General features: G+C 37.8%; 4 protein-coding genes across 8 annotated transcripts in view; 2 read left to right on the forward strand and 2 right to left on the reverse strand.

Annotated features, from left to right (window-relative positions):
• LOC121725537 (gastrula zinc finger protein XlCGF57.1-like) overlaps positions 1–1,950 on the forward strand; it is a 6,700-nt gene extending 4,750 nt beyond the window's left edge. The window contains exon 5 of the mRNA XM_042112544.1: positions 211–1,950. Within this exon, the coding sequence (XP_041968478.1) occupies positions 211–1,379 (1,169 nt within the window). The 3' untranslated portion in view covers positions 1,380–1,950. The remainder of the gene's footprint in view (positions 1–210) is intronic.
• A 5,863-nt stretch (positions 1,951–7,813) lies between these two features.
• LOC121725536 (zinc finger protein 287-like) lies at positions 7,814–13,277 on the reverse strand. Its single transcript, XM_042112543.1, has 5 exons — positions 13,066–13,277; positions 12,618–12,753; positions 11,436–11,516; positions 10,281–10,400; positions 7,814–9,129 (listed from the first exon to the last, which is right to left on the reverse strand). Exons 1-5 carry the CDS (start codon positions 13,192–13,194, stop codon positions 7,958–7,960), a joined length of 1,638 nt encoding a protein of 545 aa, XP_041968477.1. The 5' UTR covers positions 13,195–13,277; the 3' UTR covers positions 7,814–7,957.
• A 725-nt stretch (positions 13,278–14,002) lies between these two features.
• LOC121740253 (zinc finger protein 14 homolog) lies at positions 14,003–35,834 on the forward strand. 5 transcript variants are annotated; one of them, XM_042132896.1, is made up of 5 exons: positions 14,003–14,289; positions 15,060–15,216; positions 15,658–15,744; positions 17,463–17,633; positions 34,487–35,834. In XM_042132896.1, exons 1-5 carry the CDS (start codon positions 14,137–14,139, stop codon positions 35,590–35,592), a joined length of 1,674 nt encoding a protein of 557 aa, XP_041988830.1. In that variant the 5' UTR covers positions 14,003–14,136; the 3' UTR covers positions 35,593–35,834. The 5 variants fall into 5 exon arrangements, with proteins under 5 accessions (XP_041988830.1, XP_041988829.1, XP_041988827.1 ...); XM_042132895.1 differs by lacking the exon at positions 34,487–35,834 and adding an exon at positions 32,980–34,214; XM_042132893.1 differs by lacking the exon at positions 34,487–35,834 and adding an exon at positions 25,007–26,885.
• A 13,693-nt stretch (positions 35,835–49,527) lies between these two features.
• On the reverse strand, positions 49,528–51,635 carry LOC121740255 (protein TEX261). The gene is made up of 5 exons (XM_042132898.1): positions 51,439–51,635; positions 51,102–51,181; positions 50,764–50,985; positions 50,447–50,558; positions 49,528–50,101 (listed from the first exon to the last, which is right to left on the reverse strand). Exons 1-5 carry the CDS (start codon positions 51,503–51,505, stop codon positions 49,983–49,985), a joined length of 600 nt encoding a protein of 199 aa, XP_041988832.1. The 5' UTR covers positions 51,506–51,635; the 3' UTR covers positions 49,528–49,982.
• Between the last annotated feature and the right edge of the window lie 1,337 nt (positions 51,636–52,972).

Below are 52,972 nucleotides of genomic sequence, written 5' to 3' on the forward strand. Positions count from 1 at the left end.
GCGCTGCTGCCGCGTAGTGTCGCTTTTGTTCGATCTCGCTTTTAGTTAAAATAGATTGTGTGAGAGTTTCAAGTTTTAATAAAATATTGCTGCCATTTAAGAAAAAAAAAACTATAGTTATGACCTAATTGCTTCATATATATACAGAGCAAGAATATATTGTATTTTGTAAACCTAAATGTGTTACCTTTATTCTTTATTTAATTTCAGAAAGCAGTTCCAAGAAAAATACTTTTAAATCGAATATAAACATAACTTTAAGAAAACCGGCTTTCTCGGATATACGTATCGTAAGTGAGCACAAAAAGCACGCTGCTAATGTTGAAAATATAATAAAGTATTCCAACTGCACACCATTTTCTAATAAAACACTCTCAGGTATAGTCTGTGCGTTCTGCAAGGAGACATACACGAGTACTCAGGAGTTAAGAACGCACACACAGGATGCGCACAAGAAACCCGACCTCACTTGTAAGAGAGTCGATAAAAATAATTTGTCAATAAAAATGGACATCACCAACTTGAAGTGCACTCTGTGCGACGCTAGCGTGCACGGTATCACAAGTTTAAAGGACCACCTGACGGAACATCACAATATCAAATTCTTTCCGGACGTCTACGATTACATTCTGGAGTTCAAACTCACCGACGAGGAGGTGTTGAACTGTGCACTCTGCAATTCTAAGTATGAAACTTTCAAAATGCTGCTGCAGCACATGAACGGCCACTACCGGAATTATATCTGCGAGGTGTGCGACATGGGATTCATAAACAAGCACAGACTGAAGAATCATCAGCGGACGCACGACGTGGGGAATTTCAAGTGTTCGTTCTGTGACAAAGTGTTCAGTACGCGGGTGAGGAAGATGTGCCACGAGAAGTACACCCACAACACCAACGCGAGGTACACCACGAACTGCCCGCACTGCGACCAGTCCTTCACGAGCTACTATCAGAGGAACAGGCACATGTCGAACGAGCACAACGTGGCCGCAGCGACGTATAAATGCAACATCTGCGACAAATCCTTCATATTAAAGTCAAAATTGACGGCGCATATAAAGAAAGTGCATCTGATGGAACGGAATCACATCTGCCCCGAGTGCGGACAGGGTTTCTTCATCAAGCAGTCGTTGGACGAGCACATGATCAAACATAATGGTGAACGAGTTTTTAAATGTACAGTGTGTTACAAGTCGTACGCCAGGAAAAAGACTTTGAGGGAGCACATGCGGATACATAATAATGACAGACGTTTCAAATGCGGCGTGTGCGGATTGGCATTCGTTCAAAAGTGCAGTATGAAAAGCCACATGCTGTCCAATCATGGGCTTAGTCTTACGGAGTATTTGAACACTAAACATGAAGTTAGCACCTAAGTTATCCGGTACTTATGTCCTTTCCAGTCTTCCCTGTACATCACAGAAAAACACAAATATAATAATTATGTTATATGTTTATGAAAAACATTTTTGGAATCCAGTCTTTTCGCAACTGAATTTTTATTGTATACAATTTTAGCCACTAGGTTGAAATTAGCAGTGTAAAATAATAAAAAAATAACTTGTAAGAATTTTGCATTTACTAAAATATTCGTATTGGTAAATGGTAGCTATGTAATAGTACCAATATAGATGTGATTTAAGTTATACTTTGTACTTATAGAATATGATTATATTTTGTTAAACGTAAAAAATGATATCACACTTTTTACTTAATTATTAAACCAGTGCAATTTATTTTATTTTTACTTTTTTGTTAAGTTAAATACTTGTATAAAGTAATATAGGAATTGTATGCAAGCTGTAATATTAGATAAATAGCATACAATAGGATATTTAGATGAAAACAAACTACATATTGGATGAGACGTTTTTTTTCATAGTAAAGAATATTCTCATGGTAGTTTTAATCAAGATTCAGATCCTTACTCCCAAAAGTGATTCCATTTCGATTTTGTAATCGAAATGGAATCACTTTTGGTTATCGAAATGGAATCACTTAAGGTTAACTTGATCCAATGTCGACTTTCGGGAGTTTGGATCAAGATCGAAGATATTGGTGGCTTTCCGCGCCTCGCGGCAGGCGAACGCGACCGACAAAAAATCAAATAAAATGCCACTTTATGACCTAAAGGGCCTAGGCCAGGGCTTCCTAAACTGTGCGTTGCGATGGCCCGGGGCGTCGCGACACTGTCCCAGGGGCGTCGCATGTCAACACAACCAAATCGAGTGAGCGCCGCGCGCATTATGTCAATCATACATCCCGGGATTCCCGGGCAGTCTATATCCCCGGTTTCAGAAGCTATGCTCAGGAAAGCAAGCGCAACCTTCACATTAGCCTTGCTGGCTTTAATATCTTTCATAATTAATATCTCTTTTAATTTTTATGCTTATGTTTTGATTTGGTTATTATTTTCTTACAAAAATATAAATATCCAAATAGTGTTTATATGATAACCTATGTAGGCTGGTTCTAAAATTAGAAAGTATTTTTGGGAGCTGGGTTGAGGGTTGTCGTAAAGAAATGGCTAAGTCCCAAGAGCGTCAAAGTACAAATAAGTTTGGGAAGCCCTGGCCTAGGCTATAAGATTTTGGTATAAAGTGCGACAGCCGACAAGGCTTTTTATGAACTTATGCGGGAGCGCTGCTGGTAAAGGAGAACTGTCAAAAATGACGTTTTTGTATGATGGTAGCGTTTTTTCGCCACGTTCATTTAAAGCCTTCTCGAGCTGTACACGCCTGACGCCACTTCAAAAGCAGCGGTGTTAAGGGTCGCTAGACCAAGGTCGGTAGAATATAAAACCTATAGTCTAGTTCATAAAGTGGCATTTTATTTGATCTTTCGTCGGTCGCGGTGCGTGCTGCGAAAATCGAAATGCATAGACATCAAGTTGATCAAAAGTCAAATTGTCGATCCTGGTTAGTTACAAATTGAGCCGCCGCACAGTCGTGCGCTATAGATGGCGAGAGTAACAAAATAAGATCGATTAATTCACCGCATTCCCGACACAAGTCGGGAATTCGGATACATCCTGTAGGTACTAAAACTTACACTGATTTAATAATAGAGCTAATACTATCAATTATTGATAGTATCAAATAATGTATTGTTATTTTTTACCCTTAAATATCATTGTCTGTGGCCCGTACAAAAAAAAAGGTTGAGTACCACATTTTTTTCACTTGATTATTATCAGTAATCAAGGGAAAAATATGCTCTAGGGAACCTGTACTATATTATATTATTTATGTAGAAGTATTTCCAATGTATTGGAACTAAACACTCCTTATGTTAATAAAAATACGTTCAGCGCTTAAACGATAATAAATACTATGTCTTTGTCTAGTACATTAGTGATTAGACAAAAGCTTGATAGACAATGACAGCTCCGTGGAAAAATCGGCCAAGTGCGAGTCAGACGCATGCACGAAGGGTTCCGTACCGATACAGAGCAAAAATAGGCTAAAAATTGTGTTTTTTATATGGGGGGCTCCTTTAAAATTTTTATTTTATCTTAATATTATTACTTAATATAAAAGTACACATATAACAAAAGAATGTGTGAAAAATTCAAGTACCTCTTGCCATTATTGATATAGAGCGAAAAAGGCCGAAAAAATCACGTTTGCTGTGTGGGAGCCCCCCTTAAATATTTAAAATTTTATGTTGTTTTCAGTATTTGTTGTTATAGCGGCAATAGATATTCATAATCTGTGAAAATTTCAGAAGTCTAGCAATAGCGGTTCTTGAGATACATCCTGGAGATAGACGGACGGACAGACAACGAAGTCTTAGTAATAGGGTCCCGTTTTTAGCCTTTGGGTACGGAACCCTAAAAAGTAACTATAGAGTAAATATTTTTAATTTTTTTATCAATAAAAGGATGTGGTGTAGATAATGTATATTGTTTACAATTGTTAATATATGATTTACATAAGCTGCGTATTTTAATTTGATAAATTCTCCTATAATAATTAATATACCTATCTTTTTTTTCTTGTTAAATAAGTGGAAAGCAAGTAGTTTGCGTTATTTTTGTTCATGTGTTCATTGTGTTGTACTCACTGACCATTATAATAGTACGCTGGACTTATGATACCCCTTGAAATGACTGCTATTTTTTGTGCCTATTTGAAGCGGAATCAGCGCCCCCAATACGGTGGAAAAGAACTAAACCTGACGTAACTTGCAAATGGCCGCTTAATCGTTATTGGTTATAGAAACTAGTATTAGTTCCAAGTACTCCCACTACTGCTATCAGCGCCAATATGGCGACTCTTTTTTAATTCTTTTTTTATTTACTTACATAAAGGAATTTTCGTACAATAAAGACGATGTCAATTCCATCGTACCTTATATGCTAACAATTTAACTTACAATAACTATTCTGACTTGAAGTTAAAATTATATAGCATTTTAGCAGCCTCAGAAGAAGGCTCCAGTGCAAGTGCTAAAATGCTATGAAATATGCCAATATTACATTTAATTAATTTAAAATTAAAAATCAGCTGTTCTCTTTAAGTTTGCATTCCGGAAACACAGATTTATTCAACAGGGGAAGGCGTATGCGAAGCGTTTTCCTCGTATTTTCATTCCACATTTCTCACCTCTTCAACAACCTCAGCTCCCTCTAGATGTGCCAGTAACAATTATGTCTCTGATATCTCAAGTGTTAATATTAATGACGAAGAAATTGCTAGCTTGCTTTGCAAACTTGATACTACTAAGCCAGCAAGGTTTTTAGTGCGTTGTGCGTCCTCTATATCCAGACCAATCTTAATTCTATTTAAGAAATCCCTAGACTCTTGTATTGTTCCCAAAATTTGGAAACAAGCTTTTATCACCCCCATCCATAAAAAGGGCTCGAAAACTGATTTAACCAACTATCGATCGATCTCAAAATTGTGCATCATCGCCAAAGTTTTTGAAAGGATAATCTTTATATCAGGTTTATGATGCCCTCAAAAATTCTTTTAGTCCTTTTCAACATGGATTCTTAAGAGGTCGGTCGACCGTAACGAATCTACTATTTAATGATTTCATCACAGACACCATGGACAATGGTAGTCAAGTTGACTGTGTATACACAGACTATAGCAAAGCGTTTGACCGCATTGACCATGAACTACTAATTTTCAAGCTAAAAAATATAGGTATACATGGAGATCTTCTCAGGTGGTTCTCCTCTTATATCAAGAATCGCTCTCAGGCCACAGTACTCAATAATTACATATCTAGCTGGGATCCTATACCGAGTGGTGTACCTCAAGGCTCGCTACTTGGGCCTTTACTATTTATAATATACGTAAATGACATTGATTCCTGCTTAAAGTTCGCTAACTATTATGTTTTGCAGATGATATGAAAATTTACGCTATTATAACTTCATCTGTAGATGTTCTTAACTTTCAATCAGACCTTTCCAACCTTGAAAATTATTGCAAAATTAATAAACTAGATCTTAATCCTAGCAAATGTTCAATAATAACGTATACTCGGAAGCGTTTTCCATAAACGCAAATTACTCATTAGGAGGTCAAATCTTATCTAGGTCGAGCTGTGTTCGTGATCTAGGCGTACATCACGATTGCAAGCAAATTTTTGATACTCAGATTGAGGCGATTATTAACAAAGCTTCCAACGCCTTGGGGTTTGTGATGCGAATGTCAAACTGTTTTAACGAAGCGAAAACTTTAAAAAATTTGTACTGCACATATGTCAGAAGTCACCTTGAGTATGCCTCGCAGGTGTGGAGCCCTTATTATCATAAATATATAGACCGTATAGAGGCGATTCAAAAACGTTTTATTAAATACATGTGCTATCATCAAAAAATAGCATACCATTCGGACAACTATCTAAGCCTATGTAAGAAATTTCATATCCTACCATTAAAAACTCGACGCATGATAGCTGACTGTACTTTCCTATTAAAGACGATGTCAAATGAGTTAGACTGTCCGCAACTACTTTCTAAATTCTCGATTAATGTCCCTACTAAATTCACTAGGTTCAACCCACCAATAGCTGTACCAGTAGCATCTACTAACTACAGACAAAATTCGTATGTTGTGAGAGTGAGTCGCAACTTCAACAAGCTATACCGGGATTATGATCTTGACGTATTCACTACAAAGGCAACGTCGATTAGAAACAGGTTGAGCTGTAAATTTTTTGATAACTTGATTTCCTAAAATTTGTATCAGTTGAAACCATATTGCCTACTTATTTTATTGTATCCATCGTTTAAACCTTTTGCTATAAGTACTTACTTGTTTTTGCATTGTATCCTATTTAAGAAACATTTCTATATAATGTAATTAAGACCGTTCACAATATTCATGTATAATTTTATCTGTTACTTAGAGGTGAAAAGTAATTGGCTTTCTGATAATCATACATAAAATTGCCACCGACATTACTTAGCTGTAAGTTTTCCATGTTATATAAATAAATAAATAAATAAACACAAACGTCATGGTTACGTCACATTTAGTTCTATTCCACCGCATTCGGGGCGCTGATTCCGCTTCAAATAGGCACAAAAAACAGCTGGGTATCAAATTAAGTCCAGCGTACTTGTATAATGGATGTCAGCGGTTGTACTTCTAAGACTGGGTTGCACCAGAGGCGTGGGTAAAGTTAAAGTTAAATATGGCGTCCAAACACCCCATATTCTCATACGACATCTGTCAATTTTTCCAGTTATAGTTAAGGTTAAAGTTAAAGTTAGTTGGTGCAACCCAGTCTTAGATCATGGACAAGTTTTGTTTTTTTTTTGCATGCGGACAAAAAAATTTTTTTGGAAGTGACAGAAATAACACAATATATTTTATAAAAAAAGGTATATTTAAAAAATAACAAACAGAGTTTTAGGGTAAAACTATATACATCTATTTAACCTCCTTTTATAATCGGTTTCAAATAAAATATAAATCCTTAAATTAAAATAATGCATATAAACATAATATTGTGATATAATATGTTTCTTCATTTTAATGGCAACAGCGAGGCTTCTAAGCCTTGTATCTCAGTAAAAAAGACTTACAAAAAAAAACTATAGCCTCCTCCAAATAGGGAATATTACGCAAAAGTCGTAGCAGAGGGCGCCACTAGCACATACAGCTCGACAAGGCTTTAAATGAACGTGGGTGACATTGATGGGAGAGGGAGAACTGTCAAACACATGTCAAAAATGACGTTTTTGTATAATAGAAGCGTTTAGTTCCTTTCAAAGACTACTTAGGGATACTACGTATCCTATACGGTTCCTTTTCTCGCCACGTTCATAATATAAAGCCTTGTCGAACTGTACAGTAAATAATCTAACCAAAATCCGACATGTTGCACACGGCATATCAGAATAATAATACGTTGTCAAACGAAACTTTTGTTCACTGTATATCACTGACCTCCATTATACAAGATCGCTTATGCCAAGCTATTTTTGTGCCTATTTGAAGCGGAATCAGCGCCCCCAATGCGGGGAAGAGAACTAAATCTGACGTAACTTGCAAATGGCCGCTTAATCGTTCCAAGTACTCTCACTACTGCTATCAGCGCCAATATGTCTACTTTCAAACGTCATTTTTACGTCAGATTTAGTTCTCTTCCCCCGCATTGGAGACGCTGATTCCGCTTCAAATAGGCACAAAAATAGCTGTCATTTCAAAGGGTATCATAAGTCCAGCGTACTTGTATAATGGAGGTCAGTGCTGTATATGCTAGTGCCTACCTAGTACGTAAACATTGTGGTAATATGTCCTATTCATTTTCCTTTAAAAAAATATACTTAAATAAGAAAGGCAACTTAACTTTTTTATTTTTTTAATTTTAACGGCCTTAAAATTTAAATTATATTGCACAGATTCAATATCAAAACACTTCTAGAGTCGAATACTTAATATCCTTGTTTTTATTTCAAAACCATCCTGTAGTTCATAGTTGTTTTATTTTACATTGATGTTATATCGCTGGCTGCCAAGCTAATGCCATGGTGGGACAACAAATGACTTTTCAAACTGCATTTCTGAACGAATGCTGTACTGCACACCTCACATTTAAATCGTCTATCATTATTATGTATCCTCATATGTTCTCTGAGAGTGTATTTTCTGGCGTATGCCTTGTGGCACACTTCACAGGTGTATTTTCTCTCCCCGCTATGTTTAATCATGTGCGCCTTCAAAGCTTTTTTACTGAAAAATCTGTAGCCGCACTCGGTGCACTGACAGTTTCGTTCCATCAGATGATTCTTCTTTATGTGACACATCAACAGCGACTTCAATATGTAACCCTTATTACAAATGTTACATTTGTATTGTGCTTCCGAGTTGTGAACTTTAACCAAATGTTGGTTCCTCTGGTAGTAGCTGCGGAAGGGTTCGTTGCAGTACGGACAGTTGCTTATATTCCGTGCGCCTAAATGTTTAGTTTTTTTGTGGTACTGTTTCTTCATTTTACTCGAAAACACTTTGTCGCAGTGGTCGCATTTGAAACTGCCCTCCTCGTGCGTGGCTTGGTGGGAGTTCAACGACCTCTTCGTCGCGAAAGACGTCTCACACTTGTCGCAACTGTAATTGCTGTAGTGTTTGTTCATGTGCTGCTTTAACATTTTAAACGTTTCGTACTTCGAGGAGCACATGGCACAGTCGTAAACGTCACCCTTCTTCAGCTTAAACTGCATGAGATGATCTTTGATGTCCACGTGATACACCTTGTCGTGTACCCTCACTAGGTGGTCGGCAAAGAATGATAGATTACTGAATTTTTCATTACACAGCATGCACGTCAAGTCGGTCACATCTAATTTAACATAGTACTCGCTCATGTCCGTCGTCGTTCGCAAGTCCAGTCTGTCTCTTTTGTGTTCGTCCTCCGTGTGCCTCCGCAAGTCGATCGGATCGGGATAAGTATTGTTGCAGTACCCGCAGATGTATCCCAGTAGTGATTTATTTTTAAACGGTGTGGCGTTTGTATATTTCAGTACCGTCAATAAGTTTTCCCTGTGTTTCTTCTTCTCGTTGTTATATCGTGTTGTCAATGTTACGTTAAACTTTAAATCGGACTTTAGTATTATTTTGTCACTCTTAACTTTTTTTTGTTTTGTTGAACCATCTCGAGATTCTGAAATATATAAATTTCCATTTAAAAATATATTAATTTCAAATAAATGTCACCAAAAGAAACTGTTAAGTACGCGAATATTTTAAATAAACTGTGTAACGTTCGATTTAAGTATATTAATGTCAATAGGCGCGTCCACACAGAGCGAGCAGCTTTTTGGCCGCTACACCACGTGACCGAGAGCCGCTTATAGTTTGTGCGTTTTATGATGATATGCGTGACACATTATAATTGACAATAGTAGGGAAGTTAACTAACAAAAATTAATCGATATTTTAAAAATATTGAATCACTTCGTAAAGGAGCAATTCCTTTACGATCGATCGAATCGAAATTATCGATTTCGTACTGACATTTCAGTGGTGCCGGCGATTTAAGATGGCCGCCCTTTTTTATCGATTTGATTTCGATTCAACAGAGTCAAACTCTATTGACATAAGTTCCGTTTCATGCATACGACATTTTTCAAATGTTTTCGTAACAATAATTTTATACTCCTATTTCACAGTTAATATTTATAATTTTTATTAATAAGTTAGCATTTAGCATCTTTTCATTATTATTCATTTACAATTATAGGAAACATTTGTTTTTGTAGATGGAATATAATTTATTACATTTTTCCCTGTCTGAAACCAAATTGATTATCCGAGATTATGTTATTCCTTTCTAGAAACGACACCAATATTTTGTTTAATATACGTTCTAGGAGTTTGGATATATTGGACAAAAGAGAGATAGGGCGGTAATTGGAGGGGCAAGATTTTGTGCCGCTTTTTTGTATAGGAAATACAGCCGCCACCTTCCATAATCTCAATAGTTACAGCACAAATCAATAAGCGTGATGTTTTTCCGTAAAGTGTACCACAAAATGTACAGGTTGTGGGATATACTAGGACTCGCTTCGCTCGCCCTGATTACGATTTTTCATTTTACCGCCATTAAGGAAAATCAGAAAGTACCATCGAGGAAATTGATTCCTAGGCAGTTGACAGACCAACGTCGTTTGGTCGGATCATGTCAATTCAATATTAATTGTGATCTGGGTTTAACGTAATGCGACCAAACTAAGTAGGTACGTATCTGCCTAGGAATCAACTTCTCTGATAGTACTTTACATACAATTAAAACCAAAAAATTAATTTACTTACTTAATGATATTCCTTTTGCGGTTATTTTTGCCTCTTTTGGAGTCCAATCTGCCTCTTTGCTAATTTTCTTTCTTTTGTTGGTTCTTTTCTTTAATGACTCATATTCATTTTTGACTGAAACTATATTAAATAATTTAACTTGCCATGTACCATACATTTTTTTATTGCTAAAAACGAAAAAATTAGCAGAAATTCACAAGTACATATTTAAAAATTACTAAACTGCAGTTAATAATTTTCAAGCACAAAGTCACAAGTATCTTTTACTAGTAAGTTATGTATGTTCAAAGAAATTGATTCCCAGACAGTTGACAGACGTGGTGGGGCTGCGGTCCTGTATCATGCGTTTCCCGTAGTCCCACCTTAAGGAGCAGGAACACCGTTGGGGTTTTAGTGGATAGTCCCGAGTGCGGATATTACGTCCGCCTCGGGGTGTCCCACATACCTTGGTGGTCCTCCCCAGGACCCGGGAATGGGTAAATGCATTCCCGCAACAAAAAAAAAAGGCAGTTGATAGACCAACATCATCGTTCGGATCATGTCAATTCAATGTTATTTATAATTGTGAATTGTGATCTGTCGGCTGGGCTTGACATAACGCGACCAAACTACGTAGGTCCCTCAGAGGGACCCCATCTGCCTAGGAATCAACTTCTCTGATAGTAATAACCCTTGCGGCTTGCTAATATATAAATATCCCCACTATATATGCAGATAATGTCTGTACATTAAAACTGCAAGGTAATAAGTCCTTGTTTGTTACATAGCTTTTTTTAAGTACCAGACAAGGGCCAAAATTTGTCTTTAGCATTATAAAGGTAACTTTCTGACTGTGGCTGACATAAATTCAATGAATATGCCATTTTATGACATACGCTCTGTGTTTGATTTTGCTGTACACTGCTAAAGGTACGGCGGTATGGGTTGCTAGACCAATGTCGGTAGAAAATCAAACCTATAGTCTACGGACTACGACAAAGTGGCATTTTATTAAGAATTTTTTGTTGTTTGCAGTCACTGTGTTTAGGATCGGAAAGTCACCTGTATAAGTAGATTCTTTTTTTGATAAGGGGTACAACAAACAGGGTAAAACAAGCATAAGTTATATTACATTTGTTTTTAGCAAGAACTGTTAAACCATATAAGAATACTTACCAGCATCAGCCAGAAAGTAATCATCAGACTCATCACTGTCATTTTCAAACTTGGGCTCAATTTTGATTTCAGCTTTTTCATCTGTAATACATGAATTAAGTCTTTATTAAAAAAAATATAATATATAATAAAATCTAAACTTTTTTTTTTTTTTTTTTTTTTTTTTTATTTGCAACCAAGTACATATATAAATCAACATACATTGACGAAATATACAACTTATGCCTTGTTCGGGCGTTTGCAAAACAATTATAATTTTAGTGCTTATTATTCAAGTAAATATATAATCTTATTTTTATGGTATTTTTATCAGTGCTTATAATCAGTGGCGGCACAAGACCGAAATTTTATGTGGGCAAAATATATTTTGCAAGGCCCAGGCAAATGTATTTTGATGGATGATGCAAGAAGACGGATTTTGTGTGAAGATTTTTTTGATACTCGTAAATCCTAAGAAAAAAACGCGCTATCCAAGGGGCGCAAGGCCAAGGACTGCAAAGCCGTGGACGGTCGCCCACACCGCCCACGCCTTACGCCGCCTCAGCTTATAATCATATACAGTGTTAACATTATTGCAAGTTATCCAGTATAATAGTTAGTTTTAGTCTTACTAGCCTTTATATTTTTTCATATTTTATTTTGGGTATTACAAACAGATGCTGGACTATTATTATCAGACTTACTCAATGAGCACACAAAATGCATCCAAAAAGCAGCCCAGTCATTTTAGAGATGACACAAGAATCTTGTACAAAACTTCAATCATCATTTAAACATCATTGATGAATAAGCACATTAATAAAGATAATAAAGACAAAATATTGCCGGTTCTTCTCGCTGGGGTAGTTCCAGAACCGGTGGCAGGCAACATAGTTTCTTCATTCTTTCCATGGGTGTACCGAGGGGGGGCATATCTTATATCTAGTACTTTTATCAATAAAAATTAAAAATTAAGAAAGTCAATTTTTGCCATTTGTTTGCATTACAATATTTTTACAACAAAATTATTAATTTTTTATTCTTTATAAATACCTAGCTTATAAAAAATCTGATTTGCCCCCCTCTGGCCCAGAACCTGGGTACGCCCATGGTTCTTTCTACGACTTTCAAAAAGTGTATCATGATACCCATTTTGAATAAAAATATATTTTATTTTATTTTATACAGAAAAAATTTACTCACCAATTTGCATTATGTCATTAACTGTCTGTGACAGTTCCTGCTCTGACCTAAGAACCAGATGTTTGAAGCGGAGGCTCTCCCGTAGTGTTGCTATGCATGCTTCGCATATACCATTGCATTCTTGTTGTCGATTTAACTAAAATGTACACAATTTATTTCCGTAAATGTTAACATGTAAGTATCTCAGTATTACTTTTCCAAAGTCTTCCGAGTTTTACTTGACTATATTTTCAATATCTAATTTCATTGAACTCAAATATGATATAAGTGTAGATATTTATTTTTTTGTATACTATTGTTTATTCTTATTGAAAAGACATAGGTACTACTAATTGCCAATGTCCTAAAATTTAAAACATTTGATCAAAGGGCATTCTATTCGGGGCAAAATGTTTGGTTCCAGTGAGACTCCCTTTGCTGCATTGAGATTAAAATAAATTAAACTTACTTTAATATTGAAACATTCCTGCAACATATCCGAATAAATTTCTTTCTGATCAGAACAGGTATAAGCAGCATATAAATCTTTGTGAAATCCAGAAACAAGACAGCAACGACATCTTTTTATTTCTTCCATTGTGAGGTTTTAATTATTTATTAATGTTATTTAATTAATCTCAAAAGATGTCATTATTTAATGCAAAATACGGAGAATGTAAATAATGGAAAACAAAATTGACATTAGTGGGTAGTGGTAACCTAATATATCTGTATTATCTATGGTGGCAACTGGCAACTGGCAAATACGCAAATTTGACGTGTATTTGACACATACATTTAGACAGATTTTTTTTTTTTCGGCTGCAAGTTGCAACTTGAGAGTTGAGGGCAAACTTGAGAGAATAGAAAAAATATTATGAACCATAGACTTTTGTTTTTATTATTTTAATATTTGAAACGCCATTTTTAGGGTTCCGTACCCAAAGGGTGAAACGGGACCCTATTCATAATTCATGAGACTTCGATGTCTGTCTATCCGTCTGTCCGTCTGTCTGTCAGCAGGCTGTATCTCAAGAACCGATATAGCTAGACTTCTGAAATTTTCACAGATTGTGTATTTCTGTTGCCGCTATAACAACAAATACCTGTTAAAAACAAAATAATTTAAATATTTAAGGGGGCCTCTCATACAACAATAAACAAACGTGATTTTTTTGCTCGATTTCAATAATAGTAACAAGTAGACACTTGAAACTTTCACAAAATCCTTGTTCCAATTGAATGTGTATTTTAATAATTAATAATAATATTAAAATAAAATAAAAAATTGAGGGGGGCTCCCATGCAAAAAAACAGAATTATTTTTGCTCTATGACGGTACGGAACCCTTCGTGCGCGAGTCCGACTCGCACTTGGCCGATTATTTTTAATCAATATGGCGGGGTGTCGCCTGTTGGTGGCTTTATTTTTGCTCGAATTTTTAAATATAATTTAAATGATAAATGGTCAATACACAGTTGTAATATTAAATAATAAGTGAAAAATCGCATTTTAAATACTTACGAGTGTATTGTAGAAGATGGAATTTCAAGAAACCGTAGTCAAAGACAGCCCTGGCTTATGCCGGTGTTGTCTCTCCGAAGGTTGTTACAAAGAGTTGGGAGCAGAGTACACTTGGTTTAATGAGACTGAAATTTATGCCGATATGTTATTGGATTGCTTTGATATAAGTGTAAGTGAAAACAAACATTTTCATTCGAATCATAGTAGAAGGGGGGCCAATAATTATTATCAATTTGTTAGACCTAGAGCTACCATCACCTAAATTGCCGTCGCCGGTCAAGCACAAAAAACCCGGTTGTTTCCCCGGACACCTCTTAGAAGTATTCAAGATTGTATTGCCAATTTTTGGTAAACTGTCAGCTTTCTTTTTATACAAAAATTTATAAAAATATTATTGACTCAAGTCGTTGAAATCGTACTTGATTTTGATCAAAGAAGAAACCGTGTGGATTTCTCACAACAAGTGTCCGGATTAAACCTGGCCGGACAATCCCCTTTAAACTAGGACAAATCCGTGGAAATCCGAACGGAAGGCAAACCTAGTTAGACTAGAGTTTTTGTTAATTTCATGTACTAGATAACGCCCGGCCCGCAACTCCGTTGCGCCAAAATTAATTTATCGCGCAGAAACCATACATTTTCCTGGATAAAAAGTATCCTATGTATATTCTTGTCAAGTGACTTCTTACTAAACAGAGAAGGAAAAAACATTATTATAATACATACAACAAGCTAAGTCAACATACAGACAATGTATCTCTAGTCTGGGTGTCATGATGTGAGCTGGCCTGGTCAGTTACTAAGGCACAGCTACTTGCATCATACAATTTTGTTACTTTCATGTGAGAGTATGTCAGTTTCTACAGCAGCTGCCTACTGTCGATGCAGCTGTCTATAATTTTTTATTAGTAAGAGGGTAATAATTAAACAACTTTTTAGATTTCGCAGCATGTGGATGGCCCTAATGGTCCGAATAGGCTAATATGTGAAGTTTGCATTACGAGATTACGGGATGCCTGTGAATTTAAGAAGCAAGTGCTAGAGTCAGAGAAAAAGTTTATCAACATGGTTTGCAAAGGGGAATTCAGTAAAACAGGTAAGCATTGCCATAACCAAATCAATATGCTATTATAATATTACCATGAACTTCCAGCAGCTTGTCTTTATTTTGAGATGCTATTTTAAAATAGTTGCAGCAGTGCCGTAAACAGTCTTATTATATTACCCAAAGCAATGTATAGGTCTATTTTACTGTTGGAATCGTGCTCTAGGGGCGCAGCGGGAACTATTATCGGCGAGCAAACCGAAAAAATAATACTCCTGCCTGGTTTGGCCATTTTTACGGCCCCCAAACCCCTCCCCCCCATAATTTTGATATTTCAACTTTTTAAATTAAAATATCGAATTAAATACCATGACCACCCGCTTTTATTAGGTACATATTGTGGGCACAGTATTTATCCAGACTGCTTTAAAAAATCACTCCAACATGGTTTCACGTTTATGGGCATGGCTAATATTATACCAATTCTTTCAGTGCTGGTGTACAAGGACCCTGTAAAAGTAGAACTCAAAGACAACTTGGATACAGAATATCTTGATGAAGATTTGGACCTTGATAATGGTATTTATTTTCATATAATACTTTGATCGCGGATTCCAAGAAATGCTATTGTATTCTATTGCTGTCCCGATCACCGGTGTTTTTATGGGGCTTGAAGAATTAATATGTATTATGTAGAACAGTGTTTCCCAACCTGTAGTCCGCTGACCCCTGGCCCCCAGGGGTCCGCGGTGTCATCTCTGGACCATTTTTTATTATTAAGGGGGTCCGTGAAAACCGTGCTTGACTTCCTGAGGGTCCGTGGCTGAAAAAGGTTGGGAAACACTGATGTGTCTTGTATGTTCTTTATTTAGCTGATTGCACATTTGTCAGCACCGTACGAGCCACACGCGTCAAACGCATCGCATAGTACACAAAATGCGGTGCGTTCGGCGTACGTAAGTTGAGTTACTTGAATTATTATACTTAAAAAAAGAACAAGGGACTAATCCCTATATGTATGTATACAAATATGTATGGTTGTTATATTTGTATGGTTGTTATATTTGTATGTATACAAATATGTATGGTTGTTATCTTAATATATATATTTCTTGTGTGCGTGTGTATGTGACTGAACTCCTCCTAAACGACTGGACCAATTTTGATGAAATTTTTTGTGTGTGTTCGTGGAGATTCGAGAATGGTTTAGATTTACAGTTTGGTCTACTGGAAAATGTTTTTTCAATTAATTTCTTATTTATAAGGAGTTGTTGATTTTGGAATGTTTTACATTAGATCCGGCGGACGGCGCTATCATCGCATTCAATATTATTCTATTTCAATTTTAGTTTGTCCTGACAGATGGTGCTACGATTAATTTGAAAAAAAATTTGTTATTCAATTCATGTGCTGATTAAAATATTAAATAAATAACACATAGGCTACAATTTTAACCGACTTTCAAAATGGGGGAGGTGTTATGTTCGTTTTCTTATATTCAACGATTACTCCGCCGTTTGTTAACCGATTTTCAAAATTTTTCTTTTGGTATATAGGGTATCATCCCAATTTGGTATTATATTCAGAAAAGTGGTGATCTGATGAAGGATCCATAAGTAATCGAGGGAACTCCTCAAAACTTATAGGGAAACATATGGTGACTTCGGTTTCGTGAGAAGTATTCTAAGCATATGCTACCAACAAGTAAGATTTTGCACCGAGATATACCTGGTATACCGTGGTTCGGAAGGCGCTGAGAGAATTCCTGATTCTTTATAGATACAAGTTTGGGAGTTTCGGCGTTGTTTTAAGAACAGAAAGCATATGCTACTATGCAAATTACATTCATCATCATCATCATCATCATCATCACTACCATATTATACCATTTCATAGTCTTTTAGATCGAGACTCGAGTTTGTCAAGCGATAATTATATTATAAACCTGAAGAGTATGTTTGCTTGAACGCGTCAATCTCAGAAACTACAGGTCCGATTTAAAAACTTATCTCAGTGTTAGATAGATCATTTATCGAGTAAGACTCATCATTTATCGAGAAGGTTATATTATATTATTACTCTAAGACTAATACGACAGAAGAAACTCAGGAAAATGTGGGAAAAACGGGGGAAATATTTTTTATGGGAAAATGTACCTACGGATTCTGTAAAATTTCTAATTTACGCGGGCGAAGCCGCGCGGGACATCTAGTATTTGTATATATACAAATATAACAACCATACATATTTGTATACATACAAAAAGTATACTTACAGTAGGAAATGTTATTTTACAGATGATTTACCCGAAAAAATAGAAATAGAGACTCCTCTTGATAATGCTGATTTGACTGCATCAGTGTCGGCAGTAAAAAAGAAAAGAGGAAGACCAAAGAAGACTTTAACTGAAGAAGAAAAACCCACACCGAAAAAAGCTAAACTTGAAGATAAACCAAGGACATCTAAAGGTTGGTTGACAATGATGTTTCTACTCCTTCACTAATAAAAGTATTCATTCACTGAATAGCCTACACAGTATGGTGTGTAACTTTTTGCCCTTATTTAAATATCTTTATGTTAAATAATTATTAAGAGTATCAGATTATTACAAAACATTTTTGCTATTCAGTGTACAAAAATATTTTTATTAGTAATCTATTCTTTGACCAGGAGTTCAATTTTTTAACAATTTTGGACCTGCACTTAAAAATATTTTACATAAAAATAGAGGCAGTTAAAACTTATAATAATTTAACAGTATCTACCACCAAAATTTTAACTCCTGGTTCTTTTTTTTAAGATTTGACATTGGACTATAAAATTTATTATGATAAAAAATAATGGTGTTGCCATTTATTAATAACTTTTCTGTATATTATTGATTAGTTTCATACAGTATTTGATAGTTAACATACCAAAATTTAAACAAAAAATAGTCCAATTTCATATTTTATCTGTAGTTTATTGCTTATATTATAAGATTGGTATAAGAATTTTTTTAAGATTACAAAAATTTTAGGTATAAACATTTAAGTGCTCTACTAGTTATGGCTCTAAAAAAAAAGAATTTATATAGAGGTTTTTAATTATTTGCTTATTAATTGCTAAAACGTATGAATTACTACGCTCTTGGGAACTTAAAATAAATAAATAATAATTAAAATGTTGATATAACATTCAAATTAGATTTTTTTTAACACAAAAATATATGGTTCCAGCTATGAGAATAGGCTAGTACGATTTACGGTTTATAAATATACACATTTCATCTTTTCTATACATTCCATCAGCAAGAATTGCGAGAATAAAAGCACTGTAGACGAGGCAAATATTTAAAGAAAGAGGGGATTGACAACAATATTCCTAAGAAAAACATAATGTGACATAGAGCTACAGAGACATTTGAATTTTTAGGTGTGAAAACCCGAGACATACACAAAGTTACAAAGTGTTTTATGACAACAACACACCGTAACCGACTCATGAAGCGAAACGCTGTCACTATCATAGAGTCCTCAACTGTGTTCCCCTTCAAGTGGCATCGTCACGACTACCTATGTTTTTACTGCCACAAACCATTCAAAGAACTGGAAGTATTGAGGGAACATTCTGGGAAAGAGCATAAGAAAGCGAACGTCGAGTCCGCCGTTTCGTATCTAAAGAGAGATGAGAAAGTCAAAATTGATATATCCGAATGTGTTTGTAAGCTGTGCGATAAAGCGGCAGATGATTTAGACTCGCTCGTCGATCATCTTAGAAATACACACAATAAAAACTTTGAAGAGGCATGCGGATACGGGGTCGTGCCCTACAAACTTTCCCGAAACAGGTATCAGTGTGCAGTTTGCTCTAAGACGTTTCAGTATTTCATCAAACTGAACCAGCACATGAACGAGCATTTCGGCCTCTATGTTTGCGAGCACTGCGGCAAGTCTTTCCTCACTCAGGACCGTCTGAGGTTCCACGCCCTCTCTCACGGATCCAACTTCAAATGTGCCTCGTGCTCGGAGACCTTCGAGTCGCTCGCTCAACGAACGAGCCACGAAATGCAGCAGCACAACAGAAGAAAGCTGATCAAGTGCCTCCACTGTTCGGAGACGTTCAAAAACTATTTGCTGAGGAAACTGCACCACAATTCCGTTCATAACGTTAAATTGACGGTCATAAGCTGTCCAGTGTGCAGCAAACCCTTTCACGTAGCGAGCAAAATGTGGGCGCACTGCAAGGAGGTGCACGTTAGGGAGAGGAATTTTTCGTGTACCATGTGTGAAAAAAAGTTCTTCACAAGGACACACGTTCAAAAGCACATGGTGAAACATTTGGGGGAGAGAACGCATCATTGCGAGATCTGCAAAAAGTCGTACGCCAGGAAACAGACGTTGCGCGACCATATGCGTATACACAACGGCGATAGACGCTACGCTTGTACGCAGTGCAGTCAAGCGTTCGTACAAAACACGAGCCTCAAGTTGCATATGAAAGTGCACCATCCTCAAAACTAGATACGTATGATCATACAATTAACATTTTTTAAATATAACCTTTTCTTTTACAATTACCACTTTGCCAACAATAAATAATGACGAAGCTGAAAAGTTTTTTTTATACTTATATGTTGGGACGCCATCTTAAATGCATCGTATATTGCGTTTGTCTATTCATCGACGTTTTTAGTTGGCTAACGTCAAAATGCTACCAACTAACATCTGTGATCCTCGAAACCGAGTCTGTTTTTTAAAAAAAATACCTGATTTATACTACATGCATATGTACCTTAGAAGTTTTTTATAAAACAGATTTTTTAAGTATGCCATGGTACAATTTTGTTTGTCTATTGTACTTTATTTCGTCATGCTCCCTACAAAACATAATATATTACAATTGCACTCAGAATACATAATTCTTAAAAAAAAATCATAAAATAAGTTCTATGTTAAACGTATAGACTAGACACCAGTTTCGCATACTTCAAATCTTAGTCATATTTCAATGAAATTCTGTTCGGACGATATAGAGTGCATTTACAGTTCGGAAATTTCGTTTCAGATTTTAAAACGCAGAAAAATAAAGGCGAATGTTCGTCGATGCGTAGACGGAAAAATCTACAGTTACTATTCAATAACACCACGGTAATACCGTTTAAATGGCGCGGGAGGTACCTATGCTTCTATTGCAGCAGAGGTAGCTCAGACTACACCGAACTACGCAAACACACAAAATCCCACGGCCCCTGCTCCACCAAAGACCATTCCCTAAAAGTTTTGAAGGGTGGAAAAAATATGGAGATCAAAATCGACGTATCCGAAATTATATGTGAGATTTGCAACGAACAGTTCCCAATATTAGATAAAATAATAGAACATCTGTGTAATGAGCATAACATGAAATACGATAAGGACGTCGACATGCCGATCGAGCAGTACAGACTCGAAGACTTGAGCTGCTTAACGTGCAGCGAGAAATTCACGTACTTCGGGTACCTCGTGTCGCACGTGAACGCCAACCATCCGAAAATATGCCTCGTGTGCGATAAATGCGAGCAGAAGTTCAATAAGAGGAGAGATTTGTTCTCGCACATGAAGAATTACCACCGAGAGGGAGGGTACGAGTGCGAGATTTGCTCCCAAAGCTTCACGTCGTTGAATGTGCTGAGGAAACACAAGGATAACCGCCATTTGACGACTTGCAGCATATGCGGCTTGAAAATACCCTCGGCCTCGTTAAAACAAAAACACATGGAATTAGAGCACCCCGACGATGGATGTCTCCAATGCGAAGTATGCTACAAAGATTTCCATACGAAACAAGGACTGAAAATGCACCTGAGAAAGTGTAAAGGCGAGGACGTTGTATTCGATGTCGGCGTTAAGAAGGAGGACGGTGCTATGGATTCCGATATTCTCTACGAAGCGGCGAAGCGACCCAGCGTTAAACAGATCAGAGAAAACATCGTAATCGTCATTAACATGTCTACGGCGATACCGTTTAACTTTTACAAAAATAAGTTTAACTGCTTCTATTGCTCCAAAGACTTTCTCGACTCCGATCTTATGAGAGAACACACTGTCATGGAACATCCTTCCTGCGACACGAAGGCGAAGTGCATTCGAAAATGCCGCGAGTCGGTCGCCTGCGTCAAAATAGACGTATCGTCTCTCGCTTGCAAGATTTGTTTCGAGTCGATGAAAGATTTGGACACCTTACTCGATCACCTGACGATCAAACACCAGGCCAACTACGATAGATCTATCACGACTTGCCTGCAGCCCTACAGACTCATAAAGGACCACATGGCTTGCCCGAACTGTCCGAACGAGGTGTTCAGATTTTTCGGAACACTGCTCAAGCACATGAACAACGTGCACACGAACAACAACATAATATGCGTTTACTGCGGACAGACGTTTAGAAGGGACGAGAATCTGCGAGTTCACGTGTGGCGACATCACAGGGATGGCAGGTTCAAGTGTAACATCTGCGGCGCCGACTGCAATATACCGTCGAGACTATACATGCACATGGCGAAGGCCCACGGGGTGAAAGCCGCTAAATGCACCAAGTGTTCGGAGACATTCGCCACCCAGTATCTTCGCCAGAAACATCTTATCGAGGTGCACAATTCCGGCCATGAGTGCACCTATTGCGGCAAACTGTTCACCCGCAACTCCTTCATGAGGGACCACATAAGACGGACCCACTTAAAGGAGAAGAACGTGGAGTGCTCCATATGCAATATGAAGTTTTTCAATAATATCCTCCTTAGGAGGCACATGGTGAAGCACAGCGGGGAGAAAAACTTCCACTGTGAAATGTGCGGGGAGAGGTTCTATTGGAGGAAGAGTCTTCGAAGTCACATGGCTAGACACGGGAAACACGACCAAGCGATATAAATAAAACTCCCACACCGGTCTCGGTGACGGTGGCCGATTTCATTGAAACCAAGGCCACAGGAGTAATTTTATAGTGCCCAAGTGTGTGCGCAGTACACGTTAAGACCATTCTCTATTCCTTTTACTCTCTTAACCCAGTGGGATGGACGACCGACACAGATCAGGCGCAGGACCGGCTTTTTACATGCCCATCCGACGCATGGATCATCTTACTTGTCAGGCAATCAGGTGATCAGCCTGCATTGCCCTAACCAAACTTGAAAATAACATGTTTCCAACGCGGGAATCGAACCCACGACCTCCGGAACCACTGGACCACGGAGGCGTTATGAACAGGCGATACAAGCGATATGAAGAGGATATTAGAAGATGTTTTTGACCTACTAAAGTATTATTTATATAAGGAATGATTTCTGAATTATAAGTTTTCCTGTATGTGCTCTATGTGTCTAAACTCTAAGGGCATGTTTCACCACTTTCTGATAAAATGCCGAATAGGCTATTCACAACTTTTTTGACAGATTCTCCATACTTCATCTGTCAAGTTAAGTGGTGGATAGCCTATTCGGCACTTATCAGGAAGTGGTGAAACTGGCCCTGACAAGTTTCAAGGCTATGGGCAGAAGCCACAATTTATAACTGTGGCTTCTGCCCATAGCCTTTTTTCCCTTGATACATATTTTCTCATGTTTTATTAGACCCCTAAAGTTTAATCAACAAGTTCTATATAGTCTACATAATGTCTCAGGCATGTTATAGGATTCTAGTAATTTCGTCGTTTTCTCTCACCACCCAGTAAGCGTAAAATAACCCTATTTCACGAACCGGTGATAAGCATCATTTAGGACAGTTCAAAAACTGTTATGAACGAACTAGAAAAAAGAATAAAAATCGGTCAAGTTTTTGGAAGCGCTTATAACAATTCGCGACGATAAGAACTTACATAATATTTCTAATATAACTTTTATTTGTAATATTTATAAAGTACGTTTCTGTCAAGCTTCCTTAAATATAATAAATTGGAACATATAAAACAATAAAAAATAAAGCAGAAAATTTTCTTTGCAGATAAGTTTGGACCGGAAATCAAAATTGATGCTAATAAATTAACTCATCGTAGTCTTCAAAATCTCTTTACCTGCACCACTATACTACCGTTCGAATATAATGGAAGATACCGTTGCTTCTATTGCGGGGAGGAGCAGACGGTGTACAATGACATAAAAGTCCACACGTTGAGCCACAAATGTATAGAAAATGATCAGTTTCTTAAAATCATTAAATGTGAGGATAATAAAGTAAAAGTAGACGTCTCCGAGATAAAATGCCTAATATGCGAGGAAACGTTTGAAAATTCATCTACAATTATAACCCATTTAAAAATTAAACATAAAAAGGACTGCAATAAAGATATAACGTCTCATTTAATACCATTTAGGCTAATCGATTTGAAATGTCTAAATTGTAGTAGCAAATTCAAAAACATCGATGCATTAATTGGCCATGATTGTAAAAAACGTCTAATTAACGATAGAAGTAATAGCGATGGTGGTGATTCTAAATTATTTTCTAAAAAAATAGATTTGGATGTAAATATACCGCATAGAGCAAAGTATGTGTGCACTAAGTGTACAATTAGTTTCTCTACATTCGATGCTCTGGAAAAACACAACGCGGAGGATCACATCGTGAAGTGTGATATCTGCTTCCGGGTCTTCCTTTCGGATCGTGGTCTATCGAAACATATCAAAAACGATCATACCCCGCAACAAGATAAACCTAACACCGTGAGTGAAATCAGAAGTAACGTCGCGTGTATTTTCAATATGTCGACGATTATCCCTTTTAAATATTTTACTAACAGATTTAAGTGCTTCTACTGTGGCAAACAATATAACGAAAGTTTGGATCTAAGAGAACATACGGTCGTCGAACATCCAGTTTGTGATGTGAATCATAAATGTATGTCGTTGCGGGGCAGGCTGGAACGCCCTCTCAAAATCGATACATCCGTTATCTCCTGCAAGCTGTGTCACACGTCTATGCAGGACGTGGACTCTTTGATCGACCATTTGATGTCGGAACACGAGGCGCGATACGATAAATCGGTCGATAATAATTTGCAACCCTTCAAATTGATCAAAGATAAATACCCGTGTCCGATTTGTGAAGAAGAGCATCTGTTCTTTGGCAAATTGTTGAGTCACATGTCTCAGGAGCACTCGGAAAATAAACATTTGTGCATGCACTGCGGCAGATCTTTTCGAAGCGCGCCCGGCTTCCGGTTTCACGTGAGAAATTGTCGCGGGACAACGGTCACTTTCAAATGCGACGTGTGTAACTTGGAGTGTTCGTCGAAGAACATTTTGCAACGTCACTTAGGAAATGAACATGACATCAAGAGGATAAAATGTAACGTATGCGGTGAGAAATTCACGGCGAGATATGCTTTAAACAGACACATGATAGACGCGCACGACTCCGGGAACGTGTGCCAGTATTGCGGAAAACAATTCCCCGGCAACTACTTCCTAGTGGACCACGTTGAAAAAATCCATTTGAAAGAGAAAGGTGTTAAATGTGAGATGTGTGACAAGAGTTTCTATGATGCTAAACGTTTAAAAAACCACATGGTCAAACACCAGGAAACGCGAGTCTTCCGTTGTGATGTTTGTGGGAAACCATTTCGGTGGAAAAAGAATTTGAAAGGTCACATGAATAAGCATCATAACAATTTCCTCGCTGATTAGAAGTTCTGATTGTTCTATAAAATCTAGGTCGTCATTACATAAATAGTACTACACAGACGTATAAATTATTCAGTATACACTTTCACAAAAATGTTAATCATGTGTATAAACAAAATCGTATACACAAAAATATTTTATAAGGTCTATTACTACTTTAAACCGTCTATTTGGAAGATTGACAGTTAGAACGATTTGTTCCAGATGAATTCCAAGGCATCTACAGTTCTGAACGGAGAAGGAGAAATTTGCAAATAATCTTCAACAACACGTCCATCATCCCTTTTAAATGGAAAAAACAATACGTTTGCTTTTACTGCGGCGAGGCTTATGCCGAATACGAGGAGTTCAGGAAACACACAAAATCACACGGAATGTGCACAACGAGCGATAATGCGTTGAAAATGATTAACGGGAGGCACATAGAAGTCAAATTAGATACATCGGAGATTTATTGCGAAATTTGCGATGAAACATTTCAAAACTTCAAAGAAATTATTGATCATCTTATAACAGAGCACAAGGTCGAGTACGACAAGGACTTCGACATGCTGTTTCAGGAGTATAGACTCCTCGATAACCGTTGTCGATATTGTGATGAGGAATTTACTGACTTTAGAAGTTTACTACATCATATGAAAACCTTACACACCCCGAAGGATTTTATTTGCGACAGTTGTGGTGCAGGCTTTAAGAAGAAAATTCGTTTATCAAACCATCTCCGTACTTACCACCGCGACGGTGGCTACTCCTGCGACCTGTGCTCAGAAATGTTCGAGTCTCGAATTTGGTTAAAAAAACATCAAAATAACTTCCATCCCAGAGATTGTAAAGCTTGCAACGCTAGTTTTCCGTCTTGTATACTGTTACAAGAACATATCGAGCGAGACCACCCGGATGACGGTGATCTAAAATGTGCATACTGCCATTATTGCCTTAAAAAGTTCCATACGAAGCAGGAGCTCAACCAACACATCGGTAGGTGCAAAATGAAATTGCAAGTGAAAGTCTCGCACGATACAAACCCGAGTGGCACAGGTGGCAACAGAATACAACCGAGGAAGAGGCATAATACTTCGCAAATGAGGAAGAACATACACACCGTTTTAGACTTGTCGACGGCCGTACCGTTTATGTTTACCTCTTCTACATTCTGTTGCTTTTATTGTCCACAAAAGTTTTTTGAATTCGACGACCTCAGAGAACATACGCTAAAGGATCATCCCGTCTGCGAGTCGAAAAGTAAATACTTGAACAGATGTAAAGGCGAACGAGTCACCGTCAAGATAGACATATCGTCGTTGTCCTGCACGGTTTGCGGACTGCCGATGGAAGGTTTCGACAATTTAATAGATCACATTATCAGTGAACACCGATCGCCCTACGATAAGTCCATAGCGAGCTGCTTCGAGCTCTTCAAGGTGGCAAAGGACAATATACCCTGCCCGTACTGCCCGAAAGTCTTTCGATACTTCGGTATTCTCCTCAAACATATCAACTCGGACCACAACGATAACTGTATTATCTGCGATTTCTGCGGCAAGAGTTTCAAGAAGGTGACGAATTTAAAATTGCACATAGGGCACGTCCACACCGGACCTTACGAATGCGAAATTTGCGGATCCAAATTAAAAAATCAGTCGTGCCTAAAACGGCACAAGGCTAAACATCATAACGAGAAGGATATCAAGTGTTCGAAATGCCCGGAGCGATTCGCGAGCCAGTACCACAAACAGAAGCATCTGATCCAGGCCCACGACATCGGGCATAGATGCAGCTACTGCGACAAGATATTCACAAGGAACTCCTTCATGAAAGATCACATACGGCGGACGCACTTGAAGGAGAAGGACGTGGTCTGCTCGGTCTGCAACGACAGGTTCTTCGACAACTACCATTTGAAGTTGCACATGGTGAAACATCAGGGCCAGCGATCGTTTATCTGCGACGTGTGCGGCAAAGCTTTCCTGCGTCGAAGAAATTTGAGCACTCACATGGAGATGCATAAGAAGTATGGTCAAGATAACGCGTTGTAGATTTTTCTGTATATATTTTATATAAGCAACTACCGTCGCCCATGGATACTCGCAACATCAGAAGAGCTGCAGGTGCGTTACTGGCCTTTCAAGAGGGAATACGCTCTCTTCTTGAAGGTTTGCAGGTCGTATAGGTCCGAAAATACTTCATATTTGTAAATATTCTGATAAATAGTAAATAAAAAAAGAAAATGTAAACTTGACTATGATAGTAATTTAACATTACTTGTCATTGCAATATTGCCTGTTATATCTTTATATCCAGTACTCTTATTTCTTATTAATAAATACTAATGTGTGTTTAGTTTGTAGTTGTCTAACCGGCCCCCTAGACGAGCAATTTTATTGTCAATATCACGCTTTAATTTTATTGAACAGTTTATTTGACAATTAGATTCAAGGCGCGCGATGTTCAATATCAACCCTACACTGTCAATAATATTACGCAACACGTGATATTAACAATAAAATTGCTCGTCTAGGCGGCCTGTGATGCTGACACTTTTAATAAAAAAAAAAGTAACAAATAAACACGTCAAATTTTTAAATTTTCAATTGGTAGGTGACAGCCGGGATTTCCCTTGGGAATTGATGGGTTAATAATAATACATATAGACTAGCACGAGTCGGCGCATGAGTACCGAAAACTATTCCACCTCAATTTTTTTATGCGATCCTCTTCAAATTGCCCTTATGATTATATATTTAAACGCATGTTGCCAGGGCGCAACCCGGTGCCATATTGTTTAAACAAACATTGTTTAAACAATTGCAAGGAATTGTTACTTTTCAACCGAACATTTTTTTTATATTCTTTATTGAAACACCAATAAAAAAGGTCGTATGACATTTTACGATAAAGTTAATATTTTTAAAGATATTAATTTTTAAAGGTTCGAAAAACCTCAAATTACGGTACTTTCGACCGATGAAAAATATATAAAAAAAAATTATAATGTCAAAGTAATATATTTTTTTAAATTCTATATACAATAGTTGATAATATTGTTAATAGAGATTTCAAAAAATTTCATTGTTTATATATTTTTTTTATCTTAGCAAAAGTAGACAAAAAATTGTGTTTTTGTATGGGAGACCCCCTTAAACAATTACTTTATTTTAATTTTATTATTAATTATCAAAGTACAAATACAATTAAAGATTTGATGAAAATTTCAAGTGCCTAACTCTTACTATTATTGATTACGAGCAAAAAAGGCCAAAAAAATCACGTTTCTTGTGTGGGAGCCCCCTTAAATAATATACTTTATACTATTGTTAGTATTTGTTGTTATAGCGGCAACAGCACAATCTGAAAATTTCAGAAGTCTTAATAATAGGGTTTACTAAGACTTCGTTGTCTGTCCGTCTGCCTGTTTGTCTATATGTCTCCAGGCTGTATCTCAAGAACCGCTATAGCCAGAATTCTGACATTTTTACAGATTGTGTATGTCTGTTGCCGCTATAAGAACAAATACTAAAAATAAAATAAAGTTAATATTTAAGGGGGGCTCCCATACAAGAAACGTGATTTTTTTTATTTTTTTTGCTCGTAATCAATAATAGTAACAGCGAGGCACTTGAAAATTTCACGAAATCCTTAATTATATTTGTACTTTAATAATTAATAATAACATTAAAATAAAGTAATTGTTTAAGGGGGGCTCCCATACAAAAAACACAATTTTTTGTCTACTTTTGCTAAGATAAAAAAAGATATAAACAGATGAAATTTTTTGAAATCTCTATTAATAATATTATTAACTATTGTATATAGAATTTAAAAAAATATATTTCTTTGACATTATTTTTTTAAATATATTTTTCATCGGTCGAAAGTACCCAAATTTGGGGTTTATCAAACCTTTAAAAATTCATATCTTTAAAAATATTAATTTTATCGTAAAAAGTCATAGGACCTTTTTTATTGGTATTTCAATAAATAATAAAAAAAAATTGTTCGGTTGAAAAATAATAATTCCTTGCAATTGTTTAAACAATATGGCACCGGGTTGCGCCCTGGCAACATGCATTTATATCATCAGGAGGGCAATTTGAAGAGGATCGCATAAAAAAATTGAGGTGGAATAGTTTTCGGTACTCATGCGCCGACTCGTCCTAGTCTAATAGTAAATAATTTACTTACGATGTATAGTGTATTGCTGCTTGTTTGTTTAGGTACTGGATAATAAATGTATAATCTTATATCTTTAAACGAGCAATTCTTGTATATACATATATATATATATATATATATATATATATATATATATATATATATATATATATATATATATATATATATATATATATATATATATATATATATATATATATATATATATATATATAAAATTGGAATCTCGGAATCGGCTCCAACGATTTTCATGAAATCATATTTAGAAAATGTCATTGTCATCCAATACCGAGCAAAGCTCGGTCTAGCTAGTAATTATAAATCTACAACTAATTGTATTGTAGTTTAGACTGCCTTCACAGTAAGTCGCGAGTATTGCGGCTGCAGCACTGCTCGCGATAATGTGAAGGCAGCCTTAATGCCGGTAGTTGTAACTTGTAATATATTTTCTTTCCAAGCCCAAATTTCTCCTTATTTAGTCTATTCATGATTTTTAACCAAAGCATATATTCATCTCATTGTTTTGCTATCAAAATATATGTAAGCGTCGAAGAGCGAAAGGAAGTATTTTTTTAGCAGAAATGTGTATTTGAATAACAACAATACATTATGACAACTTAAGAGATAAATATACCTACTGTAGGCAAAAACGTTGTGACGCTTACGACATTTATTTTGTGTAAATTAACTTTGTGTAATTTGATGTGTAAAAATATTTTGTAAAATTGCAATTAATAATAAGTTTACTAATATATTTTACTAAGAAAGACGTACTTGTGTGGTTTTCTTTTTCTAATATACTGACGTAATAAAATATTACTAGTAAATTTGTACTAGTTGAGTGCTGTTGCTTGCGAACAGAGTTTTAAATGGCCAAAATGGCCACACAATTAAGGTAGTACCACAGTAAAAGGAGGGGAAGTAAGTATCTTCATACAAAGGCACCTTGCGCGGCTTGTATGTGTGCGCCATAGTATCAATGCGTCGCCACGTACGGCACACAACAAAATCTGGGCGTGTACCAGCCTCTAAAACTCGCCGACAAGGCTTTCAATGAACGTGGTGGCGCTGCTGATAAAGGAGAACTGTAAAAAATGGCGTTTTTGTATGATGGCAGCGAGTTCCTTTTATCGTCACGTTCATTTATAGCCTTGACGAGCTCTACAGTCCTTATACTCTATAGCCAGGGTCGGGAAGTAATTTTAGGTGGGGTCCGGATACTTGGAAAATTTTAACTAGGTCCAGAAAAAAACTATATATATAAATATGGATTTTCAATTGTGTTAATCGCGCTAAAACTCGAAAACGGCTGAACGGATTGGGCTGATTTTAGTCTTAAAATATTCGTAGAAGTCCAGGGAAGGTTTTAAAGTGACACGAAGTTCACCGGGACAGCTAGTATATTATATTCATGGCTTCTTGGTGAGTTGCCAATTTCAGAAATGAGAAAATAAACCGGCGCGGCGTACACTACGCCAGTAATAACATAAAACTTATAACATTCAATCACCTACTTGACATAATCAAAGCGCACGGAAGTGCGCAGGCCAAGTTCCAGCAGGCCCGTGCATGCCGTGCACTATTTACACTAACCATTTCGACGCACTTTTAAACCCCCTGTACTGCCCTGCTAAGCGCAAAAGCGGTATCTCAGTGAAAGTGAGTTTTGAGTAAATATAGATTTCTGACAAAACTGAGATAGAGAAAACTTTCAAAAGGATTTTTTATATATTTTAAAAAAGATACCGCCATTTGACTTAGTTCCTTGGAACGCATTTTCTTTGTTACCCGATGCCATAAAAATCAAATTTTCGTATTTTTTTTAGATACCGCTTTTGGGCTTAGCAGGGCAGTGTAGCTCAGTGTGTCTTGCGATTTGCGAGTGCAAACATAAAATTAGACCTACTTGATTATATACTAGCACAGCAGTAATCAGTATACCGAGTTTCATATCACATAATATTATGTAAGTATAATTATCATCGGTAGGTCCTAAAACTTGTATCTGTAAAAATAGCTAATTTTAGCACTCACTCACTCACTGACCGGTAATCAAAACCTCTAGGCCACTTCCAATTATTGTCCTAGAGTTATGAAATTTGGCACACAGGTCGTGTGTTATAGTAGGTTGGGGAAAAAGTCTTTTCGTAATATTATATGTAGTATGTATGAACTTGTCATAAAATCTCTTGGGCTCAGCTCTTGGGCTATACCAATTGTATCTGGTTGATTTTGGTATCATTAAAAAGTTTTAATTTTACAGAAGACAATTCCAAATTCAAATTAGGTACTTAAATGTGAGATTTTCATTTGTTTTTCTTATTGTTAAAATGAGTGATTCTAATGAAAAATTCTATACATTTTAAATTTTTATTAAAAAAAAGGTAAAAATGCAACACAAGCCGCGAAAAAAATTTGTGATGTCTATGGACCTAATGCAGTATCTGTGATTTTTGAAAAAGTGGAGCAAGATTGGCATATTAGTACTTACGACTTACGATGTAGCTGAAGAACTGGGGATTGACGACAAAACGGTTTTGGCGCATTTGAAAAAAGCTAGGTACACAAAAAAGGTCGATATTTGGGTGCCTCATGAGCTCACTGAAAGAAACCTAATGAACCGTGTAATCATTTGTGATTCTTAATTACGATGTAATGAAACCGAAACATTTTGGAAGAAGCTGATAACTGGTGATGAAAAGTGGATCACGTACGACAAGAACGTGCGAAAAAGATCGTGGTCAAAGGCCGGTCAGGCTTCACCAGCGTTGCCAGACGTCCCGATTTTGGCGGGACGTCCTCGATTTTTCCATCAAAATTAATTGTCCCGCGCGGGACAGGTTCAGTCCCGCTTTTTGGGGAAAGCCCGAACGTACGCGCAGCGTGCTGAGAAAGAGAGATGCGTTATGACGATAAGAGTGTGGGAGGTAGAGGAGTGGATTTTATAAGGCTACTTTAGCTGTCTATATTGTCACGTAAACGTTATTTTAACGCAAATAAAAAGATAAAAATTCAAAAAACTTTTGATTTTATACCCTTTTTTACTTTGTCCCGCTTTTGACTGAAAAATCCCGCTTTTTCACTCAAAAAGTTCAAAAGTCCCGACTTGGCACAAAAAAAATCTGGCAACGCTGGGCTTCACAGACTGGCGAACCCCGGGTTAACTCGCCAGAAGGTGATGCTGTGTGTGTGGTGGGATTGGAATGGCATTATTCATTATGAACTGTTACCGCCAGGCAAGACCATCGATTCTGAACTATACTGCGAACAACTGACGCGGCCGGAATTAATCAACAGAAGGGGTGTGGTTTTTCACCATGATAACGCTAGACCTCACACATCTTTAGCCACTCAGCAAAAATTACGGGTGTTTGGCTGGGAGGTGTTAATGCATCCGCCGTAAAGTCCTGACATTGCACCTTCAGATTTCCACCTGTTTCGGTCGCTGCAGAATTCCTTCACATCACAAGAGGACTGCCAAAACCACTTGTCGCAGTTTTTTTATCAGAAGCCCCACATTTATAGCAATGGGATCATGTCCCTACAAACAAAAGGCAAAAAATTATCGAACAAAATGGCACCTATAATACTTTGGTCAATTGTAAATAAACTTTATAAAAAAAACCTTTTGAATTTTTATATAAAATGCGAAGAAGCTTTTTCCCCTACCTAATATATTGTAGATTAACAAAAAATTGAGAAATTTAAGAAATCGGTCAAGCGTGAGTTGGTTCATCTACGAACTTCAGAGGCCACTTCCAATTGTCCTAGCGCCAATTGGGCAGTGGACAGAATTTATTCACACCACTATTCGTTGGATGCATATTAAATGCGGAGGACAAAAATAATTAAATAAAAAAATATGTCTATGATATCAAAAACTCATCAGTTAAAAATTTATGAAATGTATGAGAGATACACGTTGGCAGAAGAAAACTAATTGTAAACAGAACAGAAGAAAGATACGCAATTATTAATAACTAAAAAAGGTAATTTCTTTGCAGGTGCAAAATTATGTTCGACAGTGGATAAAGCAAAGTCAATAAAACAGAGAAACGTCGAATACGTTTTGGAGTACAGCAACGCTACACCATTTTTATGGTATCTAGGATATTATAGATGCTTCTTCTGCCTCGGACAAACGAAAGATCCGAATACGTTAAGGGACCATACTCTCCAGGCTCACCAACTGGACAACCTGGAGCTCATCATTCGCGACAGGTTCAAAGGCTCCAGGAGGAAAGAAGACGCCGTCAAAATCGATGCAACGGATTTAATGTGCATCCAATGTCCGCAAGCCATGAACTCGCTAGAGGAGTTGGTACAACATTTGATCATAGCTCACGACGTCGATTACGATGTCAGCGAGCAAAATTGCCTCCTGCCTTTCAAACTCGACAGGGAGCGACCTTCGTGTGGGATGTGTAACCTGGTCTTCTCCTCCTTTGAATCTCTCCTGCGTCACGCGAACCAGGATCACCTCGCGCACCACTACATTTGCGACGTCTGTGGAATGAGCTTCCGGGGCGAGCAACCGATGGCTATGCACAAGCGATACTATCATAAAGACGGCGGGCACAATTGCAATAGTTGTAACGCAAGTTTCAACACGCTCCAGCAAAAGATGTCCCACGAAAATAACGTTCACGGAGAAAACACGCCCTACTGCTCCCTCTGTTCGGAAACATTTAAAAGCGTATATCTAAAGAAACGACACTTGGCTAACGTTCATCGAGTGGAGGAGCTGCGAGTGAAGTGCCCCTACTGCCCTAGAATATACCCCACTAAAGGCTTAATTACGCGTCACGTGAAACGAGTGCATTTGAAAGAAAAAAATGTGCAGTGCTCCGTCTGCTCGGAAAAGTTCTTTGCACCGTATGATTTAAAAATGCATATGGCGAAGCATACCGGTGACAGGAGACATTTTCTCTGCTCCGTTTGCGGAAAGAAATTCATAAAAAAGATCCATTTAGATTATCATATCCTGACACATAGCGACAAAAAACCATGGTCATGTCCAGTATGCGGGAAGGGGTTTACTTATCGGCATAATATGAAGACTCATTTGAAGAATACGCATCTACAAAATGATGCTGCAAAAGATGTTATAGAAGCTGTGATGAAAAAAAATGACCGTATACAAATTCTAGATAACGTGCTGATCGGGTAGAAGTCGAGGAGTTAAAAGAGCTTAAATTGACTAAAAATACGAGTTTAGATATGTTTTGTATACTTACATTTTAAGTTTATTACTGTATTTATTACACAATACAAGAAAATATTAATAAGCATCTGAAATGTTTTATTTGATGATCGGTGATCACCATAATATTTAAGTGACTATATCGATGACTATTCCATAGTAGGGTTTAGTGGGTTTAACAATTGCCGTGGGAAAAAAAATTACGAATCGAACATGCAGTTTTTGTAGATTGCTTATTGTGTGCACGAAAATGCGGTCGTCTCTAATTAGTATGGTAACAGTAAACAGACAGCCTGTTTTACTTGCAGGAGATACTAGAGAAAGACAGAGAGTCACCAGAGGCATTCCTGACTTCGACGTGGATTCTCCTACCATAATCGACTGCCCGCCGAAGCCGGCACTCACTCCTAAAGAGAAGCGTAAGATTATGAGAAGCAACGTTCTGCAAGTGTTAGTGAGGTCGACGGTGATGCCTTTTAGATGGTTGAAAAGCTCCTACCGATGCTTTTACTGCTACGATATATTTCAAGACTGCAACGATTTGAAGAACCATCAACACGTGCACGCCGGCGACGAGATAAAGGAGCAGGCGATGAACAACTACTGGGAGCCGGTGGTGTACGTGGATGTGTCCAATTTGTCATGTAAACTGTGTCCGGAAAGTGTCAACGATCTGTACGACCTAGTGGATCACTTAATAGCCAAACACGGCATCGCGTACAACAAAGACATCGGCGTATGCATGGTCGCCTTCAAATTGGACAATTTTTCAATAAACTGTCTAGCTTGCGGTGCAAATTTTTTCTCGTTTGGACCGCTTCTGTACCACACGAACAAGGACCATAAGGGCGCATCGGCAATACTGTGCGACGTTTGCGGACAAAATTTTAAAGACGCATATCTTTTACGATTGCACGTGAAAGCGGTTCACGAGAACAGCGGCCTGCTGTGTCCCGAGTGCGGGGAGAAATTCGAGTCGCGTTCGAAACTGAAGACTCATCAGAAGAATCAGCACGATTTGGATAAAAAATTCAAATGTTCGCTCTGCGCCGAGACGTTTCAGAGCCATTACAAGCGATCCAGACATATGGTCACCGAGCACAAGAACAGACAGGAGATAAAATGTCTTTACTGTCCGAAAACCTTCGTGTTCAGATCCATGATGATGACGCATTTGAGGGACACGCACTTGAAGGTTCGAAATCACGTTTGCAGCGTTTGCGGATGGAAAGCTTTCAACAGTAACCGTTTGAAGAATCACATGTACAAACACAGCGGTGAAAAGAATTTTAAATGTGATGGATGCGACAAGGCCTTTACGACAAAGAAAATAATGAGAGCCCATTTCGCGAGAATGCATAAGACACCTCAGCCACCTATGATGCAATATGACAATCCATATGTTCATCAATAAATCATTTAAGCATAATATTTACAAGCTTTCGCTACTCGCGAAACTCGTGTTCGTCTTTGAACGCGGCAATTAGTATTTTCGTATAACATTGAGATCGTTAGTTAGTATTTTATTTTATTTAGATCGTTTATTTAAAAAGTAGTAAAGTAGAAAAATTGCTGTCTTAGAAGAAGTTGGGTATGCTTTGGAATGTATTCCTCCTTAAAGTTTAGAAACGGTAAAAATATTCATCGCGTACAATTTAGGTAGTCCGGTTCAAGTTTTCGTGTTATTCGTGGTAACTTTGCTTGCAGGAACAGAGTTGATGAGTTGAGATGACAAGGTCAAAGATTAGCGGATTTTGTTAATAAAATAAAGAAGTCACGGTAAAAAATAAGTGTTCCCAAAATTTCAGCTCGATAGCATTTGTATTTTTTTTTGTTATGCGCCTTCAAAGTTGGATAATCAAGTCGATTTTTTTTCAATTATATTTCTTAATATTTGTATACCATTCGATAACTTGGCAATTAAAAGCAACTTTTGTTAGAAAACCACTTTCATAAACGCAATATTTAATATACCTATCGAACAAAGTTCTCTCCCGATGCATACAAACTACGAAAGAGTGACGTCAGTCTTTCGTAGCACTTTGTATGGAGCGTTTCGGGCAGGTCTATTTTATGAGATGTTTGAATTGTCATATCTTGGTGAATTTTTAAGCTATCAGAGTCATTCTTTCAGCGATGTTTCTATTTTTTAAGGGTCGTTCAATTACCAATAAGAAAAAAAAATAGTCATCAAGCCTATTCAGCAAGGATAGATTTAAGTGATATATTCCGCACTAGTACTTAATACTTATATTAACGGTATCAAATAAATATTATGATGTTTCTTAAAAAATGTTTTTTTTCTGCTTTATTTAACACCATCATTCTTTAAAAATTTAAGCTGACATACCTACCTAGTTTAAAATTTTCCATAGACTGACTATGCGTGGCTCGGGTGTATGTTGCTGACGTCTGATAGTTAACCATGTTTCGAAAAACTTTTCCAGAAAAAAAACGGAATTGAAACGTTCGTTTCCAGAAAAAAGAACGGAACTGACCCGTCGTAACCATCGCAGACAGTAGAGCTAAGGCTCTGTTAGGTCCAAATTAAGCTAAGGCTATTATATTTACAATTTCATTTCAGAAAACAAACCGACGAGGCGGAGTATCATTAAGCAAAATCGTGATAAATTGGTAACAGATAGACTAAGGAAGAATTTGGCGAAGATGCTGAAATCGTAGAATATGATCATGCCCTTCAAGTGGTTTTACGGTCGCTACGTGTGCTTCTTCTGTCCCGAGATGTTCGATCGCCCCGACGACTTGACGTCGCACCAAAAGGCACACTCGGAGGACGACTTCGAGGACGCTTTGGACTCCTTCTCCGAAACCGAAGTGTATGTGGACGTCCGAAATGCATCCTGTAAAACTTGTTCTGCTGTGTTTAATGATGTCAAGAGTTTATCCCTTCATTTGAGCGAGAAACACGGGGTGAGATGTGAGGAAGACAACATAAAAGTTTTCAAATTGGACGACACGTTCACCTGCTTGATATGCGATGTAAAACTTAAATCTTTCGGAAGTTTAATCATTCACAGTACTCGACACGATCCGAAATGCCACAGCTGTATAATGGAATTGACTGTAAACACGAGAAAGAAGTTAAATGTAAATATTGCGATAAACCTTTTACCCCCGATAAGCTGAAAACCCACATAAAAGAGGAACATAATGAGGAAAAAAGGAGGAGCAAAAATTATTGTAAAGATTGCTGCATAACGTTTACAACGGAATCCAAAAAATTGGTGCATCGCGTTGAAGTTCACAAGGTTTCTAAAGCGAAGTGTCCTCATTGTCCTCTTTCCTTTGTGGCTCCCAGTCAGTTGAGAAGACATATAAGACGACGGCATGACAAGGAAAGGAATTGTGTTTGTGAAATCTGCGCTTGGAGCTGTTTCGGACAATTCGAGATAAAGGTCCATTGTGCCCATCACCACAGTAAAGAGAGGAATGTTAAGTGTCCTAATTGTTACAAAAGTTTTGTGACTAAAACGAATTTAGGACAGCATTCCAAAAGATGTCCAAAGAGGAATGCTTAACATGGCTGTAATATACGTGTAATCTAGAAAAGAGAGAGCATTAATAAATAAAATAGTCGATATTCTTCAAATAGTCATTTAATACTTCGATCGCAGATTCCAGGAAATGCTTTTGTATTCTATTGTTGTCGCGATCACCGGTGCTCTTATGGACCTTGAAGAATTAACACCTTTACAACAATGGATCTCAAGACAATCAACACATTGACATTCTGTCGCACTCTAATAATGTTGATTTCAATATAGTACAGTTAATGAAGACAAAAATTAGGTACAACCTCCGATTTCGTTGAACCTTCATCGATTTGGATGAAAATTTGGGATTAAGTATAAAGTACGTTAAACCCTCTACTTCAAAAGTGACATACGCTTGTATTGCGCTTTTTGCAATTTAGGGATGAAATCCACCCCTTTTGTTAAAAATAGAAAAAAATGCAGATTTGAAGATTTGACCATTCTGGCTTAACAAATTGTGTTTAATTTGATAAAATAAATTTTTCTCATTAGAAACAATCGCTGCCGAACTTTACGCTCGACTCGGCTCGACGGAAGTTCGGCTCGCGACGGAATTTCGGCATAGTGTGTCGTCCATCGCGTTTCGTCCGTATTTTGTATGCGTTTGAAACGCGGCGGAATTTACGCCGGCGTAATTTAGCCTAGTGTGCTTAGACACTAACAGACTAAAATTGTATAAACATTAAACTTACATAGGAATTCGATCTGTATATGTATGGCAATAAGGTGCAAAATCGTGTAAATATAAATAAAAATACAATTACGAAGTATTTTTTTACTCATAAATGCGATTGTGTTTCTTTTTCCTATTACGATGTAGATTGTTTTTTTCAGTTTCCTTTCAATATATATTAGTGCAATTAGTGTATTACCGAAGCAACTTACTTCTCAGAAGAAATGTCAAATGTGTGCCTTACGCTCTTGAGTTAAGGTTGAATTTGTTATGTTCAATTTTGGTGACATTGGTGATGGTGACCCTGACGTGGTAATGATGATGATGATGAATGTAATTTGCATAGTAGCATATGCTTTCAGTTCTTAAAACAACGCTGAAACCACCAAACTTGTATCTATTAGGAATCTGGAGTTCTCTTACGGCCGTTCCCAATATTCAATCTATCTCTGGTTTGACATACAACCGATCGCAGCTAACATTGAATTGACATAAAATATATGTCTCTAATGTCTAATGTGAGCTATTCCTATCTCTAGTAGGGCAAAACCAGAGATAGATCAAATATTGGGAACGGCCGTTAGTATTTTCGTAACCATACCAACCTTGGTGCCAAGTCTTGCGTTTTGGTAGCATATGCTTAGGATACTTCTCATAAAACCAAAATCACCATATTATGTTTCCTTGAAGTTAAATTTTGAGGAGTTCCCCTGATTACTCCTGGATCCCATCATCAGGTCACCATTTTTGTGAACATGGTACCAAATTGGAGTGAAACCTAATACAACAAAACAAAAATTTTGAAAATCACTTACACACTTTTCCTAAAAACCTATAGTTTCTTAGTTAATACTTAATTATGAAAAACCGCTTTATGACATGTATTTTTCTCACGTAAAAAAGTAATCTTTGATCTTTAATAACTCAAAAAGTATTGATTTCTTCCAAGAACTTCATATAACAAATTTTGCTTAAAATTTGTATATTGATCCCTGGGGTTATTTTTATTTAAAAAAAATTCACCCCCGAGAAGGGTTGTCATCCACCCCCAGGGCAAAAGCGCAAGTTGGCACTATGTCACTTTTGTTTCTTAGGGTATCCCCCACCTACTCACCAATTTTTATGAAAATTGATGGAGGTTCAACGAAATCGAGAGTTAAATTACATTATGTTCAATTTATAACAATTCATCTAGATAAGTGGTTGCAATAGCCTCACAGAGTGTAACAGAGTTATACAGGGTGTAACAAAAATAAGTGATAATACTTTAGGGTGTGTACATGTTCCTTGTAAAGAGTTCACTGTGAAAGTAGCAGCGCCGAGAGACCAAAATTTTTTTCACTTTTGTATGGGGAAACTCGTGACGCTCGGGCCCTTGCCCATGCAAAAGTGAAAAAAAAATTCGTCTTTCAGCGCTACTACTTTCACAGTGAACTCTCTACAAGGAACACGTACACACCCTAAAGTATTATCACTTGTTTTTGTTACACACTGTATAACAAACAGTGATCGTAATAACCAGCGTTGGCATTTATCAATTAATTTAATTAATTTCACTCAGATTAGGTACAATAATTTTAGGAACCTAAGTGTGTGCGCAGTACACAGGAGCACTCTCTATTCCTTTACTCTCATAACCCAGTGGGACGAACGACCGACATGACTGGCGAGAGGTCAGGCGCAGCGCTGAATAAACTTTAGATGCCCATCCATGGTCCAACGCAAGAATCATCTTACTTGACTGACAATCAGGTGATCGATGAAGATGAAACGACTGAAATTCATCTAGTCAGATAAATACTTTTTTTACGCCAAGAGATGCATTTACGTATTCCGCGGAGGATGAGGGAGATCCTGCCGCGGATATGTGGAACTCGCTCGAAGCCCTTCCCACTAAAACTCTGCGGTGCGCCCTCTCTCCGATAGAGAATGCGATGAAGATAAAACGAATGAAATTTTATTTCTTCATCTAATCAGATAAATACCTAGGTGAATTATGTATGTCCTTGTGTGGGCGGGTCTAAGGCTCTGTTAGATTCAAATGAAGCTGAGGCTATAAATATTTCATTTCAGAAAAGAAATCGGCGAGGCGGAGTATCACTAAGCAGAATCATGATAAATTGGTAACAGAGAGACTAAGGAGGAATTTGGCGAAGATGCTGAAATATTCTACGATCATGCCCTTCAAGTGGTTTTACGGTCGCTACGTGTGCTTCTTCTGTCCCGAGATGTTCGATCGCCCCGACGACTTGACGTCGCACCAAAAGGCACACTCGGAGGACGACTTCGAGGACGCTTTGGACTCCTTCTCCGAAACCGAAGTGTATGTGGACGTCCGAAATGCATCCTGTAAAACTTATTCTGCTGTGTTTAATGATGTCAAGAGTTTATCCAATCATTTGAGCGAGAAACACAGGGTGAGATGTGAGAAAGACAACATAAAAGTTTTCAAATTGGACGACACGTTCACCTGCTTGATATGCGATGTAAAACTTAAATCTTTCGGAACTTTAATCATTCACAGTACTCGACACGATCCGAAATGCCACAGCTGTATAATGGAAGACCGAATTGACTGTAAACACAAGAAAGAAGTAAATGTAAATATTGCGATAAATCTTTTATCTCCGATAAGCTGAAAAACCACATAAAAAAGAACATAAGAAGGATAGATGGATGAGCGGAAGGTATTGTAAAAAATGCTCTATAACTTTTGAAACGATATACAAAAAGTGGGTGCATGACGTTGAAGCTCACAAGGGTAATTCAAAAGCTAAGTGTCCTCATTGTACTCTTTCCTTTAACGCTCCCTGTCACCTTAGAAGACATATAAGACGACGGCATGAGAAAGAAAGGAATTGTGTTTGTGAAATCTGCGCTTGGAGGTGTTTCGAACAATCCGAGCTTAAGGTCCATTGTGCCCATCACCACAGTAAAGAGAGAAATGTTAAGTGTCCTACTTGTTATAAAAGTTTTGTGACTAAAGGGAATTTGAGACAGCATTCCAAAAGATGTCCAAAAAGGAATGCGTAACATGATTGATGATTTATATTAGATGATATGTGTATTTAAAAATATTAAGAGCATTAAGTAATAAAATAGTCAATATTCTTCAAATAATCATTTATTTAACCTCAACATACAACAACAACAATAGAGCTCAAGACATAAACACATTCTGTCTCACTGTAATAATGTTGAGTTCAATAAAGATACAGAGTTACATTATTATATTACCGGCCGCCTAGATGAGTAATTTTATTGTCAATATCACGTTTTAATTTTATTTAACCCATACCCCAGTCAAATTACACATTTGAGGTTGCATAAAACCTTATAACATTTTTTATTTTATTTAATAAAAAGTGAATATTTAATCACGTGATCGCAAACAGCCCTCACAGAGTGTGAAAATATTGTGTGTGACAGTGACATTTCGATGTCAAACCCATACAAGGATTTTTGTTGTTTGAAGGACCGTGACGTCATAGCGACGCCATGATGAACTTGAGCGTTTTGGCGGGAAATTGTAAAACGAAATTTAATAAGTGGTTTTTTAATTTAAATAAGAGTGTATTTATCTATTATCTATATATATAAAACTCAAAGGTGACTGACTGATTGACATAGTGATCTATCAACGCACAGCCCAAACCTCTGGACGGATCGGGCTGAAATTTGGCATGCAGGTAGATGTTATGACGTAGGCATCCGCGAAGAAAGGATTTTGATAAATTCCATCCCCAAGGGGTTCAAATAGGGGATGAAAGTTTGTATATAATAATACTTCTTAACGCGAGCGAAGCCGCGGGCAAAAGCTCGTTTTTATATGTATATGTTTTGGGTGTAACAAATGTACTAAACAAACAAATATATTTCCTAAAAATAGTCTACACCCACTAGATAGCGCATGTGTATGTAATTCGCGTGCTATATCGCGTTCCCAAACGACGAGTAATACTCTTCTTTCGAAAGTCTGTTCTTTAGTCTGCTTTCGGAATCGGACGTCAATCAGAATTTTAAAAATGCCTAAATGCCTAAAAGTGTCGTATTGAGCTGTAGAAATTCAAATAGAAACGTTGGTCTAGATAATGGGCACGTTTCTTATCGTCGGTACGTCACAGTAGGTAGGAATAATCGGCCAAGTGCGAGTCGGACTCGCGCACGAAGGGTTCCGTACCGTTAGTGAGCAAAAATAGGCCAAAAATTGTGTTTTTTGTATGGCAGCCCCCCTTAAATTTTTATTTTATTTGAATATTATTATTAATTGTTAAAGTCCACATATAATTAAAGCTTTTGTGAAAATTTCAAGTGCCTACCTGTTGTCATCATTGATACCGAACAAAAAATGTTTGAAAAATCACGTTTGTTGTATGGGAGCCCTCCTTAAATATTTAATTTATTTTGTTTTGTAATATTTGTTGTTATAGCGACAACAGGAATACATAATCTGTGAAAATTTCAACTCTCTAGCTATTACCGTTCTTTAGTTACAGCCTGGAGACAGACGAACAGACATCGAAGTCTTAGTAATAGGGACCCGTTTTTACCCTTTGGGTACGGAACCCTAAAAAAGTGACATGCTCGTTTTCATACAAATGGAGCGACATGCTGTATTTATCTTGATCCATGTCTGTGCCTACACCCCTATTATGGGAAACTTTCAAATTTAATTTTTAATCATGTTCTAAACGATTTTACCGATTTTCAGCTTGGTGCGAATATATAAATTCTCAAATGTCTAACGTGATAGTACCAAACAGTGATATTTGATAGCAGATATAAGCAGTGTTGGCATTATAGTAAACGAGCCCTAGAACAAAATTTTTTTGATTACTACAATCTAATTTTTTGTGAGTAGCTTCATTTTGATTAGACAAACTACTTTTTTATCTGCGAAAAATCTTACTTACATACAATATACTTACATACATACAGACACACACACACACAGACAAGTTAAATAAAAGCTTCTAAAATCAACTGGACCAATCATGAAGACCATCAAATCAAAGTATGAAATCCTTTCTATCTCTGTTAGCTACCACTTTCAAGATTTTTCGCAGATACAAAAGTTGTTAGTCTTATCAAAATGAAGTTACTCACAAAATTTTAGTAAAATTTGTTCTAGGGCTCCCTGACTATTAATCAAATATCCAAAAGTCGAGTGGGCCTGACGGAATCCCGCCTATTGTGTTGAAAAAGTGTGCTCCAGAGTTGGCTCCGTTCTTGACGCGTCTCGGCTCTCCTATTCAACTGGCATCGTCCCGGCTTCCTGGAAGACAGCCTTGGTGCACCCGATCCCCAAAAAAGGTGATCGCTCAAATCCTTCCAACTACAGACCAATCGCTATAACCTCTCTCTTCTCGAAGATAATGGAATCCATTATCAATAGCCAGCTTCTTCGATACTTGGACGGCCAGGGATTACTAAGCGACAAACAATATGGGTTCCGTAAGGGTCGCTCGGCTGGTGATCTCTTGGCATACCTGACTTATCGTTGGGCTCAGGCAATTGAGTCGAAGGGAGAGGCATTGGCTGTTAGTTTGGATATTGCGAAGGCCTTTGATCGGGTTTGGCATAAAGCGCTGCTATCAAAGCATCCATCATACGGGCTGCCCGAGAAATTATGTAAGTGGGTCACTAGTTTCTTAGCAGACAGAAGCATAAAGGTCGTAGTTGACGGCGAATGCTCGGAAACTCAGTCTGTTGATGCTGGTGTCCCTCAGGGCTGTGTGCTATCGCCTACTCTATTCATACTGCATATCAATGACATGTTACAAACCAACGGCATTCATTGCTATGCGGATGATAGTACAGGTGATGCTGTATATACCGGCTCCCCTAATATTTCTCGGCAAAATGTCACTGAGAGTCGAAACGAACTTGTGTCTAAGGTGGAGAATTCATTGGAGAAGGTCTCTGAATGGGGTAGACGTAACTTGGTCCAATTCAACCCCGCCAAGACAAGTCTGCGCGTTCACCACTAAAAAGTCACCAATGGTCGTATATCCTCGTTTCGAGGGCACATCTTTAACCATCTCCCCTAGCATTGAGATACTTGGCGTCAACATATCGAGCGAAGTCCAGTTTCGATATCATCTAGAGGGTAAGGCCAAATTAGCCTCGAAGAAGCTTGGTGTTCTTAACAGAGCGGAACAGTACTTCAGTTCGGAACAACGCCTACAACTCAAACAAGGCGCAGGTTCGGCCTCATATGGAATATTGTTCTCATCTCTGGGCAGGGGCGCCAAAATACCAACTGCTCCCTCTGGATCGTATCCAACGAAGGGCCGCTCGAATTGTTGACTGCCATAGTGTTTCAAACAGCTTGGACCCCTTGGAAGTACGCCGAGATGTAGCTTCACTTTGCATCCTCTATCGGTTGTATCACGGGGAGTGCTCTGAGGAATATTTCGGAATCATACCACCTGCAACTTTTCGCTATCGTCCCACGCGAAAAACATACCATCCTCATCACCTTGATGAGTGGCAGTCTTCCACAGTGCGCTTTTCGCGTAACTTTCTGCCGCGCACTGTAAAACTCTGGAACGAACTGTCACCAGAGGGGTTAGTGCGAGTTTTATTCGATCATACGCATCGAGCACGTTTACGCGAATTTATATGGGATCAAAGCAGTATCCACGTTAGCCAGTAGATGGCGCTGCTTTGATTCCATATAAATCGCGTTAACGTGCTCGATGCGTATGATCGAATAAAACTCGCACTAACCCCTCAGCAGTATTTCTGGACCTATACGACCTGCAAACCTTAAAAAAAAAAGAGCGTATTCCCTCTTAAAAGGGCGACAACGCCCCTGTAGCTCTTCTGATGTTGCGAGTGTCCATGGGCGACGGTAGTTGCTTACTATCAGGTGACCCGTTTGCTCGTTTGCCCCCTTATTTAAAAAAAATATATATTTAATTAATTCGGGTTCCTAGAATTATTATACTAAATTAGGATCTAGGATCCCGAAGTGGGTTTTATTACAAAAAAATACAAATTCAAGCCTATCAACGGCTTTTATTTCAAATGTGGCTCCTGGGTTCTCAACCATTTTCTATAATAATAATGTGTTTATTGCCAAAACGTTTTACACATAAAATACCGATTCCAAATTACAGTTTAGGTACTTAATACTAGGATTTTTATAAAAAAAAACCGTTTGCAGCGGTATTTGCAGTAAGCACAGCTTATGTCGCAAAAACCACACAATGAGATACTTACTAATGAACTTGCTCGGATACAATATTGTCGTTGAAGAATCTCCAGACGCACCCCGCGCGTTCAGAAATCTGGAACGCGTGCCACAGGGCCCGCATTCGGGGAACCGTTTTAATTAGTCGGCTAGGGTCCTCATATATTTCTAATACAACAAGCACTTATGAATCGAAATTGAATAATGAAAATGTATTAGACTCCCGTCCCGCAAGCTTTAACCGAAATTCGTCGGTCGATATCACGGTCGGTATAGAGCATGCGGGCAATCCCCGCAGGCGGTGCGGCGGCGGATCATTTTTCTGTTATCTGTAGTTAGTTAATTTTTGAAAAGAGCCAAAGAACGAGCCGGCACTGTTCTTATAAAACGGGCTCCACACTTCCGGCGCGAAAGTTGACGGCCGCGTGTGGAGGGTTTCGCGTTCACGCTTCGCGGCTTTCCCCGTCCGGTGTCGGTTTTTTGGCCCGCGACAAAGGGCTCGCAAAGCGCGAACATCATCCACACTAGCTTTTATTCGCAGTCGCACACAATGTCCGAGCAGCAGAGCAGTGACTTCAACGTCCACTTTACTCGAATACGCGAACTTAAATGCGAAGATTGCGAGTGTACAGGGCCGGTTTATTGTTTTTTTTTTATTGTTTTTTTATTAAAACACCACGTCAGTCTGGCCCCGTGCTAAGTACCTGAAGGACTTGTGTTACAGGTACCAGACAACGGAAATATATTTAATACTTTTATATTTATACTATACATATACTTATTTAATATTTTTATTATATCATACACATATTTAATACACATCCATGACCCAGGGACATTGATAAACTTTTTGTTCCGTCGGCGGGATTCGAACCCGCGACCCCCGGCTTGTGTTGCCACACACTCTAACCATTGAGCCACGGAGGTCGTCAAAGGTCGGTTTAGTTCGCGTCGTTTTCACGACGCGCACCTGCGCTGTGAGTGTGGAGAGGGCTTGAAACTTAGGAACTGCGACATCGCGGTAGTCGAAACCTCGACTTCTGAGTTCAACCTCTTAACCATAGACCAGTGCTTCACAACCTTTTTCAGCCACTGACCCCTTGATAGTAGAAACTCAAGCACAAAAAATGGATTATGTATGGTCCAAGGGGACACCGCGGACCCACAAACGTATGCTCGCGGACCACTTGGTTGGGAAACACTGCAATAGACCACAAAGACATTGATAAGAATTAAGGCATCCCACACGTTACTGCGAATTCGCTTCGCAAATATCTGCGGGCCTTTTATTTTATTTCTTAGGAAAAATAATGCATGGACCTGTATTATTATTTATTGCACTATTCGCTAGTATCACTTTGGAGAAATTGTTTATAATAAGCAATACGCTTATTATAAACAATTTCTCCAAAGTGATATTAAACGAAATCAGGCAAAGGTACACTGTAAAATATAATTTTGATACGTGGGAGAGCCATGCTTCGGCACGAATGGGCCGGCTCGACCACCACGTTCCGAGAAATACCACGTTCTCACAGAAACCCGGCGTGAAACAGCGCTTGCGCTGTGTTTCGCTGAGTGAGTGAGTTTACCGGAGGCCCAATTCCCTTTCCTATCCTCCCCTATTCCTTTCCCTTCCCATCCCTACCCTCCCCTATTACCCTATTCCCTCTTAAAAGGCCGGCAACGCACCTGCAGCTCTTCTGTGTCTGTGTGTAAGTGTCCATGGGCGACGGAAGTTGCTTTCCATCAGGTGACCCGTTTGCTCGTTTGCCCCCTTCTTTCATTAAAAAAAAAAACCAGGAAAGGTTAGATTTTTAGGATTTTATTTTTTTCCCATACATTTCTTAAAAATGTGAAACAATATACTAAAATACAACACTTTCCTCAAGTTTGCCATATTATACGATCACTTTCCAGAAGTCATTCCTTACCAGCAACACTATAAATTGATGCAATAATACGGGGCGTTTTTTGTGATTTTTTTACCTTCTACCCTCATTAACTTTTTTCTCACATGGTCTAGAGATTTTTCGTCATACAATAAAATGATCAACTTTTCAAGCCCTTTCATTTGGTATGTGTCTCAAAGTGTTACATTAGGGGAGATCGCAGACGACAGACTTTTTGTGCGATCGAGTCTGCGGCACCCATACAATCGGCATGGCGCGGCGCAGACTCGATCGCACAAAAAGTCTGTCGTCTGCGATCTCCCTAGTGGGTACGATATGCCCCTCCTTTGTCATTTAATGACATTACGATGCGAATTCGCAATTTTGTGTGGGATGAGGGATCCCTTAGCTAAGTTTACAAAAGAAACAATATACAAGCTGTCTTATTTTTTATTAAACTAAAATATTTACAAATTTATTTACAGATTTTATTTTTATCATATTGTCAAGGTACTTTTAAATTAAATGAAAACAATGGCGTCCATCTGCTAAATAACTATAATGAAGTGTCCATTATAATAGTTACAGGTCTACCGTGGGTCTACCAGAATCTGATGGCAAATTTTGACAGAAGATTTTGAAAAAATATCCTTGATCATTGGATAATTTTTTTATATTTGCATAGTATTTGCATATTTTCACACACAGAATAAGCCGCTAAAGGAAAAAAAAAATCAAAATGTTTTATTCCTATTACCCCGGTATTGCTAGAGTCAATTTGTTTTCTCACTATTTGCCATCAGATTCTGGTAGACCTTTATATAGCTGTATTTAATAAGTTATTAAAGTGACTTAATAAGTATGTCACCATGGCAACGTCCATCGCTATCCCGTCGCACAAACAATGGTCGCCGTCAGTCTCGAGTTGTAATAATTTACTATTATTTATTCATCAAATCCACTTAACAATATAAAAAGTAGCCAGTAGCCGATTCTCAGACCTACTGAATATGCATATAAAATTTGGTAAAAATCAGTAAAGCTCTTTTGGAGGAGTATGGTAACTAACATTGTGAGTTGTGACTTGTGACACGAGAATTTTATACTGAGATACCGGCGGTAAAACTGTTAGACTGTAATACAACAGGAAGAGAAATACAAGCAGATTGGTTGCAATTATAATTTGCCGTCTAAGAGCGCTTACAGACGAACGGCACGTGTTAGCGGCAGTTGCTGGCAGCCGTCGACAGTTTATCACGCTTGCAGTTGTGGCGTACCGCGTAAAGGTAAGCGTCCACAGGTCGGTATCGTACACAACGGACGTCTCGCATCAAACGGATACTTAATTTTTCGCAGTACGTCCACTGTATCGGCAGCGTACGGATTACCGACTCGCCAGTATGTTTATCTCCTAATTAGTCCAAACAAAGTTCCTAAGTCAAAATTTCTGCTTTCGACTTCCATCCACACCACCCTTTTGAGCATTCATTTAATAGGCTAGTCGTATCCGTACGCTGCCGATTCAGTGGACGTACTATGAAAAAAATATCCGTTTGATGCGAGACACCGTTACGTACGATACCGACCTGTGGACGATTACCTTTAAGGAGTGAGCACACGGGTCGTGCCGGGGCTCATCGCAAAAATCCGCCTCCATACAATTTGTATGGAAGCGGATGCGCGTATCGCACACTGTGTCGGGGGGCAGCGGATTTCCGCTTCCATACAAATTGTATGGAGGCGGATTTTTGCGATGAGCCCCGGCACGCTGAGCCCCGGCACGGCCCGTCTCAGTGTGCTCACTCCTTTACGCGGTACATCACAATTGGGGGCCTACCAGGCTACCACCACCTCTACTAAGCGACACCGTTTGACAGATGAGCAAAAAGTTTTACACAGCGGATTTAACAATGTTTTTCATTTTTTACTGTTTTTTAGTAAAATTATATTTGAAAAGTGAGTACGGTAATGTTATTTTAATCTTACGACAAAGTGTTCTGGAAACATGATAGTTTAGGAAAGGTCGTGGTAGGCCCCTGCAAGCATCATAAACTGTCAACGGCTGCCGTCGACTGTCGCCAAAACGTGCCCTCGACTGCCGCCAACACGTGCCGTCGACTGCCGCCGTCGCGTGCCGTTCGTCTGTAAGAAGCGTTAGACAGATGGCGGACCATATTTTGGTCGTGTTATGACAAACCCAGTCGGCAGATCACTATATTGAATTGACTCCAAATGACGCAGGTCCGTCACCTGCCTATTAATCAATTTCTTCAATGGTACATCTGCAATGTTGGAGGAGTTTCTACAAAGTCGCCAGCCTTTTACTAAGAAATACACTTAAAGGTTTGCAGGTCGTATTAATTCGAAAACACTAATGGCAGCAGTGTGGACTGTGGAGATATGTTATTCTCGCAATTTTGCACTGCCATTTTTCAAGGTAATGAGCATGATAAGAATGTTCCATGATGATGGAGCAGGTAAGCAATTTTAAAAGCCTTTTTTACTCCTTTGTGGCAGTATGCTGTCTTTGGCTAGGGTGAAAAACGATAAAAGACTGTATCTCTTGGATTTTCGATATAAATAGTCTGTAACCACATTGTCATCATCTGAAAAATAAAAAATAAAAATATAATAATGTGAAGATATGAAAAAAAAACTATCCTATATTTCAAGTCTATGAGTATTACAAAATACAAAATTGGTTTCAAAGTTAAAAGGTCTAATATGAAAAGTTAAAAATTGTAATCTGACCAATTTAAAAAGAGAAAAGAACATAGGCAATTTTTTCTAAGTTATATACCTAATATATTATTTAATCCCTCGATCGTGGATTCCTGGAAATCTTTTTTTTTGCAGTGGAATTTGACTGCTTGGGAGTTGAAGCATTAATCTAGCATAATGTAAGCTATAGCAAGTCACAATTTAAGCCAAAGTAATGCACTTTTACTTACTTAATAGTGGCTGCCGTTCTCCAGTGGTGGGCAGAACATAGTCATTGGCAGACAGCGACACAAACAGTGCAAAGGGTACAATCCACAAGCAAATTGTGAAATATGCTAGAACCTGAAATGTTAATGTAAAAATGTAATTGAACAGCTTGTAAAATGTCTAGTTTCATGGCTAATAATAATAATTAATAATTATTTTTGTTGGTGAACATTTTTGAAATTTAAAAATGAAAAATGTAACTGTTGTTATAAATACAACTTAAAAAAATCATTTCTGTGTTTAAAAAAAATTACAAAAGATCTGATATGGGAAAACTTACCTCGGAGAAAGAGTAGAGGACTGTGCCAAAGTAGTTTAGTGCCATATAATGATGCAGAATGAGAGTGATAACTGCTACAATGAATGGTATACTCTGAACCCTCACTACTGGAAAATCTTTCATCAGGGTTCCGTGCAGTACTTGCTGGACCAGACCTAAGATATTCAAACTTATAGGTATATCTTCAAACACTATCAGTCCAACGTGTACTAATGCAGTAGCCTGTAAAAAAGATAGTTTTCAGTCATATTTAAAGTTTTTAAATAATTATTCGACAGTGACATTGCAGCATTTTGAATATATTTGAATTAATGTGAAAGTAAAAATTTTACACTTACAATCACTGCCCAAGTTATAACAGATTTAGCCATAACTGTGTATTCTTCTACCAGTTCGGCTAAATAGTAAAGACCCGCAGCTGAAAAGCATATTAATTATTATCATTGACTGGATGAGAACACAATCCATATTTTGTGACGGTTTCATCAAATCAATAGGAAGAGTCCAGTTGTTAAATGCTAATTATTACTGTTCATAGGCAAAATGTTACTGTAAATTAATTTATTTTTAGAGACTAGGAATTTTGGCAAAGTTCTAGGCTTAAGAATTTTATGATTTGTTGTATCATCTACAACTTGAATGAAACCGGCACTAAAAAACAAGGCTTTCACTTACCAATAGCTAATGTTAAAAATACTGCTTGAATAACAAGCGATGCAATACTCATTATATATAAAAACATTTTTACAATTAAATTTTATTTTGTTTTGATAATTTTTCGCGTTTTGCAGGTTATGCGTTGTCAGTTGACATCTGTCATAGCGTAAGGTCAATGTCACTGTCATTGCAGCGGTTTCAATCAACGCATCAATATTATCAGATCACGATTCCGTGATAATATTGATGGTGTAATAGGCCGAATCGCAGTATCACAGTAGAGTTCGACAAGGCTGTTTATGAACGTGTCGAGAAAAGGAACTAACGCTTATATTATATCATACAAAAACGTCATTTTTGGCAGTTCTCCTTTACCAGCAGCGCACATTGACTGACATTGACACATTCAGTTAAAGCCTTGTCGAACTGTACAGTGTACACTTGTGAATCGCCGATCGCGTGATACTAGAATCATGATAATATTGATGCGTGTAATACCTGCCTATGGTCACTGTCTTGTCGATGCGTTTACCGGGTCATGAGTTGGTCATGAGCGGGGCGCGGGCCCACCTACAATAATAATGAACAATACATACGGTATATTTTAAATTTTTATTAAAACAATTTATTTGACAACAATTCATAAAGCCGGCGCCAGACATGTGATCAAATACGCAAATACCTACAAATTCGCCAAGTGTGGCACTGACATTTGCCTATTTGTGCAAAGTTTCAACACATTTTATTTGTAGTTTGACATCATGAGTTGATTTTTCTGCGCACATCAAAGTAAACAAACTTCAAAGTTTGTGCCGCCTGCCACACTTGTCGCAGGCCGCGCAAACTTTGGAGCAGTTGTAGATTTGAACGTCAATAATGGCCTAGAGAGTGGAAGATGGTAGTTATCGAATTTCTTGAGCTACTCAGCAGCAGAGCTCTCAAAAATATAATTATAATTTATTTTATAAAAAATTAAATGCACTCAAATAAAACAGATTGACGGCGTCCACAAAATCTTCGTCCAATCTGTCAGCCATATTTGCAACTGTGCCGTAAAACATTTGAAACAAAGGTCTGGTAGGCATATTTGTAATCCTGTTTGCGCACGTCAAAGTTTTCAAAAAGTTAGCCCATATGACCCTAACTTGACTACATACTTTAACAGTCAAGTTAGGGTCATATGGGCTCTTCAAAGTTTGAGCTAACTTTTTGAAAAATTTTACGTGCGCAAACAGGATTACAAATATGCCTACAGGCCTTTGCTCAAAATCTGTAAGGTCTAGAAAACTGATTTTTTGACACAAGTAACTTCAGTTCGTAAAGATTAAATGCTCAAGACGAAAACACGATTACTCAAAAAATGCTCAATAGTTTCTTTTTTTACAAAAAACCTTGTTTTAGACACATTTTTGCTTGGATCTTCGAAGTTTGCTGTCTTTTCTTTAATATTTGTTAATATCTAAAAAGGTTATAAATATAATATCTAAAAAGGTCTAATAAGGTAATAAAACCTAAATTTGCTCAAAACACTTTTTTCATAATCATTATACAT

This window comes from Aricia agestis, chromosome 3 (genome assembly GCF_905147365.1).
Source record: "Aricia agestis chromosome 3, ilAriAges1.1, whole genome shotgun sequence".
NCBI lineage: Eukaryota > Metazoa > Arthropoda > Insecta > Lepidoptera > Lycaenidae > Aricia > Aricia agestis.

What these genes read in the sequence shown, in the direction of transcription:
- LOC121740253 (XM_042132893.1), top strand. Translation starts at nt 14,137, where the DNA reads ATGGAATTTCAAGAAACCGTAGTCAAAGACAGCCCTGGCTTATGCCGG. An exon ending in TGGATTGCTTTGATATAAGT is followed by an intron (nt 14,290 to 15,059) that starts GTAAGTGAAAAC and finishes ACAACTTTTTAG; the next exon opens with ATTTCGCAGCATGTGGATGG. An exon ending in AGATTTGGACCTTGATAATG is followed by an intron (nt 15,745 to 17,462) that starts GTATTTATTTTC and finishes GTTATTTTACAG; the next exon opens with ATGATTTACCCGAAAAAATA.
- LOC121740255 (XM_042132898.1), bottom strand. Translation starts at nt 51,505, where the DNA reads ATGTTTTTATATATAATGAGTATTGCATCGCTTGTTATTCAAGCAGTA. An exon ending in TTATAACTTGGGCAGTGATT is followed by an intron (nt 50,986 to 51,101) that starts GTAAGTGTAAAA and finishes TCTTTTTTACAG; the next exon opens with GCTACTGCATTAGTACACGT. An exon ending in TCCTCTACTCTTTCTCCGAG is followed by an intron (nt 50,559 to 50,763) that starts GTAAGTTTTCCC and finishes TTAACATTTCAG; the next exon opens with GTTCTAGCATATTTCACAAT.
- LOC121725536 (XM_042112543.1), bottom strand. Translation starts at nt 13,194, where the DNA reads ATGGAAGAAATAAAAAGATGTCGTTGCTGTCTTGTTTCTGGATTTCAC. An exon ending in TTACTTTCTGGCTGATGCTG is followed by an intron (nt 10,401 to 11,435) that starts GTAAGTATTCTT and finishes TATTTAATATAG; the next exon opens with TTTCAGTCAAAAATGAATAT. An exon ending in CGCAAAAGGAATATCATTAA is followed by an intron (nt 9,130 to 10,280) that starts GTAAGTAAATTA and finishes TATATATTTCAG; the next exon opens with AATCTCGAGATGGTTCAACA.